The sequence below is a fragment of the Triticum urartu genome, chromosome 5 (assembly GCF_003073215.2).
Source record: "Triticum urartu cultivar G1812 chromosome 5, Tu2.1, whole genome shotgun sequence".
Taxonomy (NCBI): Eukaryota; Viridiplantae; Streptophyta; class Magnoliopsida; order Poales; family Poaceae; genus Triticum; species Triticum urartu.
In genome coordinates this window covers 589,202,051-589,274,139 of record NC_053026.1, presented here as the reverse complement: position 1 = coordinate 589,274,139, position 72,089 = coordinate 589,202,051, and the positions used below count along the sequence as shown (strand labels likewise).

The window sequence follows — 72,089 nt, the reverse complement described above, 5'->3', positions numbered from 1 at the left end:
CAATATGCGCTCCATCCCCATCCGCAAGGACGACGAGGTGCAGGTCGACTGTAACCTTCTCCTTCGGAAGCTGCGCCACAAATACAATGTGCGCTCCATCCCTGTCCGCAAGGACAACGAGATGCAGGTCGAAAGATTATTCAGAGTAAAGAGCAAATTCCACTCGAAGGCAAATACAAGCATATTCAGAAATAGACCAAGTTCAGATAAATCCTAAAGTTCCGGATGACAGATCAAAAGTATTCGAGTGTCAAGCCCGAAGAAGTTTAACACAATCACTCGGCATTCCGAGGCAAATAAAGGTGGAGCATAATGTTTCTCGGTCACGCATCAGGAGAAGGACTGGCTGGGTCGCAAAAACTGCCAAGGTCTATGTGTTGGAAATATGCCCTAGAGGCAATAATAAATTGGTTATTATTATATTTCCTTGTTCATGATAATCGTTTATTATCTATGCTATAATTGTATTGATAGGAAACTCAGATACATGTGTGGATACATAGACAACACCATGTCCCTAGTAAGCCTCTAGTTGACTAGCTCGTTGATCATAGATGGTTACGGTTTCCTAACCATGGACATTGGATGTCGTTGATAACGGGATCACATCATTAGGAGAATGATGTGATGGACAAGACCCAATCCTAAGCATAGCATTAGATCGTGTAGTTCGTATGCTATAGCTTTTCTAATGTCAAGTATCATTTCCTTAGACCATGAGATTGTGCAACTCCCGGATACCGTAGGAATGCTTTGGGTGTATCAAACGTCACAACGTAACTGGGTGACTATAAAAGGTGCATTACAGGTATCTCCGAAAGTGTCTGTTGGGTTGGCACGAATCGAGACTGGGATTTGTCACTCCGTGTAAGCGGAGAGGTATCTCTGGGCCCACTCGGTAGGACATCATCATATGCGCAATGTGACCAAAGAGTTGATCACGGGATGATGTGTTACGGAACGAGTAAAGAGACTTGCCGGTAACGAGATTGAACTAGGTATTGGATTCCGACGATCGAATCTCGGGCAAGTAACATACCGATAGACAAAGGGAATTGTATACGGGATTGATTAAGTCCTTGACATCGTGGTTCATCCGATGAGATCATCGTGGAACATGTGGGAGCCAACATGGGTATCCAGATCCCGCTGTTGGTTATTGACCGGAGGACGTCTCGGTCATGTCTGCATATCTCCCGAACCCGTAGGGTCTACACACTTAAGGTTCGATGACGCTAGGGTTATAAAGGAAGTTTGTATGTGGTTACCGAATGTTGTTCGGAGTCCCAGATGAGATCCCGGACGTCACGAGGAGTTCCGGAATGGTTTGGAGGTAAAGAATTATATATAGGAAGTGCTGTTTCGGCCATCGGGACAAGTTTCGGGGTTATCGGTATTGTACCGGGACCACCGGAGGGGTCCCGGGGGCCCACCGGGTGGGGCCACCTGTCCCGGGGGGCCACATGGGCTGTAAGGGGTGCGCCTTGGCCTAGATGGGCCAAGGGCACCAGCCCCAAAAGCCCATGCGCCTAGGGTTCCACATAAGGGAAGAGTCCCAATGGTGGAAGGCACCTCTAGGTGCCTTGGGGGGAAGGGAAACCTCCCCTTGGCTGCCGCACCTAGGAGATTGGATCTCCTAGGCTGGCGCACCACCACCCCTTGGCCCTCCTATATATAGTGGGGGAGAGGAGGGACTTCAAACACCCCTTATGCCTTTGGTGCAGCCCCTCCCTCTCTCCCAAGTTCTTCTCCTCTCCCGTGGTGCTTGGCGAAGCCCTGCAGGATTGCCACGCTCCTCCATCACCACCACGCCGTTGTGCTGCTGCTGGATGGAGTCTTCCTCAACCTCTCCCTCTCTCCTTGCTGGATCAAGGCATGGGAGACGTCACCGGGCTGTACGTGTGTTGAACGCGGAGGTGCCGTGCGTCCGGCACTTGATCATCGGTGATTTGGATCACGACGAGTACGACTCCATCAACCCCGTTCACTTGAACGCTTCCGCTTAGCGATCTACAAGGGTATGTAGATGCACTCTCCTTCCCCTCGTTGCTAGTCTCTCCATAGATAGATCTTGGTGACACGTAGGAAAATTTTGAATTTCTGCTACGTTCCCCAACACTATGATGTCTGCAATACAACTGGCGGCATCAAGGAAAGTGTCCATGAAGGACTGGAAAGTGTGTCTCTTTGTGTTAGCTACCTTGAGTTCCGCCAGCTTGTCTTCTTTGACGTCTTTGCAGTGCACTCGGACCAGGGACAACGCGCCATCAGCGCCACACCGAGCGGATGGCTTCTTCCATTCTTGCACTCAGTCAGGGATTTGATTCAGTCGAGCCATCAGGGACTCGAGATCTTGAGACAATTCCGCCTGAGGCCAGAGTTCAGCATCAACCCGAGTCATTGCCGCTTTCAGGCAGGTAAGATAAGCAACCGTGCTGTCCATACGAGATTCCAACCGCAGCACGTTCATCGCAACAACATCCTTGACTGGATAGTGTATGGGATCAAGACCCGTCTCGACCCGCCCAGTTTCCGCTTCAAAGTCTTGGCAAAACTCTGCACAGTCGATTAAACGGTTAGTCGACGAAATAATTAGACTTGATAGTCGACAGAAGTAAGTCAGTCAATCATCAGTACCTTTAAGGTTTAAGACCAGCTTTGCAGCAAGCTGGCCCAGATAAGACTCCAACTCGCCCTTCTTCACTTTGAGGCTCCCAAGCTTGTCAGCCAGTTTGCCCTTGTCCTTCTTTAGTCGCTCGACCTCCCGATTGGCATCAGAAACATCAGTCTTCAGTTTCGAATTCTCTTCTTCTAACTTGCCGACCGAAGCAAGCTTCTTGTCGGCAAGCGCAGTTTTCTCTCGCACTTCCTTATGTGCAGCAGCAAGATCCGGATCCTTCTTCTCCAAAGCCTGCTTCATTTTCTCTAAAGAAATAACATTCTTCAGACGGGCTTGGAGTTGACGGTTTTCACTACATACATATGCTCGAGTGGAGTCACTCGGTAAAAAAAAACAGAAAGGAAAAGTGCCAACAACAGTAAGATAAACAGTTGACGATTGGTTACCTCCCATGGAAGCTAGTTCATCGCGAGCAGTCTTGAGATTCTTTCTGGCCAGTTCCAGATCAAGTTTGAGGCTGATTTGTTGCTTGTTCAGTGTAGAGAGTTGAGCACCGAGATCACAAGATTTCTGCGGCCAACACATAAGACTTGTCAGTCGACTGAAATGAAGGACATCACTGCAACAGTTACTCTAAGACTACCACCGAATCAAACAATCAACGGCAGTCTCGGGGACTACACCCAGTGGGTGCACTTAGCGTGCCCCCACTAGTTCAAAAAAAAGAGGGGTTCAGATTCTGAGACCACAGTCAACTGCCAGCAGTCAATTATGGTCTTAGGGACTACACCCAGTGGGTGCACTTAGCGTGCCCCCACTGGTTTTGGTTCCACTCGGCATGGTCTGCCCAGCGCGAGTGCCCCCACTAGTTCAAAGATTCAGCTCGAATCGACCCAAAGTGACATACGATTTCAAAACAGCCACACCCCAGTGGGTGATCGGACGAGAAATATGATCAGTCGGAAATCGACTAACCCAGACATTGGTTTGCAGAGTAGCTCTCGCGTGGAAAGCCACCTGACTGGCCTCATGCACCACTTTCATTTGCCCCATCACAAGATTCAGCTGAAGAAGAGCTTCCTTGGCAGCAGTCGGTGGGTCATCCGGAGTTTGATACGCAGTGAAAAGTGAGGCTGGCAGAGCAATCGAAGCAGCTGCCAGATCTGAAGCGTGGAGTTGAATTGGTGTAGCAGAAGTCTGAGCAGCTGGTTCGGATGGGCAATCAGTCGACAGCGGGACAGCGAAGGTGATGTTGGTTCGATCCGGATCTGTCGATCGCTCGACTACCGTCCTAGGTGTCGCGGTCGACTGAGGAACCTGGGCCTCAGGCGCTTTCCCGCCCAGTTCCTCGTATTTCCTCTTCCTCCCCCTCAGCGGTACTTCTTATTCATCGTCCGGGAGCACGGCAACGTCCCGTGGAGCTGCAATAAACAGAGAAAGTCATACGGATAGCTGGCAATCAATCCAGTCGTCCAAATTAATTCGAATCGGACAGACTTACTGGCTTTTGAGGTAGCTGCGTCGCCGGTTTCCTCATCGTCCAGGTTCTTGTCAATGTCCATGTTAGTCGTAGCTGAGGCCGAGCTGTAAAAGTTCATCATCCACTCGGTCAGAACAAGAAAATTGGTCGGAACAAGAAAATACGGGAAGAACATTTACCCAGAAGCAACATGAACGTCCATCTTAATTCTAGGCAAGGTCTTCCGAGCCTTCGAAGGATTGATCTTGGGCTGCTTGGTGACCTTCTCAGCCAATTCTGGAGTTGAAGACCGAGCGCGCTTTTGAGATGGAGCACTCGACGCCACAGCTTTGCCGCCCCTGCCCGCGAGATCATGGTGCTGCTTGGATCGACGTTCAGAACGAGGCAGTGAGTCGGCTACTTCTTCATCATCCGACTCATCACTCTTGTCTTCATCATCGTCGGCTGGTGACTCCCACTCGCCGCTCTCCTCCGCACTGTCCTCGCCTTCTTGGTCTTGCTCCAGAGGTTGTTCACCATTGGGCATTGAGTACATCTCCGTGTAAATCTACAAAACAAGGAGCCGAACACGAGTCAGTCGGATCAAAAAACAGTCGGAAAACACGTCCAAAAACTCAGTCGTAATGGTCAAACCTTGTCTGGCAGATTGCTGTCGCTGAAAGGGTCAACTCTCCTGGCGCCCCTAGGGTTGTCCTTGTTCCTGTGATACCCCTCAGCCACTAGGCCACTGTTTTGGCCGCCACCTCCTTCGGATGAACCCGAGCAGTGTCACCAGCCCCGGAGTACATCCACGTGGGGTGGTCACAAGCTTGGAGTGGTTGGATGCGCCGACTGAGGAACACCTCTAGCAGATCCATGCCAGTGACACCTTGGTTGATCAACTGAACTACTCTCTCGACTAGCATGCCTGTCTCCGCCTTCTCCGCGGTAGTCACTTTCAACGAAGATGGAGTTTGAACACGATCAAAAGAGAAAGGGGGAAGTCTAGTCGACTGGCCTGGCGTCACGATATCCTTACAGTAGAACCAGGTCGACTGCCAGCCCCTGGCCGACTCCGGAAGAGTCATCGAAGGAAAAGAGCTTCTCTTCCTCTTCTGAATACCCAGACCCCCACACATCTGGATAACATGGGTTTTCTCGTCGCTCGAGTTCGCTTTATTCACTGTTTGGGAGCGGATGGTAAAGATGTGCTTGAAAATACCCCAGTGCGGTCGACACCCCAGGAAATTCTCGCACATGGATACAAATGCAGCAAGATACGTGATGGTGTTGGGAGTAAAATGTTGGAGTTGGGCCCCAAAGAAATTCAAGAAACCTCAAATGAAGGGGTGTGGAGGAAGCGAGAAGCTGCGGTCGACATGAGTGGCGAGCAGTACACACTCACCCGGTCGCGGCTGCGGCTCCATTTCCCCCTCCGGCAGCCGCGCAGACTCATGGACGATTATCCCTAACTCGGCCATATCGTCTAAGTCTTCCTGTCAAAGAGAAGACCGGATCCAATCTCCCTGGATCCAACCCGACGGCAGCCCCGAGCGCGATGAAGACCCCCGATTCGTCTTCTTGCTTTTCGCCACCCCCGTTGCCTTCTTCGCGCGTTCCAGTGCCGCCGTTTTCTCATTCCCCATGGTGGCGGAGCAGTGGTGTCAAGAGTGGAGAAGTCGGATGGGGTGATGGAGCAAGAGAAAGAAGAAGGAGAATGGGCACGCACAATGCGGACGCCTCGGCCTCGCCGCTTTTAAAGGCCCACTTCCGAGTGGCTGACGCGTGGGTCTGGGAAACCCTGTCAAATCCCTCAACAGTCACACACGGGATACATGGCGAAAAAGGTGGCGCAGAAATCGAAACGTCATATCTATCCACTCCGCTTACCACGGCGCGCTCCGTTTGGCACGCTCGTACCGAAATTTTGAATCCCGCGAAATCCGGGATCCTCTACAACTGATCACGCCAAAGATTTCGCATCAAAGATGACACTCGACAGGCGACGTTATAAAAACCAACCGGTAATTTCTGAATCGATCAATGCGACTGAAACAAAGCCAAAAGTTCCAACACTGGCCTCCATTCAAAGATGAATTCTTGAGAAAGGCAAGAGTCAAGGCAAGATCAACTTCAACCTTCTTTTCACTCGGACCTCAATAAATTCGGGGGCTAATGATGAGGACATAGACCTGGGGTAAGGTAATAGGCCTGACCTATACATCCTACCTAAGGTCCTTGTCTTAGAAGCAAAGAAGTTCAAGACTAAACAGGGAGGACCCAATAAAGGTGTCGAGTGTAATCCACTCGACCTACCATTCACTCAAAGACTCCTTCGTCTTTAAGTCACTCGACTACTCAACCACTCAACCATGTAAAAGACCACTCGACGTACAAGAAGACCTAAAGCCGCTCCGCGCAGCAACAGTCAGGCATTTACTCGTATATTTAATGATCATTTGTAGCACTTTATTACAGACGTTACCTGTAACGCTCTCTCTTGATGAATATTGAACCCTGTGTTACGGAGGGGAGTAGGGGTCCTGGCGCACTCTATATAAGCCACCCCCCTCCTCTGGGACAGGGGTTCGCACCCTCTGTAACACACACACGTATAATCCAGTCGACCGCCTCAGGGCTCCGAGACGTAGGGCTATTACTTCCTCCGAGAAGGGCCTGAACTCGTAAAACACGCGTGTACAACTTCTCCATAGCTAAGATCTTGCCTCTACATATCTACCCCCTATTCTACAGTCAGACTTAGAACCACGACAGGCCTGGGGGGGGGGGGGGGGGGGGGTAGGCGCACCCCTACCTCGTGCCTTCCTGGTTGATTGCTTGACGTAGGGTCCAAGTCCTCTGGATCATGTTCGTTCCAAAAATCACGTTCCTGAAGGTTTCATTCCGTTTGGACTCCGTTGGATATTCTTTTTCTGCGAAACTCTGAAATAGGCAAAAAACAACAATTCTGGGCTGGGCCTCCGGTTAATAGGTTAGTCCCAAAAATAATATAAAAGTGTATAATAAAGCCCAATAATGTCCAAAACAGGATATAATATAGCATGGAACAATCAAAAATTATAGACACTTTTATATTATTTTTGGGACTAACCTATTAACCCAAGGCCAAGTGCAAATTGCTATTTTTTTTTGCCTATTTCAGTGTTTCGAAGAAAAGGAATATCAGACGGAGTCCAAACGGAATGAATCCTTCGGGAACGTGATTTTTGGAACAAACGTGATCCAGAGGACTTGGAGTGGACGTCAAGAAACAACCGAGGAGGCCACGAGGCAGGGGGTGCACCCTCCCCCCTCGTGGGTCCCTCGTGGCTCAACCGACCTACTTCCTCCTATATATACTCATATACCATGAAAACATCCAGGAGCACCACGAAGCCCTATTTCCAGCGCCGCAACCTTCTGTACCCAAGAGATCCCATCTTGGGGCCTTTTTCGGAACTCCGCCGGAGGGGGCATCGATCACGGAGGGCCTCTACATCAACTCCATGGCCTCTCCAATGATGTGTGAGTAGTTTACTTCAGACCTTCGGGTCCATAGTTATTAGCTAGATGGCTTCTTCTCTCTCTTTGGATCTCAATACAGAGTTCTCCTCGATCTTCTTGGAGATCTATTCGATGTAACTCCTTTTGCGGTGTGTTTGTCGAGATCCGATGTATTGTGGGTTTATGATCAAGTCTATCTATGAACAATATTTGATTCTTCTCTGAAATCTTTTATGTATGATTGGTTATCTTTGCAAGTCTCTTCGAATTATCAGTTTGGTTTGGCCTACTAGATTGATCTTTCTTGCAATGGGCGAAGTGCTTAGCTTTGGGTTCAATCTTGCGGTGATCGATCCCAGTGACAGAAAGGGAAACAACACGTATTGTATTGTTGCTATCGAGGATAAAAAGATGAGGTTTATATCATATTGCTTGAGTTTATCCCTCTACGTCATGTCATCTTACCTAATGCATTACTCTGTTCTTATGAACTGAATACTCTAGATGCATGTTGGATAGCGGTCGATGTGTGGAGTAATAGTATTAGATGCAGGCAGGAGTCGGTCTACTTATCACAGACGTGATGCCTATATACATGATCATGCCTAGATATTCTCATAATTATTCGCTTTTCTATCAATTGCTCGACAGTAATTTGTTCACCCACCGTAATACTTATGCTATCTTGAGAGAAGCCACTAGTGAAACCTATGCCCCCCGGGTCTATTCTCCATTATATTAATCTTCCGTCAACAAGATATTTCTATTACCTTTTATTTTCCAATCTTTACTTTTAATCTTTATCATAAAAATACCAAAAATATTATCTTATCATCTCTATTAGATCTCACTCTCGTAAGTGACCGTGAAGGGATTCACAACCCCTTTATCGCGTTGGTTGCGAGGTTCTTATTTGTTTGTGTAGGTACGAGGGACTTGCGTGTGGCCTCCTACTGGATTGATACCTTGGTGCTCAAAAAATGATGGAAATACTTACGCTACTTTGCTGCATCACCCTTTCCTCTTCAAGGGAAAACCAACGCAGTGCTCAAAAGGTAGCAGTAACCAAACATGTCATTTTGTTCCCACACGGATCTGGCTGCAATATATGCATGCTACCAAACACATCTTCGTTGACCGAATGGTCGATCGGCTTGAGTGTGGTGATGCCATCGTACATGCACAAGCACACAATTGATCGATCATGCTAACTGGTACTCTAGGAGTACAAGAAATGCAATGGAGAGCAACATGTCGCCTAATGAGAAAAGTCCACATACCCCTCTGAAGTTTCGTGAATCGACTACTTCACCCCCGGAACTTTAAAACCGGGTATGTAACCCCTAAGCTTTGCAATACCAGCGATATCACCCTTGGATATATCAACTGTGGTTTTGCTAATGTGGAGTGCCGGCCAAGTCAACAAAACATGGAGTGTTGGCTATTGGCCAAGTCAACAAAGCAGTAGTTGGAACTATGGAAGTGGGACCAGTTTGCCACCACCACAGCTTAGGAGCTGATGGAGACTAACTGCAACCATGTCAACCATGATCCAGGTTGTTTTTGTTGACCTCCATCAACATCACAGATCTCATCGTCAAATCCCCTCGAGGCATCTCTAGCGGTAGCTAACATACTCCTGGCCGGTGAGATGGCTCTGAATCCATGTTGTCACCCTTGGCATTATCATCTTCCATGGGCATGGGGCGATGGAACTAGCCTCTTTTTGAAACTTCAACACAAAATGACCCCAATCTGAAAATATTTCCTAAATTGGTACCTTTTTGCATGATGCCCAGAGTTGGGGCGCCATGCCAAATAGCATGGCGCCCTAACCCGGGGCTTCATGCAAAAGGCTAATTTTGTGAAAGATTTTTAAATTGGAGTCATTCAGTGTTGAAGTTTTAAAGAAGGGTCAGTTTCATCCATTTTCGCGGGGCGCCCTTCCTCCTGCTTGCCACCCCTTTCCTCCTCATCCCTGATTCCTCTCTCTCCTCACCGCAGCCCTCGTCCCCTTCCCCTTGTCAAAGCTCTGCCGCACCCGCTGCGCTGATCAAAGCTCGCCATCCCCGTCCCACACTCCCGAGGAAAAAGATTGTTTTCTTCGATGGGAGAGTAATTCCGGCTTAGATCCGGTTGTGGCGATGCCGGATCCTGCGACGGCGCCGACGCGAGCCACCAAGGGCAACGCATGCCGTGGACTCCCTCTCAGGCTGCGCTTCCGCGAAACCCTAGCGCCTCGGCGTCCCGGCCACCATCTGTAGCAGCCCGAGGGGAAGGCCCGGACAAATTCTCGGAGCAGTACGCCCGCCGCTCCACCACCTTTCCTCACCGCCGTCCGTTGTCATCAAGGTCACCCCCATCCTTTACTCCTTATTACTCTTTTTCCCTACACCATCATGTGTATTTGTATTTGTACTACACCATCACCATCATGCTTCCTTCTTTTTGCTACTCCATCAGATCAGAATCAGCAAGTATGGATGCATCTTTGTTGCATATATGGTGTAAATTTGTGTATTGCATAATTGTTGTCAATATTTGAAACTGTTTTAACATGTGTTCAGACTTGCTCGATATGTCGTTCAAGTCCATCACAACTGCTTGCGGAAGTGGGGAGCTAGTTCCATTTTCCTATTCTTTCTAGTACCTAAATTGGAGGAGTTCATCAAATTATGAGTTATCTCTACCCAACTAGAGAGGACTGGTTAGATTAATTAGGCCAGCATCTTGTTCATGCTTGAAACATGTCTTACTCTATTTATTGTGATTTAGTGCTTTTTCTTCAAAATCTGCATTCAAGTCTTCAGCTCTTAATAATTTTTTTCTGGTTTGTTTGTTTATATACATACTCTGAGAGAGGACTGGTTAGATTAGGCCATCTGAGTATCTGTTTGATGTGATGAATTTCAGTCCTACATCTGAGTATTTATTCATTAAGCTTTACCTGTCTTTTTCTCAGGTTCTCTCGGTGGTCGGAATTTTGCAAGATGAAGTTGATCCAATTCTTTCTACCATGAAAATTGAAATGGCACCTTTGGAGTCTTGTGCTGACATTGGTGGTTTAGATGCTCAAATTCAAGAGAGCAAACTATATGAGGACATTGGATTCAGGCTTCCCAAGGGAGTCATACTCTATGGGGAACAGGGAAAGATCTACTTGCAAAGGTTTTGTCTTTTAATCACTTCTGAGGGAGTCCTGGATTAGGGGGTGTCCGGATGGCCGGACTATACCTTCACCCGGACTCCTGGATTATGAAGATACAAGATTGAAGACTCCGTCCCACGTCCGGAAGGGACTTTCCTTGGCGTGGAAGGCAAGCTTGGCGATACGGATATGCAGATCTCCTACCATTGTAACCGACTCTATGTAACCCTAACCCTACCCGGTGTCTATATAAACCGGAGGATTTTAGTCCGTAGGACAACATACACATCAACAATCTTACCATAGGCTAGCTTCTAGGGTTTAGCCTCCTCGATCTCGTGGTAGATCTACTCTTGTACTACCCACATCATCAGTATTAATCAAGCAGGACGTAGGGTTTTAACTCCATCGAGAGGGCCCGAACCTGGGTAAAACTTCGTGTCCCTTGTCTGCTGTTACCATCCAGCCTAGATGCACAGTTCGGGACCCCCTACCCGAGATCCGCCGATTTTGACACCGACATTGGTGCTTTCATTGAGAGTTCCTCTGTGTCGTCGCCGTCAGGCTCGATGGCTCCTATGATCATCGATAGCGATGCAGTCCAAGGTGAGACCTTCCTCCCCGGACAGATCTTCGTCTTCGGCGGCTTCGCACTGCGGGCCAATTCGCTATGCCATCTGGAGCAGATCGAAAGCCGCGCCCCTGGCCGTCAGGTCAGATTTGGAAGTTTAAACTACACGGCTGACATCCGTGGGGACTTGATCTTCGACGGATTCGAGCCACTACCGAGCGCGCCGCACTGTCACGACGAGCATGATCTAGCTCTGCCACCGAACGGTGCCCTGGAGGCCGCACCCGCATCGGTTCCGACCCTTAATTCGGAGCCAACTGCGCCGATCGAGGATGGGTAGTTGGACGCCACCCCGGGGGTTGTGATCCCAACGGCGATTGAGCCGAACATCAGCCCCGTACTTAGCGAGACTCGTGACTCCAAGGAGCCGGACTCCTCTCCGGACTCCGAACCCTCCACGCCCCTGCCAATCGAATCCGATTGGGCGCCGATTATGGAGTTCACTGCCGCGGACATCTTTTAGCACTCGCCTTTGGGCGATATCCTGAAGTCATTGAAGTCTCTCTCTTTATCAGGAGAGCCCTGGCCGGACTATGGTCAGCGAGATTGGGATGCGGACGATGAAGAAATTGAAAGCCCACCCACCACCCACTTTGTAGCCACTGTCGACGATTTAACCGACATGCTCGACTTCGACTCCAGAGACATCAACGGTATGGACGCCAATGAAGGAGACGATGAAGAGCCAGTGCCTATTGGGCCCTGGAACGCCACCTCGTCATATGACGTATACATGGTGGACACACCAAAAGATGACGGCGAGGAGCGAAAGGACGCATCGAAGGCTTGTTCCCTCGAAAAGCAGTCAAAGACGCGACGCAAGCGCCGCCCCAAATCCCGCCTCGACAGAAATAGCGATCACACAGACCCAGCGCTGGAGCAGGGCGAACCGCTGCCGGACAACGGCAATCCGTATAATCAAACCGAACAAACAAATCCTATCAAGGATAATAGTCCGGACGACATAACGCCGGACAGACACTCGGAGCAAAAGACTGCCCGTAAAAGGCTTGTTGCCACCGCGAGGAGCCTGAAAAAGCAGAAGCAAAGGCTCAAGGCCGCGCAAGACACACTCCAATTCAGATGGAATAAAATACTCAGCACTGCAGCAAGGTACGGCGACAATCGCCCCTTCAAGAGCTACCCGAAGCGGAAGCTGCTACCCAAATTCGATGAGGAGGACTTAGAACCCCCACAACCAAATATCGAAGCAGCCACCTGGTCGGATAGACGACCCCACTACCAATACAGAACGGCATACAACGCCGTTCACCATACAACACGCAACCAATACGAGGGCTCGCACCCAAAGGACGGTGTAACAAGATCCATCTATGGACCACGCAAGCGCGCCCCAGCATACAATGCAATACAACAAACATCCGAACAACGTAGTACACCCAGCTATAGGGGTGCCGCACACCCCCTATGTTTCACCGATGAGGTGCTGGACCACAAATTTCCAGAAGGATTCAAGACCGTAAACATAGAGGCATATGACGGAACAACAGACCCTGGGGTCTGGATTGAGGACTACATCCTTCATATCCATATGGCTCGAGGAGATGATCTCCACGCCATCAAGTACCTACCCCACAGGCTCAAAGGGCCAGCTCATCACTGGCTCAAAGGACTCCCCGAAAGCTCCATCGGAAGTTGGGAAGAGCTCGAAGACGCCTTTCGGGCAAATTTTCAAGGGACTTATGTCCGACCTCCAGATGCGGATGATTTGAGTCATATAACTCAACAGCCCGGAGCGTCATACCGAAAGCTTTGGAACAGGTTTCTTACTAAAAAGAACCAGATTGTCGACTGTCCGGACGCCGAAGCCTTAGCAGCTTCCAAGCATAGCGTCCGTGACGAATGGCTCGCCAGACACCTCGGCCAAAATAAGCCGAGAACTATGGCCGCATTAACAAACCTCATGACCCGCTTTTGCGCTGGGGAGGACAGCTGGCTAGCCAGACGCAGCACCAACGACCCCAGTACATCTGAAGTTAGAGATGGAAACGGGAAATTATGGTGCAACAGCAATAACAAACGCCGGAATAAAGAAGACAGCACGAAGGGCACGACAGTAAATGCCGGATTCAAAAGCTCTCGGCCAGGTCAAAAGCCGCCTAAAGGCACCAGGGATGAACTGTCCAGCCTCAACAAAATTCGGGACCAAGTATGTCAGATCCATAGTACCCCTGGTAAACCTGCTAATCATACCCACAGAGAATGTTGGGTCTTCAAGCAGTCCGGCAAGCTCAACGCCGTACATAAGGGGGAGGATACACCAAGTGAAGACGAGGACGAGCCTCCTAAGCAAGACACGGAAGAACAAAAGAAATTTCCACCAGAAGTCAAAACAGTAAACGTGTTACACATAATCAAGGGAAAAAACAATACGGCACTCCCAGGAAAGTATACCCAAGTGCCTATCACTACGAAGTCCTGCCACTGGTCATCTCAACCGATCACTTTCGACCATCGCGATTACTCAGCAAGTATCCGACACGCAGGATGGGCTGCCCTGGTATTAGACCCAGTAATTGGCGGATATCACTTTACAAGGGTCTTGATGGACGGCGGCAGTAGCCTAAACCTAATATATCAGGATACAATCTGCAGGATGGGGTTAGACCCAACACAAATTCGCCATAGCAAAGGAGTAACGCCAGGCCCAGGGACTCGTTGTACGGGCTCCCTCTTACTACAAGTTATATTCGGCTCCCCCGATAACTTCCGTCGCGAGCATTTAACTTTCCACATCGCTCCATTTCAAAGTGGCTATCAAGCACTGCTCGGACGCGAAGCTTTCGCTCGCTTTAATGCAATACCGCACTATGCCTCCCTCACACTCAAGATGCCTGGTCCACGCGACATCATTACAGTGAACGGAAATATCAAGCGATCTCTGCACGCCAAAGAGAGTGAGGCTGCCTTGGTCGCCGCACACTAAAGGCGCCCGGACAAACGAAAGCATCCAATAGGTCGTCAAGACCTCAGATACAACTAATCAAGTCCGGCGCCGCTATTTATACGGAAATAAGTGGCCACACCCCTATTTGTCAATACAAGGGGCTCAACGCGCGCAGACAAGTGGCAATTTCTTATCATCTTGAATCACACATGGTTTCTTTAAAAACTATCTTTTTGCACGACAACTTTTTCACTTAACTTCCTCTCTTTTACAGACGATCATCGTGCTACACCCGTCCAGGATACGGCACAACGGAGACACAGGCGCAGACGTGCAGCAGGGACCCGCTCCAAGGATTCTTTTTAGATTAAGACCCTGCGTAAACCTTTTTTACTGTCTCTTGTTGATACATATCCACCGTTCAGAAGGATGTTGACGTCTTGGCACGTGGCCACGCCAGAACAATGCTCGTACCTGGACACAAGGGGCTTCTTACAAAGGCCATTATTTAGGCCCGGTTTATACCACAAAGACTGAATACCTTAGGGAGTGTTTGGCGTCGCAAGTTTGGCCCTATATGCATCAGCTCCGAATCATTGTCTTTGGTCAAATGTTGGGTTTTCCCGGCTCCTTTGTTTTGGTGCCTTACGTTCCGCTTTACCGGCTAAGGTAGCACCAGGAGAACTACTGCGATTGTGCCCTGGTTCATCCGGACAAGAACCTCAGTAGAGAAAGCCGAAAACTGACTGACATGATATAGCGTAAGACTGGTCAACCACTCGATGACCTGTGGGAATGTTAGAATTCCTCCGCCTTAACGAAGGGCCGTTTTCCGGCCAGGCATGTACGCACCCCGGAACCAGGAGAGTGCGGAGCCACCAGGGGCTATCTAGTAGCCCCAATGTAAAACTCCTATGGCTAAGTGAAAGTGCTAAAGCATTATAGTCGGTTGCCTCGCTCCCTCCGCTATCAGCTCCTTAATAGGACCAAGACGTTGGGTTAAGTGTGAACACGTGTTTTTGCGAGCACCTCCGCATTATATGCGTGGGGGCTGAAGCCAACGACTGCAATCTTTCAGGTTATACACATGTATACGTAAACGGCCGCCCAGGAGGCATCATATTACTTTCAGGCAAAAGTATAAAAATAGCCTTATAAAAATTTATAAAAGCATTTCGCTTACAATGAGATTACATATCACTCAAACATAATATTTTTTGAGCACCGGGTCTCTATCAAACGGGCACCCTCAAGAACTTCTTCAAAATAGTGCTCAGCAGCCTTTCGACTTATAGCTGAATCCCGCGCTGCAACATTGGTAGCATCCATCTCCGCCCAGTATGCCTTAACACGGGCAAAGCCATCCGTGCGCCCTCTATGCACGCCGACCTCTTCATCGCATTAATGCGCGACACCATGTCAAGGAACTGCTGCACCAAGCTGAAATAGCTGTTCGGTTTTGACCTTCCCGGCCACAGCTGATCCACAACAGACCTCATAGAGAGTCCGGACAACCTGTTTAGTTCGGCCCATTCGGCTAATTGGTCAGTCAATGAAAGTGGACGCTTGGGAGAATGGAATTGTGTCCAAAACAGCTGGTCTACTCCACGGTCTGTCTGACCCTGGAAGTACTTGGCCACATCGGCAGCGCTCGCCGCCAAATCAATATACACATCCTCCGAACTCCACAGCCGATCCAGAGGGGCATACCGTGGATGTCCGAATTTCCTCCGCAACATAAAGGATTTCCCAGCTACAATATCCCCGGCTTCCCGCAGCTCCTCCTTCTTTGCCCTCATAGCAGAGCGGAGATCCTTTTTCGTCGCAGAAGCCTTCTCAAGGTCCGATGCCTTCGCTTGGTTTTCCTTTTTGAGAACCCGGCAACGGTCGGCGGCGGCTTTTAATTTCACGGCCATCTTGGCCATCTTGTCTCGGGTCTCGCCATGCGCGGCCTTCTCGGCTTGCAACTCTTCGGCCGCCTTTACAGCAGCCGCATTACCTAACCTCGCTTGTTCCTTGGCTCGGGCAAGTTCTGCCCGCAAGGCTTCAACAATGGCAGCTCCATCTGCAGTCACAACATATTTAAGATACTGGCATCATGCTGCTCTTCCTATGTGGCGTTTACCAGATATTGACACTTACCCTGTGCCTCGTCAACCCTTTTGTTAACAAGCTCGATGTCGGCGTCTGCCGCATCCAACTACCGTTCTAAATGGGCAAAATTGCTAGTCCGTCTAGCCACCGGAGCTTCCATCACCTGCACATAGAGGCAGTATGGTTATTACCTGGAAATATGATCCTTTGATCGTCGCCGTTTCCGACGACAACCAGAGTCTCAGGGGCTACTATCTACACAGGGCACACCTAGCATGTGAAGGACTATCATACATTCTTTTACGTACCTCAAAGCCTGTCAGTAGACTCATAAAAGCTTCATGCAATCCGCTTTAGGCGGACGATATTCTCTCCATCACCGTATTCATCAGCACATGGTGTTCATCTGAGATGGCCGCTCGCCCCACCAACTCCCTCAGAACATCCGATCGCACACCAGACGGTGCCGGACTCTTTTGTCCGCTCTCTTTGGGAGCCGGACACTGGGAGCTTCGGGGGTCAATGGGATTATCTTCTGGCCTCACCGGACTCAGAGATGCCCTCCGCGACGACACTTCGGGGTCGCCCGCTTCCGGAGCGGAGGAGTCCGGAGGAGGCGTTTCGCTCTCCATCATCTCTGGAAGAAGATCCCCCGAAGACGAGCTCATTTGAGAGGGGCTAAGGCCCGAACTGCAAAGATATATGCGGCGGTTATTTTCTCAGAAGAAAAAGATGGCATACCTGTACTATTAAAGTATTTCGGGTCACTTACGACTCGCTGGAGAATTGATCCCCCCGCGGACTTTGTGCGGCAAAAGCACCCCCCAAGGTATGACCCTCTGTGGGAGACTTCTCCCTTTTGGAAGCTTCGGCTTCCGAATCCCCGGGCGCAGTCCTTTTCCTCCTCCGGTCGTCTTCCTTCATGGAGACGCTCGCTCCCTCGGTTAGAATGGGCAGCGTTGGGGGCCCGCGTCTGCCCGTATTATCCTCCCCAGTATCTTCCTTCAAGGGCTCCGGGCAAGGTGCGACCTGGAGCATCTTTTCCAATACCGGATTGTCCAAACCCTCAGGGAGGGGGGCCGAACACCGAATCAACTTCGCCTTTGTTAGCCAGTCCTGGTCAAAAAGTGAACTCTCAGAAATAACTTCGTAACAAATGAGAGATAGTATGTTCGGCCGGAAGATTCCTTACCTGTTCAGCGGCGCGGTTACTGCTCAGGCCCACGTCCTCGGTGATTTCCGGACACTCTACCTGAGGTCCGAAGAATGACTTGTACATCTCCTTGTGCGTCAGGCCGAGGAAATTTTGAATGACACGCGGTCCCTCGGGATTGAACTGGCGTTTGCAAGGCTGGACTTGACGAACCAGCATAACTTGTATTACCACAACCAAACTAAAATCTCCATTGAAGAGATCTCGAATGCAGCTTTGCAGTATAGGCACGTCCTTGGCTGGACCCCAGCTCAGACCTCTGCTGATCCATGACATCAGTTGTGGTGGAGGGCCCGAGCGGAAAACAGGGGCGGCCGCCCACTTGGCACTTCTAGGAGCCATGATGTAGAACCACTCCTGTTGCCACAATTCAGATACCTCTGGAATGGAACCTTTGGGCCATGGAGCTCCCGTCATCTTGCATATTGAGGCACCTCCACACGCCGCATGTTTCCCCTCGATCATCTTCAGCTTTACTTCAAAGGCCTTGAGCCACAGGCCAAAGTGAGGGGTAACCCGGAGGAAGGCCTCACACACGACAATAAATGTCGTGATATGAAGAAAGGAGTCCGGAGCTAGATCATGGAAATCTAGCCCGTAATAAAACATCAAACCCCTGACGAAAGGATCCAGAGCAAGGCCTAGACCTCGGAGGAAGTGGGAGACGAACACGACGTTCTCGTTGGGTTCGGGGGAGGGGACGGCCTGCCCTCGGGAGGCAGCCGATGCAAAATCTCGGCGGTCAGATATCTGGCCTCCCTCAACTTTTTGATGTCTTCTTCCATGACGGAGGAAGGCACCCATCGGCCTTGAAGGCTAGATCCGGACATGACTGAAGGTTCGGAGCACCTGACCTGAACTTTGGGCGTTTGAGCTTGAGGTGGGGAAGGATTCGATTGAGCACGGGAGGGAAAAATAAAAGCCTTGTCCCTTTATAAAGAGGGTGAATATCAAGCGTCCTCTCTGTGGCCTTTGGACTTGCCTATAGTCTAGGAGTCCTAGAAGCGGTTGGGTTACCCACGCCCGTATTGATGAGAATCCCGGAATAAGGGGACACGATCTCTGCTTTAACAAGACGTGCCAAGGAAACCGCCTCGCATGACGCGCTGAGGTGGGATAATAAAACGATTCGAATAAAGGCTTGGCCGTGGTGCGATGTCACACTACGGAATACGTCAGCAGATTAGATTTGTGTAAATATTATTCTCTCTATGGCAATATGTGGAAACTTATTTTGCAGAGCCGGACACTATCTTTGTGTTCAAAATCTTCTATGAAGTACTTGGAGGAGGAACCCGCCTTGCAATGCCGAAGACAATCTGCGCGCCGGACTCGTCGTCATTGAAGCCTGGTTCAGGGGCTACTGAGGGAGTCCTGGATTAGGGGGTGTCCGGATGGCCGGACTATACCTTCAGCCGGACTCCTGGACTATGAAGATACAAGATTGAAGACTTCGTCCCGTGTCCGGAAGGGACTTTCCTTGGCGTGGAAGGCAAGCTTGGCGATACGGATATGTAGATCTCCTACCATTGTAACCGACTTTTGTAACCCTAACCCTCTCCGGTGTCTATATAAACCGGAGGGTTTTAGTCCGTAGGACAACATACAGACAACAATCATACCATAGGCTAGCTTCTAGGGTTTAGCCTCTCCGATCTCGTGGTAGATCTACTCTTGTACTACCCATATCATCAATATTAATCAAGCAGGACGTAGGGTTTTACCTCCATCAAGAGGGCCCGAACCTGGGTAAAACTTCGTGTCCCTTGCCTCCTGTTACCATCTGGCCTAGACGCACAGTTCGGGACCCCCTACCCGAGATCCGCCGGTTTTGACACCGACAATGAAACTTCAGATCAAGTTGCTATTGAACTTCGTAGGTCCACAAGGACACGTTCCGCACCGGAGTTGTATGGCAACCCTGTCTTGGAAATCATGTTGTTAGACAATGGTGAACCTTCGAACTATGAAGAAGCGATGGCGGGCCCGGATTCCAACAAATGGCTGGAAGCCATGAAATCCGAGATAGGATCCATGTATGAAAATGAAGTATGGACTTTGACTGACTTGCCCGATGATCGGCGAGCCATAGAAAATAAATGGATCTTTAAGAAGAAGACAGACGCGGATGGTAATGTAACCATCTATAAAGCTCGGCTTGTCGCTAAGGGTTATCGACAAGTTCAAGGGGTTGACTACCAATTGAGACTTTCTCACCCGTAGCGAAGCTAAAGTCCGTCCGAATCATGTTAGCAATTGCCGCATTCTATGATTATGAGATATGGCAAATGGACGTCAAAACGGCATTCCTTAATGGTTTCCTTAAGGAAGAATTGTATATGATGCAGCCGGAAGGTTTTGTCGATCCTAAGAATGCTGACAAGGTGTGCAAGCTCCAACGCTCGATTTATGGGCTGGTGCAAGCATCTCGGAGTTGGAACATTCGTTTTGATGAGATGATCAAAGCGTTTGGGTTTACGCAGACTTATGGAGAAGCCTGCATTTACAAGAAAGTGAGTGGGAGCTCTGTAGCATTTCTCATATTGTATGTGGATGACATACTGTTGATGGGAAATGATATAGAATTCTTGGAAAGCATAAAGGCCTACTTGAACAAGTGTTTTTCAATGAAGGATCTTGGAGAAGCTGCTTATATATTAGGCATCAAGATCTATAGAGATAGGATCGAGACGCCTCATTGGTCTTTCACAGAGTACGTACCTTGACAAGATATTGAATAATTTCAAAATGGATTAGTCAAAGAAGGGATTCTTGCCTGTATTGCAAGGTACAAGATTGAGCACGGCTCAATGCCCGACCACGGCAGAAGATAGAGAAAAGATGAGTGTCGTCCCCTATGCCTCGGCCATAGGGTCTATCATGTATGCTATGTTGTGTACCAGACCTGATGTAAACCTTGCCGTAAGTTTGGTAGGAAGGTACCAAAGTAATCCCGGCATGGAACACTGGACATCGGTCAAGAATATCCTGAAGTACCTGAAAAGGACTAAGGATATGTTTCTCGTTTATGGAGGTGACGAAGAGCTCGTCGTAAAGGGTTACGTCGATGCTAGCTTCAACACAGATCTGGATGACTCTAAGTCTCAAACCGGATATGTGTATAATTTGAATGGTGGGGCAGTAAGCTGGTGCAGTTGCAAGCAAAGCGTTGTGGCGGGATCTACATGTGAAGCGGAGTACATGGCGGCCTCGGAGGCAGCACAAGAAGCAGTCTGGGTGAAGGAGTTCATTACCGACCTAGGAGTCATACCCAATGCGTCGGGCCCGATGACTCTCTTCTGTGACAACACTGGAGCTATTGCCCTTGCCAAGGAGCCCGGGTTTCACAGGAAGACCAGGCATATCAAGCGTCGCTTCAACTCCATTCGTGAAAGTGTTCAAAATGGAGACATAGAAATTTGTGAAGTACATACGGACCTGAATGTGGCAGAACCATTGACTAAACCTCTCCCTAGAGCAAAACATGATCAACACCAGAACTGCATGGGTGTTCAATTCATCACAATGTAACTAGACTATTGACTCTAGTGCAAGTGGGAGACTGTTGGAAATATGCCCTAGAGGCAATAATAAAATGGTTATTATTATATTTCTTTGTTCATGATAATTGTCTATTATTCATTGCTATAATTGTGTTATCCGGAAATCGTAATACATGTGTGAATACATAGACCGCAACACGTCCCTAGTGAGCCTCTAGTTGACTAGCTCGTTGATCAAAAGATAGTCATGGTTTCCTGACTATGGACATTGGATGTCATTGATAACGGATCACTTGAAGGAAATATGCCCTAGAGGCAATAATAAAGTTATTATTTATTTCCTTATTTCATGATAAATGTTTATTATTCATGCTAGAATTGTATTAACCGGAAACATAATACATGTGTGAATACATAGACAAACAGAGTGTCACTGGTATGCCTCTACTTGACTAGCTCGTTAATCAAAGATGGTTATGTTTCCTAACCATGGACAAAGAGTTGTTATTTGATTAACAGGATCACATCATTAGTTGAATGATCTAATTGACATGACCCATTCCATTAGCTTAGCACCCGATCGTTTAGTATGTTGCTATTGCTTTCTTCATGACTTATACATGTTCCTATGACTATGAGATTATGCAACTCCCGTTTGCCGGAGGAACACTTTGTGTGCTACCAAACGTCACAACGTAACTGGGTGATTATAAAGGAGCTCTACAGGTGTCTCCAAAGGTACATGTTGGGTTGGCGTATTTCGAGATTAGGATTTGTCACTCCGTTTGACGGAGAGGTATCTCTGGGCCCTCTCGGTAATACACATCACATAAGCCTTGCAAGCATTGCAACTAATGTGTTAGTTGTGAGATGATGTATTACGGAACAAGTAAAGAGACTTGCCGGTAACGAGATTGAACTAGGTATTGGATACCGACAATCGAATCTCGGGCAAGTAACATACCGATGACAAAGGGAACAACGTATGTTGTTATGCGGTCTGACCGGTAAAGATCTTCGTAGAATATGTAGGAGCCAATATGGGCATCCAGGTCCCGCTATTGGTTATTGACCGGAGATTTGTCTCAGTCATGTCTGCATTGTTCTCGAACCGTAGGGTCCGCACGCTTAACGTTACGATGACAGTTATTTTGAGTTTATGCATTTTGATGTACCGAAGTTAGTTCGGAGTCCCGGATGTGATCACGGACATGACGAGGAGTCTCGAAATAGTCGAGACATAAATATTGATATATTGGATGACTATATTCGGACACCGGAAGGGTTCCGGAGTAGTATCGGATAAAACCGGAGAACCGGGGGGTTACCGGAACCCCCCGGGGGGTTAATGGGCCTCATGGGCCTAATGTGGAGAAGAGGAAGGGGCTGCCAGGGCAGGCCGCGCGCCTCCTCTCCCCCTAGTCCAAATTGGACAAGGAGAGAGGGGCGGTGCCCCCCTTTCCTATTCTCCCTCCACCTCTCCTAGTTGGACAAGGAACGGGAGGGGAGTCCTACTCCCGGTAGGAGTAGGACTCCTCCTGCGCGCCTCCATAGGGCCAGCCGCACCCCCCTTGGATCCTTTATATACGGGGGCAGGGGGCACCCCTAGACACACAAGTTGATCCACGTGATCGTTCCCTAGCCGTGTGCGGTGCCCCCTGCCACCATATTCCACCTCGATCATATCGTTGTAGCGCTTAGGCGAAGCCCTACGTCGGTAGAACATCATCATGGTCACCACGCCGTTGTGCTGACGGAACTCATCCCTGAAGCTTTGCTGGATCGGAGCCCGGGGAGCGTCATCGAGCTGTACGTGTGCTAAGAACTCGGAGGTGCCGGAGTAACGGTGCTTGGATCGGTCGGATCGGGAAGACGTACGACTACTTCCTCTACGTTGCGTCAACGCTTCCGTTGCGGTCTACGAGGGTACGTAGACAACACTCTCCCCTCTCGTTGCTATGCATCACCATGATCTTGCGTGTGCGTAGGAAATTTTTTAAAATTACTACGTTCCCCAACAGTGGCATCCGAGCCTAGGTTTTATATGTTGATGTTATATGCACGAGTAGAACACAAGTGAGTTGTGGGCGATATAAGTCATACTGCCTACCAGCATGTCATACTTTCGTTCGGCGGTATTGTTGGACGAAGCGACCCGGACCAACATTACGCGTACGCTTACGCGAGACCGGTTCTCCCGGCGTGCTTCGCACAGAGGTGGCTTGCGGGCGACGGTTTCTCCAACTTTAGTTGAACCGAGTGTGGCTACGCCCGGTCCTTGCGAAGGTTAAAACGGCATCAACTTGACAAACTATCATTGTGGTTTTGATGGTAGGTGAGATTGGTTCTTGCTTAAAGCCCGTAGCAGCCACGTAAAACTTGCAACAAAGTAGAGGACGTCTAACTTGTTTTTGCAAGGCATGTTGTGATGTGATATGGTCAAGACATGATGCTGAATTTTATTGTATGAGATGATCATGTTTTGTAACCGAGTTATCGGCAACTGGCAGGAGCCATATGGTTGTCGCTTTATTGTATGCAATGCAATCGCGCTGTAATGCTTTACTTTATCACTAAGCGGTAGCGATAGTCGTGGAAGCATAAGATTGGCGAGACGACAACGATGCTATGATGGAGATCAAGGTGTCGAGCCGGTGACGATGGTGATCATGACGGTGCTTCAGAGATGGAGATCACAAGCACAAGATGATGATGGCCATATCATATCACTTATATTGATTGCATGTGATGTTTATCTTTTTATGCATCTTATCTTGCTTTGATTGACGGTAGCATTATAAGATGATCTCTCACTAAATTATCAAGAAGTGTTCTCCCTGAGTATGCACCGTTGCGAAAGTTCTTCGTGCTGAGACACCACGTGATGATCGGGTGTGATAGGCTCTACGTTCAAATACAACGGGTGCAAAACAGTTGCACACGCGGAATACTCAGGTTATACTTGACGAGCCAAGCATATATAGATATGGCCTCGGAACACGGAGACCGAAAGGTCGAGCGTGAATCATATAGTAGATATGATCAACATAATGATGTTCACCAATGAAACTACTCCATCTCACGTGATGATCAGACATGGTTTAGTTGATTTGGATCACGTAATCACTTAGAGGATTAGAGGGATGTCTATCTAAGTGGAAGTTCTTAAGTAATATGATTAATTGAACTTAAATTTATCATGAACTTAGTCCTGGTAGTATTTTGCAAATTATGTTGTAGATCAATAGCTCGCGTTATTGCTTCCCTATGTTTATTTTGATATGTTCCTAGAGAAAATTGTGTTGAAAGATGTTAGTAGCAGTGATGCGGATTAGATCCGTGATCTAAGGTTTATCCTCATTGCTGCACAGAAGAATTATGTCCTTGATGCACCGCTAGGTGACAGGCCTATTGCAGGAGCAGATGCAGACGTTATGAATGTTTGGCTAGCTCAATATGATGACTACTTGATAGTTTAGTGCACCATGCTTAACAGCTTAGAATCGGGACTTCAAAGACGTTTTTGAACGTCATGGACCATATGAGATGTTCCAGGAGTTGAAGTTAATATTTCAAGCAAATACCCGAGTTGAGAGATTTGAGGTCTCCAACAAGTTCTATACCTAAAAGATGGAGGAGAATTGCTCAACTAGTGAGCATGTGCTCAGATTGTCTGGGTACTACAATCGCTTGAATCAAATGGGAGTTAATCTTCCAGATAAGATAGTGATTGACAGAATTCTCTAGTCACCATCACCAAGTTAGTAGAACTTCGTGATGAACTATAATATGCAAGGGATGACAAAAGTAATTCCCAAGCTCTTCGTGATGCTAAAATCGACGAAGGTAGAAATCAAGAAAAACATCAAGTGTTGATGGTAGACAAGATCACTAGTTTTAAGAAAAGGGCAGAGAGAAGAACGGGAACTTCAAGAGGAACAGCAAGCAAGTTGCTGCTCAAGTGAAGAAGCCCAAGTTTGGTCCTAAGCTTGAGACTAAGTGTTTCTACTGCAAAGGGACTGGTCACTGGAAGCGGAACTACCCCAAGTGATTGGCAGATAAGAAGGATGGCAAAGTGAACATAAGTATATTTGATATACATGTTATTGATGTATACTTTACTAGTGTTTATAGCAACCCCTCAGTATTTGATACTAGTTCAGTTGCTAAGATTAGTAACTCGAAACGGGAGTTGCAGAATAAACAGAGACTAGTTAAGGGTGAAGTGACGATGTGTGTTGGAAGTGGTTCCAAGATTTATATGATCATCATCGCACACTCCCTATACTTTCGGGATGTTGAACCTGAATAAGTGTTATTTGGTGTTTGCGTTAAGCATTAATATGATTTGATCATGTTTATTGTAATATGGTTATTCATCTAAGTAAGAGAATAAATTGTTGTTCTGTTTACATGAATAAAACCTTATATGGTTACACACCCAATGAAAATAGTTCGTTGGATCTCGATCGTAGTGATACACATAATCATAATATTGAAACCAAAAGATGCAACGTTAATAATGATAGTGCAACTTATTTGTGGCACTACCGTTTAGGTCATATTGGTGTAAAGCGCATGAAGAAACTTCATGCTGATGGGATTTTGGAATCACTTGATGCTTGCGAACCATGCCTTATGGGCAAGATGACTAAAACGCCGTTCTCCGGAATAATGAAGCAAGCAACAGATTTGTTGGAAATCATACATACTGATGTATGTGGTCCGATGAATATTAAGGCTTGCAGCAGGTATCATTATTTTCTGACCTTCACAGATGATTTGAGCAGATATGGGGATATCTACTTGATGAAACATAAGTCTGAAACATTTGAACAGTTCAAAGAATTTCAGAGTGAAGTGGAAAATCATCGTGACAAGAAAATAAAAGTTTCTACGATATGATCGCAGAGGTAAAATATTTGAGTTACGAGTTTGGCCTTCAATTAAAACATTGTGAAATAGTTTCACTACTCACGTCACCTGGAACACCATAGTGTAATGGTGTGTCCGAACGTCATAACCGTACTTTATTGGATATAGTGCAATCTATGATGTCTCTTACCGATCTACCACTATTGTTTTGGGGTTATGCATTAGAGACAGCTGCATTCACGTTAAAAAGGGGCACCATCTAAGTCCGTTGAGACGACACAATTTGAACTGTGGTTTAGCAAGAAACCAAAGTTGTCGTTTCTTAAAGTTTGGGGTTGTGATGCTTATGTGAAAAAGTTTCATCCTGATAAGCTCAAAACCAAATCGGAGAAATATGTCTTCATAGGATACCCAAAAAGAGACTGTTGGGTACACCTTCTATCACAGATCCTAAGGCAAGACATTCGTTGCTTATAATGGATCCTTTCTGGAGAAGGAGTTTCTCTCGAAAGAAGTGAGTGGGAGGAAAGTAGAAAACTTGATAAGGTAATTGTACCTTCTCCCTTATTGGAAAGTAGTTCATCACAAAAATTTGTTCTTGTGACTACTACACCAATTAGTGAGGAAGCTAATGATGATGATCATGTAACTTCAGATCAAGTTACTACCGAATCTCGTAGGTAAACCAAAGAGAGATCCGCACCAGAGTGGTACAGTAATCCTGTTCTGGAAGTCATGTTACTAGACAATGACGAACTTGCGAACTGTGAGGAAGCGATGATGAGCCCAGATTCCGATAAATGGCTTGAGGCCATGAAATCTGAGATATGATCCATGTATGAGAACAAAGTATGGACTTTGGTTGACTTGCCCGATGATTGGCAAGCAATTGAGAATAAATAGATCTTCAAGAGGAAGACGGACGCTGATAGTAGCGTTACTATCTACAAAGCTAAAATTGTCGCAAAAGGTTTTCGACAAGTTCAAGGTGTTGACTACGATGAGAGTTTCTCACTCGTATCTATGCTTGAGTCTGTCCGAATCATGTTAGTAATTGCCGCATTTTATGAAATCTGGCAAATGGATAAACAAAACTACATTCCTTAATGGATTTATTAAAGAAGAGTTGTATATGATGCAACCAGAAGGTTTTGTCAATCCGAAAGGTGCTAACAAAATGTGCAAACTCCAGCGATCCATCTGTGGACTAGTGTAAGCATCTCGGAGTTGGAATATACGCTTTGATGAGTTGATCAAAGCATATAGTTTTATACAGACTTGCGGTGAAGCCTGTATTTACAGGAAAGTGAGTGGGAGTACTACAACATTTCTGATAAGTATATGTGAATGACATATTGTTGATCGGAAATAATGTAGAATTATTCTGTAAAGCATAAAGGAGTGTTTAAAAGGAGTTTTTCAAAGAAAGACTTCGGTGAAGCTGCTTACATATTGAGTTTCAAGATCTATAGAGATAGATCAAGACGCTTGATAAGTTTTTTCAATGAGTACATACCTTGACAAGATTTTGAAGTAGTTCAAAATGGAGCAGTCAAAGAAAGAGTTCTTGCCTGTATTACAAGGTGTGAAGTTGAGTAAGACTCAAAGCCCGACCACGGCAGAAGATAGAAAATGAAAGTCATTCCCTATGCCTTGGCCATAGGTTCTATAAAGTATGTCATGTTGTATACCAGATCTATTGTATACCCTTCACTGATTTGGCAAGGAAGTACAATAGTGATCTAGGAGTAGATCACTGGACAGCGGTCAGAATTATCCTTAGTGAAATAAGGATATGTTTCTCGATTATGGACATGACAAAAAGGTCCGTCGTAAAGGGTTACGTCGATGCAAGTTTTTGACACTGATCCAGAGATTCTAAGTCTCAATCTGGATACATATTGAAAGTGGGAGCAATTAGCTAGAGCAGCTCCGTGCAGAGCATTGTAGACATAGAATTTTACAAAATACATACGGATCTGTATTTGGCAGGCCCGTTGACTAAATTTCTCTCACAAGCAAAAACATGATCACTCTTTGGGTGTTAATCACATAGCAATGTGAACAAGATTATTGAATCTAGTAAACCCTTTGGGTATTAGTCACATGGAGATGTGAACCAATCACATAAAGATGTGAACTATTAGTATTAATCACATAGCGATGTGAACTAGATTATTGACTCTAGTGCAAGTGGGAGACTGAAGGAAATATGCCCTAGAGGCAATAATAAAGTTATTATTTATTTCCTTATTTCATGATAAATGTTTATTATTCATGCTAGAATTGTATTAACCGGAAACATAATACATGTGTGAATACATAGACAAACAGAGTGTCACTAGTATGCCTCTACTTGACTAGCTCGTTAATCAAAGATGGTTATGTTTCCTAACCATGGACAAAGAGTTGTTATTTGATTAACGGGATCACATCATTAGTTGAATGATCTGATTGACATGACCCATTCCATTAGCTTAGCACCCGATCGTTTAGTATGTTGCTATTGCTTTCTTCATGACTTATACATGTTCCTATGACTATGAGATTATGCAACTCCCGTTTGCCGGAGGAACACTTTGTGTGCTACACCAAACGTCACAACGTAACTGGGTGATTATAAAGGAGTACTACAGGTGTCTCCAAAGGTACATGTTGGGTTGGCGTATTTCGAGATTAGGTTTTGTCACTCCGATTGTCGGAGAGGTATCTCTGGGCCCTCTCGGTAATACACATCACATAAGCCTTGCAAGCATTACAACTAATGAGTTAGTTGTGAGATGATGTATTACGAAACGAGTAAAGAGACTTGCCGGTAACGAGATTGAACTAGGTATTGGATACCGACGATCGAATCTCGGGCAAGTAACATTACCGATGACAAAGGGAACAACGTATGTTGTTATGCGGTCTGACCGATTAAAGATCTTCGTAGAATATGTAGGAGCCAATATGGGCATCCAGGTCCCGCTATTGGTTATTGACCGGAGATTTGTCTCAGTCATGTCTGCATTGTTCTCGAACCGTAGGGTCCGCACGCTTAACGTTACGATGACAGTTATTTTGAGTTTATGCATTTTGATGTACCGAAGTTAGTTCGGAGTCCCGGATGTGATCACGGACATGACGAGGAGTCTCGAAATAGTCGAGACATAAATATTGATATATTGGATGACTATATTCGGACACCGGAAGGGTTCCGGAGTAGTATCGGATAAAACCGGAGAACCGGGGGGTTACCGGAACCCCCCGGGGGGTTAATGGGCCTCATGGGCCTAATGTGGAGAAGAGGAAGGGGCTGCCAGGGCAGGCCGCGCGCCTCCTCTCCCCCTAGTCCGAATTGGACAAGGAGAGAGGGGCGGTGCCCCCCCTTTCCTATTCTCCCTCCACCTCTCCTAGTTGGACAAGGAACGGGAGGGGAGTCCTACTCCCGGTAGGAGTAGGACTCCTCCTGCGCGCCTCCATAGGGCCGGCCGCACCCCCCCTTGGATCCTTTATATATGGGGGCAGGGGGCACCCCTAGACACACAAGTTGATCCACATGATCGTTCCCTAGCCGTGTGCGGTGCCCCCTGCCACCATATTCCACCTCGATCATATCGTTGTAGCGCTTAGGCGAAGCCCTACGTCGGTAGAACATCATCATCGTCACCACGCCGTTGTGCTGACGGAACTCATCCCCGAAGCTTTGCTGGATCGGAGCCCGGGGAGCGTCATCGAGCTGTATGTGTGCTAAGAACTCGGAGGTGCCGGAGTAACGGTGCTTGGATCGGTCGGATCGGGAAGACGTACGACTACTTCCTCTATGTTGCGTCAACGCTTCCGTTGCGGTCTACGAGGGTACGTAGACAACACTCTCCCCTCTCGTTGCTATGCATCACCATGATCTTGCGTGTGCGTAGGAATTTTTTTGAAATTACTACGTTCCCAACAGATTGTTGATGTGTATGTTGTCCTACGGACTAAAACCCTCCGGTTTATATAGACACCGGGTAGGGTTAGGGTTACATAGAGTCGGTTACAATGGTAGGAGATCTGCATATCCGTATCGCTAAGCTTGCCTTCCACGCCAAGGAAAGTCCCTCCCGGACACGGGACGAAGTCTTCAATCTTGTATCTTCATAGTCCAGGAATCCGGCTGAAGGTATAGTCCGGCCATCCGGACACCCCCTAATCCAGGACTCCCTCAGGTAGCAAGAGGAAGAACACACAATCGGTTACCCAGGTTCGGGCCCTCTCTATGGAGGTAAAACTCTATGTCCTACTCTTGCTTATATTATGAGAGTATCAAAGTACAGAGGTGATCTACCACGAGATCGTGAGTTGTGGTCTAAACCCTAGAGGTATGATGATGAATGTATGAATGTCCCTCTACGGACTAAACCCTCTGGCTTATATAGGCACTAGGGGTATTTAGGGTTACGCTTCGTCAGTCCACACATGAATACTGTATTGTACTCACACATTAGCAAGATGCTCATAACCGACACCATGGTGCTTCATTGCTCCCTCTACACTTTGCTCGACCTACTATGTTATCAAACATCATATCTTTATTTTCTTGCAAGAATATGTGCCTTGTGGTCTTGTATACTGACCCCATTCAGTAACTTTGTTTCTTCTTCAAAGCAAAAGTTTTACTCAATTCCTCTTCAACCTTTTCTTGTACAATTGCTCAAAAATTTAAGTTTTAATCTTCAGACATGTATGTATTTGCAACGCTAAAGTGTCCATCCCGCGTAGTCAATCTGACCTCCGTGTCAACCACGCCACACCTCCACGTCGATCGTGATTTATACCTTTATGACTTTTCTTCTCCCTTGGACACTTTGCACATCGTGTCGCACATTCCACGACCCTCGCTTTTCACCTCCCTCAAGGTCATGCTATTGTCACCATCCACTCATCCATCTCGCTGCTAATAAACTCATCCGGTCATCCGCGCCAGCTACCACTCGAGCACATCTATTGCTTGTGCCTACTACGAGTAAAGACAACGACCAACCCACCTGTTGTCATCCTCTGCCACAAGCAATCGTGTGGGAGGGAATTATCGTCTCGTCACAATTCACAATTTACGGCCTCGAGATCGCGCTATTTTTAGCATCCGCTCATCCCTCTACTTAGTAGTTTCTACTCATTTTTTTGTTTGTTAAAAAAGCATTCTCTTTACTTTATTGCACAATATGTTGTGACATGCTTCATATTTTTTTTAGATTTTGAACTAAGAGCACTCATGCAATTACTTTGCATTATTTGTAATTGTTTCTGTAGCCCTTATTTATGCATTTATGTTAACAAGATACCTGCAACAACGCACATGGTGTCATCTAGTTTGATCTAATTAGACCACCATGTGAGAGTGAGAAGTTCTATATTCATGTGCATTATACTCGGGCTAAAGGAACACAAGTTCCATGAAATGGCATTGTATTTAAACGACTACAACATTGACTGCTCTTGGACGCACGAGAGCAAGATTATACTCTATAATTGCACAAAAATCATGAGTTATCTTCCAGGACCTTTTACTTAGCATGGAGGTTTACCTTAGCCCGCTCTAATGATTAAATCCACACATTTAACTTTTCTTTGTGATCAACTGACCCAATATGTACACATTACAACAAATTCACCATGGCATTGTTGACATAGATCGAGCACATAGCGCACAAGGGAAATGAAATGCCTCTACAAGTTTGACCATACCCTAGCTTTGTCTAAAAATACCTTATGTACTCATGCGCAGAAGGTGGGTTGTGACGAAGAAGTGGTGATCACACACGAGCACACAATCGGTGCACTACAACGCAATGGTCCTTAGGGAGACCAATGATTGAACAACACACCCCTACCAATTACGGTCACTACCACTTTCATGCTCAAACAGAGGGGACTATATGGAGCTTTTACCAAATATTTATTTGTCAATATGATCAAAGCATCTACACACTTACCACTTCACTCATAAGGAACAATCATATCAGGGACTGCCTCTCGCGTCGCCCCCACGCGGGCGATACGGGAGGTCCCAGCCGCCGCCACCGCCTAACCCTCCCCCAGCGCTCACCTCCTCCTCTGCCGCTACCGGTGGTCGGTGCCAGGCAAAACTCGTGCGTGCGATGGCAACGGTGGAGGGCCTCTCCTCCCTTCCCTGGATCCACAGGCGGCACAGGCGCCCAAATCCACGGGGTGCGGCCCTCCTGACGGCACGACAATTCCCAGTGGCTGTGGGCTTGCGGCGGTGCACAGGCGCCTAGATCCCAAGGGTGTGGGTCTTCCGGCAGCGTGGCGGCTCCCGGCGGTAGTGGGCTCGGGTGGCGGCAGGCTTGGGCGACGACATGGGCCACGCGGCGTCGGATCCCGTCGCTCCGCTCATCACGAAGGAATCTGGACCTAGGGTGGTGGCCTCGGTAGGCATGGTGATGGCGCCCTCGGCTGGTGGCGCTCGCGGGTGGTAGATGGACGGCATCTTGACCGCGTGGGCGGTGAGTTACCGGTGGATCTCCTCCCGCTGCAGGCTCTCTCCTGCTGCACTTGGTGGCTTGCGATCCCAGTCGTCAGCCTCGACGCGTTCGTGGGGGCTGGTAGAGGTGACATCGGACCAGAGGAAACTCTAGATGACTCACTCACCCCAACGATGGCGTTGACCAAGGTCGCCGTTCTCCTCCTTGCAGGCTCCGTCGAGGTCCCTGCCCTCCACGCCGAGCCCATGCCAGGGTGAAGACCCAAAATCTCCTCAGGTTGGGCGGCGGCGGCATTGCGTGTGGCGTGCCCTTCTTGGAGACGCTGCCTGGGGCATTCGGGTGCTCAGTTAGAGGAACTACATGTGGAGGGGATGGGACCAGTGGCAGCAGGTGGTATTCGCGAAGGAGGAGCGACGTGGCATTTGACACGTCGACAACAACGGGTCTCGGAGGCATGGAGCAGCAGGGTCTTGGCGGTGGGCGCATGATGATGAATGAGCGCGGGATGGTGGCGTTGTCTGGCGTCGTGGTGGCGTTAACGGCAGCTAGGCCTAGCAAGGTCGATGCGTCATTACAGTTCTCAAGATGGATCTATGGAAGACGGTGGCGGCCTCTAGAGTGCGTCGGACCGGTGTGTGCCCCAGACCCGGCAATGTGGCTTGGTTGGGGCCTCCGGTTTTAGATGTTAGGCTATGGTGTGAGGTATGTTTGGTATTCGGTCCGGACTATCTACATCCCTTTATCAAGTGGATAGGAGTAGCGACAGATGTTGCCAAGATGGTGGCTTAAGATGTATTGATATATTACTTTGTAAGGTCTTTGTGAATAATTAAGTGGTTGCATGCATCGCCCAGATGTAGAGGCCGGGGTCTTCCTCCTTTTCGAAAAAACCCACTTCACTCATAAGAGGCTCACAATAGCACATGCATATGCCCATGTGCTCCTTATGATGGAATTGAAGTGCATGAAAGCATTCATCCCATGGTTGTTGCCCCATATCGCACAATGCTCTTATTTAAGCACGGGAAGAGAAACCAAACATGACCACGATTCATGAAGAAGTTGTCATGCATCTTTGAGGCCGAGCATGAAGTGCAGCCTAATTGTTACTAGATTCATAGGCGCGTACACCACAAGCATATATGCATAAGTCTTGCATTTAGTTGTAACCGATATTGTAATGTTATTGGAAACACAAACATTATAGGACTCAGAAGCATCGGGATTTGGGATAATGTTGTCATGCGTTTCTACATCACCTAACAACAACATGATTGTTGGTTGCATACGAGCTCTTCTCAATCCTCGAGAACATCCATGACTGCCCAGGTTTGGACTATTATTTAGGATTTCAGGTTCTTGTCACGGGTATGGCACTCTTGCTTAGAGCTGTGATAGGAGACGAGGATGCTCTACCCTACGACAAATACGTCATCTATCACCATGCCAAATCAGTTTTCTGTACCTGCAATGGCATCACAACAAGTAGTTTGTTCGCATGGTGGATGTACGAGATCCCTAAAAGCCAGTGGCTCTGAAATACAAGAATTAGCTTGCTTTTATGATGGACGTACAAGATCCCTAGAAGGCAGTGGCTGTGAAACACAACCATGACAATTGGCCAGAGTAATCACTAAGACAAGATCGTTTTATTTTGTGACTAGTGTGAGCATAAGAGGAATTTGTAGTCCTTAGATAAAGCTCTATGGTGTGTTGGCGCTGTGGAGGATGTGTGGGCCAAAGCCGTCAGTGTCTAGGCGATGTTTATGTTAACGGCCAGCCCATTTGGCATTATGTTTTCATTATCGAGCGAGCCGCTTAAGCTAGTTTATTTAAAAAGGCCGGCTCGGTCAAAGGCTTGGTATTTTTTGCCCTTTTTCCGATCTATACATATTGCCTCGTGAGATAAAAGCATTTTTTTTACATTTAAATGAAACTAATTTCTGTTCGATGGTACATTTTCCCTCACCAATAAAACATTCATCTCGGTGCTACATGAACACTTTTTTTTCAAGCGAAGTCGAGAGGGGAGGCCGCTGCCTATTTTCTTTGCATTTCATAAAAACAGCAAACAAGGTAAGCATACAAACAGTCTTACACACTCAGGAAGAAGATGCATTTCAGCCTTCGATCCAGCTCTGGATGGAATCCCCAACTCTGATCGTTTGGCTGTGAGACCAGAGCCTCACCATCTCTGAACATTTGCCTTGGCACTGTCACAGGGGGCATTGAGATGTCGTCGAACACTTTCCAATTTCTGGTGAGCCAAATCGTCCAAAGGACTGCAACAGTCACCAATTTCCCACGGTCTCTGCAATAGTGAACAACATTTTCACTCCATTGGTTTTTATTCTTCTTAGTGAAAATACTTCTTGATTCGAGGTAACATTTTTTGCCTACATTGTAACCAAAAAAAAAAAACACCACAGGAAATGTTTTTGCACACTTTCAGCTTGTATGAGAGCACAGCAGGGGCATGCAGTTCAGTTTATCTGAAGAGCAAAGCGTTTTAAGCGAGCATCCAAAATTTTCCAGAGAAGAGTCAGAATGACGAAGGTGGTGAGCGAGGTCGGTGGACCAGCCGGTGTGACGGTGGTCCAGACGTCGTCGAAGGGGGTGAAAGATGGTCATATCAGACGACACGCCATATGCGTCGAAAAGCAACACAGGTGAAAAACTGCCATATGCGTCGTCAGCAAGTAGGCGAGCTAATAAATATTAAAGGAAGAGCAGCTTGTGGAGTACCAGTCAATCATTTTGTGCATTCAGAAAGTACATTTCCTGAAAATTATTAACGACTGAAAATTATTGCAAGCAAAGGAGCAGCAACTTGTTCAACAAAGTTCCTGCACAACTTCCTAAACAAATTTCCATACACCACATAGTACTAACAACAGCAGTATTGGTCCTTAACCCAGCCTAAACAAAGTTACAGGTCCAGAGCTGCACTTGTGCCATATCTAACATCACTACTACCACTACCACTTCCCCATTGATCCACAAGAGCTTGCTCCATTAACTTGAGAATGATAAACACTGGAAACACCAGCTCAGTGCTCCTGACCAGCACAAGCTGCTTCCATTGCTGCATAAATGCAAGAAAATCACAACATCAAAACAAATGATTGATGAACCAGGCTTTTCCTTACTCACTGATCACAAGGACCGAGAATAAATATGGACATGTACTCCAGTCCAGAGGAACATCTCTCTTTCTTTAGCACACGTGTCCTCATGTGTAAAATTACTACTTGCCAAGAAACATATTTTCATTTCATGTTGCCAGGTGCCACTAAAAGATCGTAACAAGGAATTGTATACATGATTATATATATATATGCACATAGGTAGTAGCACGTACCTGGTATGTAGAAGCTCATGTAGGGAAAGATTTTTCTGCAAAGACGAGACACCGGCCTGACTCGCCCTGACTCGAGATCAACCATATAAGAACCAGCACGTGCTATCACAAAAATGATTTGGGTGCCCTCAGCGATGCCACTGATCCTCCTGAATACCCTCCTCCTGAATTCCAATGTTAGGGACATGGCATCAACAGGGAGCAGCGCCTCAAGATCAATTATCCTGAGTTTTGCCCATCCCATGGCTCCCTTGGGTCCGGCCTCCCTCGACCAAAGGGTTAGATTTGCGGCATCCACCACAGCAGCGAATCCCAGCAGACCGCCTTGCGTCGCCATGAGAGTCCCTTTGCCATCGATCGGCTTCTCGAACATTGACAGGCAGAGTGTACCAAGTTGGCACTCGATGATGCCACCAAGGTTGAAGTAGAGTGCATCACCCACAAGGACGCTAGGCGCAGCCAAATTGGTAAATCTGAGATTGGGGTGATGAAGAGAGGTGAGGTCGCTCCACACGCGAGTCTCCGACGAGTAGAGCCAGCCCGATGTGACCTCTTGGACATCATTGGTGGTCACGACGGCCAGACGGAAGTGACCTCCTTGGCAACCGTGGTGGTCGCAGCCTTGTGCGGCGCCGGCGCAGAACACCGCCGCACTGAATCTGACCGAGTAAGTATAGGGGGAGGACACGAGGCGCTGGTGGCCCGTCAGAGGGTCCAAGACCATGAGGGATTTGTCCCAGGTGCGGTCGAAGAGGGCGCGGCCGTGGCGGCAGTCCATGGGAAGCCAATCGGGATGGTCGGGCTGGGCAGGGAAGAGGGCGGAGGTGGGAACGAAGCGGGACCCCGGTCGGAAGAGCCAGTCGGCCCGTTGGAAGAGACCCAGGACGGGAGGCGTTCCGTGGAACTTGCGGTAGCGGCGGCGAAAGCCCACATCGGCGAGGATGCGGCGCCAGGGTTTGCAGACAGCGGAGGCTTGTGCGAGGCAGGCGGGCTCGTCCGGTGGAAGGCGGAAAAATACCTCCTCGACGAGCTCCGTCGGAAGGCGGAGGAAGAGATCCTCTGCGAGCTCGCCCATCGGCGCCGGCGGCGCGCGGAGGCGAGGGTTTGGATGGGAAAGGGTGTGCTCGTTGGATAGCTACTACACGGTTCGGTTTGGCCAGTTTTCTTTTCTTTCTTTTTGCGATTTGAGCTGCCTTCATTTGAAAAAAAAAGAGACGGGTTCCTTTTTTTATCAAACACGGTACAGACGCAGTCCTTGAGATTGAGAAAGTCGCCAAAGACGTCTTCTTTAGTCGACTAGAATGTTTTCTCCCACATAACATCACGAGAGTTGAACTCCGGTGAAAAAAGGATACCACTGTCATCATGACCATCCAACCACAGCCATAGTCTGCCGTGCCTTGGCTCTTCGGTACGATATATCGGATAGCAAAATATGTTTTTTAGGGTGAAAGAAATTTACTTCGTGATAATAGGATTTATTTTTATTTAAAATATATCTCTACTCTTAATATCTCGCTTTGTATGTCGTTTCGTTCGCTCGCATCACTGGTTCTGTCCCACATTTATTCGCGCACGATAACAGGAAACTTCCCTCGTGTGCGCTTCCGATTTTCTCTCTTACCAAATCAGCGATGCAGCAACCAAAAAAACAAACAACGATGCAGCCCCGCAAGAAAAGCAAACGGCCCACCCTTTTTTAGGCTCCCGAGTCCCAAGCAAGGGTTATCTCAAAAGAAAAAAAGTCCCGAGCGAGGGTTAAGTCTCCTGCCCGCGTGCACGCCGCCACCATGCTTTCGCTCGAAATCCCTGGTATTCTCATGGCTCACCCCTGACCCCGGCTCTGGTTTTCCTCATACCAGCCGCCGGCGACCGGACTCGCTTCCTTCCTCCGACCTGTGGATCGGCTCCACCGTCCCCAGAATCCCCACTCCCTTCGCTGACTCCTGCTCCAACACTGATACGCTGACGCCGCCGCCTCCTGGTCGGCATGCACGGCCGCACGCCCAGCAGTTACCGTGGCCGATGATGGAACAGCCCCGAGACCCTCCTTGTGTTGCAGTGCTTGGAGAAGAGGCAAGGCGCCCAGGGAGTCCTGAGAAGACGCCCTCGCCGCCGACCTTGAGGTACAGGTCTGTCTCCATGAGCTCGAGGAAGCCATGGCCGATGCATCCAGCTGCGGATGCCGCATCTTTGTGGCCGCCACCCTCCCTCACCGCCCTACACAACCGGCTCCTCGGTCACCTCGTCGCCGCCGGCGGCCTTCAGTATGTCGTGATCGACCACGAATCTTCTTACTGTTCGATTTTGAGATTCAATCAGTTAGGATTTCATTTGGTTCCCTATCCCCTTTTGCAGGTTTTGTGAACTCCATTTGCAGAGGTAGCTTAAGTGCAATTTCATTTCAGGGAGAGTTGGCACATATTCTCCTTTTAGGCTGATACTTCAGACTTCAGTACACATCAATATGTACTGAAGTACAACTTCAGGTTTTAGTTACGGTTTATGCACATTGCCATGTTCTAAACTTGTGATCCATGGAGACATAGCATGTTTTGTACAAAAATAAATCATCGTAATCTAATCTCATGCAACTTTATGTACTATTCTTTGTTGTACTGAGAAGCTGCAAAGCCCAAGCCTCGTGTAAATATAGGAGGGCATCTCAGAAGACATGGGGTGAATGATCTACATAATCTTTGGGATGCAGTAACTCTAAATCTTACCTCTCCCTTAGCCATTTGCGATCTGGCACCCCCCCCCCCCCCCCCCCTTGCATAGATAAGTACATGGTGTTTACCATAATTTACATTTGTCTTTATAGTACTCCTCCTAAATGTTTATTGTTGAGTGTCTCATTTCCAGCATATTAGTAGAGGAGCATGCAAGTTTGGATAGCTAAGTTTGTTGATGGGATTCATTGTGCTGGTTAAAGTCATAATATATCAGCAGGTATGGCATGGGATTCATTGTTCTGGTAAGATGAGAGTAGATCATTGTATACATTTCACCGTATTGGATTATTTTGTGCCGAATTCTTTAGTCAGGTACCTTCTTTCTCTTAAGCCATCTTCATCTACGTGTTTTATATATTTACAACTTCCAATTTAATAGTAGAGATTTAATCTCAATACTTGCTTGCATGGTGTAAGAATGTAGAAGTATGTTTTATTTTGGCTCCTACCTGTAGTCTACAACTGGGTGTTCCAAGAATTTGTTTTTCGCATGGTCTTCTTTGCTACCTCTTCATGGGCGATCCTCATTATTTGTTCCTTGATTCTCTATGCAAGAATCTTGCCTCATGGTCGAAAACATATGGTCACATATTTTCTCCAGGGGATTAATTTTAGTCAGAGCCGATCGATAAATGATCGGCCAATTAGTATAATTTTCTAGCTTAATACATGTCATGTAAGTATGTTTTCCTTAATGTGATAGGTAATGTTAATTTTGTGGGTCTCTCAGTTGCTATGAGCCTACTACAGTTAATTGGAAAGCATGATTCCGATGGAAATGCAACAGAAACAGAACCTGAAATATTAGTTAATTGGATAGCATGGTCCCGACGGAAATGCAAATGAAACAGAACCTGGAATAATAATTAAAATTGGATAGCATGATTCCAATGGAAATGCAAAAGAAACAGAACCAATAATAAGATAGATAAGATGTGACTGACACTGGAGTAGGGAGCACACGACGGCCGTCGTTCGCGCGGCCGACACCGACACTGGTGTAGACAGTAGGCCACTGAAGATCGTGTTGGCGATGTAGTATTTCCATGAGCATGCATCAAATATCAAATCTCTTTACCAGTCTCTTCCGCTGTCCACATGGCTCCCCTTTTTATGTACCACCACCTCAACTTGGTAGGACTTGAGATTTACTTTGGTGTCTACCCCGTGCAGGAGATGACTTTGTCGTACCTGACGTGCGGAAATGCGATGGTGTCTACCTTGAAGCTTGAAGAGTTCATGAGGAAGTCTTGCTAGCATCTAGAGTTGGATGCCCTCATGAAGACTACTGTCAGTCAATTTTCATGACTGGTTTGCTTCTTTCCTCTAGCTGCACAATATGACATATTGCTTCTTAATTCAACACTTACTGCTACGTAGTAATAAGAGGACATATGGGACTTTGTTTCTCGAATTGACACTCAATAGTAGAAGAGGTTCATACCTCGAATAGTTGATCACAAAACTGCCGTATCATGGCTTCTAGCTTATATGTTACATAGCAAGTGAGCAACCTCTGTTTTCCCTCCCTCCAATATCTATTTTCTAGCTTGGATTAGCTAAAAAAGCTTATTCTGGTATATATTCATTGGCGCAAAAACTAGAAGCTCAATGGTATTTTTTTTTCTTATCACACACATATATATGAAGGATTGTGCAGACAACTTGCAGCTTTATAATAAATATCTGGTTCGTTCATAGTTTTCTCAAGGATTTGGGAACATCGCATTGACATTTAGATATATATTTTTAGCATTCTTCAAGGTCTTGATTTATTTTATTTTTATGCTGTAAAATAATAAAAATAAAAATATGTTGTACAATAGTAGTATCGGGTATGTAGTCAAATTTATTGAAATCAAAAGAAAACAAGGAAAGGAGAGCCGAAGTTCAAGGCATGTTCAACTCCAATTATTTGCTCTCTCAATGGAGTGTTAGTCCTCTGAATATTTTTATTCCTCTGATCTCAAACATCGTCCACGAAAGAGTGAAGCTTCGTCTGCCACTGCTTTTCAGTTCACACCGTTGATGTTGTGAGGACTGGCAGCTCTTCAGTTCACACCGCCAATGTTGTGAGGAGTGGCAGGACTTCAATGGGCATGGAGGCTGCAACCTAGGGCGAGGGCGTGGTGCGTTGAGATGGCGGAGCTGCGTTGGTGGGAGGCGGCGATGGCGGCGGCAACGCCAATGTCCACAGGGATCTCTTAGCCGCAACAGATCGAAGAACAACTTGGGGATGTCGTGCAGCTCCTGCGTGTAGTAGATAAATTGCCGCCCAGATAAATCACCGGGACACTACCAAGTGTGTCGTTCATTGGGCCAGGATAAAAAATCTTGAGGGTGCCTCATGTGCGACTCTAGCTATTGAAAGTCAAAGAACTTGACTACTTCCGGAGTTTGATAAGGCTTTATAGTGAGTTCTCATACTTTTACTGCTGTTGTTATTAAGCAGATTTTGTCAAAGCAATTGCTATGTGTATGCCATTTTCATGTTCTATACGTGGCTGTTTTTCCATGTTCTAGACATGGATATGATGATTGGTCGATGAAGCAATTGATTTCTAATACTAGCAATTGGGCTTCTGGATATTCTAATACTGACAGTTTTGTTTCATTGTCCAACACTGAATATATTCATATGGTGATGGATGCAGCATAACCATCAATTGAAGTAGATAATCTGCAAGGCTATTTACCATTATCCAGGTTTATTCAACATTTAGGTTTGTAGTAATTTATTCAACATCCAGGTTTGTAGTGTTAACACTGATTTATTTAGTTTCAAATTGGTACGTTTCAGTTGCATAAAGGCATAAACATCTGTCATTTCTGAATAAGTTGTATAGATGATTTCCCAGCTTTAAGTATATACGAAACACACATTATATTTTATTTTACTTGTTATCTGCACATGGCAATTAATTTGGACAGGACAAGTTAAAGTACATCTCATTCAACGGCAGTTTTTGTCGTGTGTTTTAAGTTTTCAATATTAGTAGCAGGGGTTTCTATAGCTAGCCCAATGATGACCCCCACTTTAACTAACATGATGTCAAGCTCAAGGCTACCAGTGAACATCCATATAGCTCATCGAGTCATTTTCTGATCACTAGCTCTATTGTTATCGTGTCATTTTCATGATTGTCAAATGCCTAACTGATGCTTTAATTAATTCATTGCCTTCAGTTCGTGTAGCATGGTGGTAACGTAATTTGGTCCATTTTGTGAATGATGTGAACTTTGAGAGTAGCCACAGTACCAAATCATGTGTAGCAGGGTGTAGGGAGTTTGTCGATTTTTTATATGCGAATCACTGATTGCTACAGTTAGGAAGAATTTTCGTTCACCACCAAAGACCGACACGTGATAACCATTGCGCTTTCTTTCAAGAGCTGGTTTTGGGTGCACTACTATACTATACCCTGCGACTACATTTATATCCCGTGAGACTATATTTTTGGTTGTTGGCTGGAGCTATCACTATGCTGTTTTACTTTTCATTCAAATAAATTTGTATGACAACCAAAACCCAATGACAGGTCAACACTTATCAATAGCAGCTCAGTTCAATGATCTCTCATGACAAAAATTTCAGCGGAAACCTCGTGACAGTTTGCACCCCCTTATCTGCTTTTGACTTAACCTATGCAACTATACTCTGACCAGATACATGTATTAACCTATTGCAACAATAGAGTGTGCCTAAGCCAATGATTGGACATCGGCTGTTTGGATCCACCCTTAAGCCGAGGCACAAGTCCATTCAGTTGATTATTGTTTGGGGATTCAGTTCCATGGTGAGATATGATTTTCTGGATCTGGTTATCGTTGGATTGTGATTTGTTGGTTTGGGAACTAAAGTCCGTTGCTTGCAGCAAGGGGAATCATATTGGTTGAAACCTTGAAGTTGAACATGAAGGGCACAATGTTGATTTCCATTGGGTGTTCCCCTTGTTGAGCACATTAGTAGATGGTCTCTTACTGGATTATGGCAGTGATAGTGTGGTATTGTTGTGAATTTTGTTTTCTTCTTTTAGTAGACCAATTATTTCAGAGAAATTTGAGATGCTACAATACTGATAGACATGGGTCTGTCCCTTCATTTTATCAAGGATGATTATTGATGAAAGGACATTTACATATTTATAGGTTGCAACTAGATCAACGACAGTCTAATCTAACACCCATTGGGACAATCATACAAACTAAGGAACAATGGATATGCTTTTATGATGGTTGTCAACAATGCCACTACCTCCTTATTTGGTATGTCATACATGATCTATATGTATCATAACTTTTGTGCCATCTCCATACTAGGAATGACTCGTAAATTGTTGCCCGTGGTACGATTGTATTAGTGGAATAAGTTTACTACTTTGGATAATGTGGATTTCAGTAGAGATGGCTTTACAACAAATTGCATGAGTGAGCGGTTCATTTTTTCATCAAGTTGTACAATTTTTGGGTTAATATAGAAGGGTAAATGCATTGGTTGGTTGCTTCAAGAGTTAATAACGAACACGGTGGTGTATCAATTGCATGCCCAGCAATGAACATCGTATTGTTGTTCCGTGGTAATGCACATCGTTCAACTGTATATATTACAACGTGACAATGGCTCAAGAGACATCGGATCCGCCTTCTTAGCTCAGGGGCGTCATGGGCGGCGCATGCCTCGACCACCTTGATGACGGTGGTGGATCGACACGAACAAGGGGGGGGGGATCAAGGCAGTTGACGGGGGACTCCTCCTTGGCGGTCCGTGGGGAAGTCCAGTGTGAAGGGGAGAGGGCAACATGGCGAAGGTGAGGTGGGCATCATCCGGTTTTAAAGAGAGGACAAAATAGGAGGGGTGCATCAGGGGGCGGGGCCGTGTATTGGATATAACATGTTGAGTAGTCCAGACAACCACATTTCTCCCCACATATGTGTTGGATTTGGGGCTAGCCAAACTGTTTAGACGGTTGGATTTTCAAGAGCCCAATGGACACCCGTTTGATGTCCAAACACGCCCAGACGTATGAGGGAGAAATAAGAGTCAACCTTGGAGAACATTAATTATTTGTTTGGTTCATGTATATGCATTGTAGCCCGTAGCAACGCACGGACATTCTACTAGTGTATAATAGGATTTCAGTTGAGAGGCAGAAGCTCCTTAATACATTATATGGTCCTTTTTTAGCCATAGCGCAGTGCTACCTTCAGTACGACTGTACGGCACTAATTGATCTGCTACCCTATTTTATCCAGGTCTAAGCTTCATAGAAATAAACTTTCTCTTTTCCATCAAGAACTGGATCTCAGAACGATATGACCATATGCAGAATACAATGAGCCCTCCATGTAGAGTGTCGCCAACGCCTGAGTCTGACTGGACAATAACTGAGACTTCCCTATGTTGTAGTGCCAAAGCCATGCCCTACATCAAAGGATGACTTTTCGGTTCGAGAGCATCATTGCAGTTGAATAAAAACCAATACAACAACACATTTTTAGAAAACAAATCACATGTGCGTGTATGTGTATGTGGGCATCTGCATTTTTACTTTGTTAAAAAGAAGAAATAAAATTGTGTGACTTATTTTCAACTACAACTTTCACATTCACTAATGATTTATTTCAAGGTTGTGCAACATGCATCTTTGTAGTGGTGGAAGCATTTTTTGTAGGGCGATAAATTCAATTTTTAGTGAATTGAAACATCAATGTTCTAGTTTAATTGAGACGACTTCTTGTTTGATGGGACATTTCTCTTATCTACGTCTCCATGCTACGTGAACAGTTTTTTTGTGCAATGGATTGCTTTCTTCATATTTAAAGTACTTCTTGATTCGAAGAAACTACATGAGCTGTAACAAAAAAGCCATTGAGGAAAATATTTTTGAAATATAGTGGATCCATCCTATGTTGTGTCGACCCAATCCACCATTGTCCATTGCCACGTACCAATCCAAAGGAAACGCACGGCGAGAGCATGGATGGTGGAGTGAAGCTTCTTCAAGGATTACAACACCCCAACGATTGCAAGAGAGCTGCCACTAATCCTGAGAATGGTTTAATAACTAAACCATATTTGGACCAAACCCGAACAAATAAACATGGCAACCCAACCTCAACTAAACTGTTTGATATTTTCCTCAGCCCAATTAAAACCAAACCTGTTTCATCTTTCCACCCAAACTGAACCAAACCGAATGGCAACCTGTGGGTTTGAACCATCAACTGAAATTGGTTAAAACTGTTCGCTCAAATGGGTTAAGCGCTGGGCTGTGGTCAGCTTGTGAATTACTAGAGATTGGTAAAGCATACATTAATCCGCAAAAAAAAGGTAAAGCATACATTACATACTCGTCAAATTTACAAGAGCAAGCCAACTCCTCGTAACCACACACACGGACATGAGCGATGTCAGTCAGATGCTCTGTGGTTGAGGAGCTCGGCGACATGGGCCGCTGCGGCAGCACCAACATGACCTGCCCCAGCCACCCCTCTGCGCCCTCCAGCACGCCTCGCTCCATCTCCCTTATCGCCGCCCCGATGGCACCGCAGCCGCCGCTCGTCATCAGGCGCTCCATCGTGGCCTCCATGAAGCACGGGCGCAGGCGGTTGCCGAAGTACTCGGCGGGGAGCGGCGGCGCCAGCCTCGACCGGCACTCTGTCAAGAACAACATGTGGCTGTGCGCCGCGCCTTCAACGCCCACGGACCGGCTCCGCAGCAGGCAGACGCAAGGCGGCTCATCCCGGCGAGTGTCTTGCCGAGCAGGTCGTCGGGGTTGGCAACGAGGGAGCGGTCGAGGACGGGCGGCGGCGGCAGCAGCACGGCCTGGGAAGGATCGACACTGTCGAGGGCATCCCCGAGGTGGTATGCGGCGGCCCAGGTCTGGACGAAGAGAGTGGCAGAGGCGTGGTGGCAGGCGGCATGGTGGACGCACACGCCGACGCAGATCCGCGGCCTGGGAACATGGTGGCCTGTAGGGCATCGAGCGCCGGAGTGGAGTCCCATCCTCGCGGGCGAGCGCAGCCGGCTTGGCTGAGGTGACCCCGTAGCTTCCTCCCAACAGTCTGTTGACTTGTTGAGCCTCGCGATGGACGCGAGTTGTAGCGGCCATCCACACCGGGATAAACTATATGAATACAAACTGATCTCACACACCGGTTGTTAACCACGGGTCAAAACTGTTTTGAACTGGAACTGTTTCAGCCCATACCCACCCAAACCCAATTACTTCCTACAGTAAACTAAACCAAACTAAACTGTAGTCAGACTCCACCCAGTAAGACCCGAACTAAAGAAACCCAAGTAGAAAACCCACCCAAAGCACCCGGTTAAACAAAACCCATTCTCAGATTTGGCTGTACGGTGTTCCCTTCGGAAACTTCCTGGGCTGCGATAGCTCTATCGGCTGTGGAGGCGCCGGTGGCATCAGAACTTGAGTGACTCCTAGTATTAGGCTAGTAGCTAGCTACTTGAGTTTGAGTCGTTCTTAGTTGATTTTCTTTTGCTGGGAAAGTTCTTAGTTGTTTTTGGGCATTCACCTACGTGATCTACAACTATATGCGGTGCATTGCCTCGATGCAAATGTGTAGTCCCACCAATTTTTATGCTACTATGCTACGCTCCACACCAGCTCTTCATCGACAAAATACCAAAGTGAAGAATAATTCTAACAATTGGCAAATCAAAAAAAGAACGTGCACAAATGCTAACATATCACAAATGGTTTTGAAATTTCTTGTAACTATCTTGAATCTAGTGTGTTGAATACGAGATCAAAGTGGTAATAGAGCAGATTCACACTATTAGGGAAAATCTTATACACAACATCTTAACAGTAGCGTTGGACAAAACAGTGTGCTACTGCTACTAAGTAGTAGCGTGTTTAAATAAACCGCGCTACTGCTACTACTTTAATAGTAGCGTGTTCTAGGAAAACACGCTGCTGCTATGTTTGTACTGGGTGCAGATGGCTAGCCCCACTTAGCAGTAGCGCGTATCTGCAACCACCGCTACTGCTACGTTCCATAGCAGTAGCACGTATCTCGGAAACACGCTACTACTTACTTACCTTATCCTCACCATGCGCTCGACCCTCTCACTCACTCTCCCTCTCACTCACTCTCGCCCGCGCCGAACGCGTCATCCGCCGCCGCCGTCGTCCGCCGCCGCCGCCGTCGTCCGCCGCCGCCGCCGTCGTCCGCCGCCGCTGCCGCGCTCCTCCTCCACTGAGGTACTCCTCCCGTCCCTCCTCCTCCAGCCGCCCTCCTCCCACCGCCCCTCCCTCCTCCTCCCCCGCGCGCCCCCTCCCTCCTCCTCCTCCGGCCGCCTCCTCCCACCGGCCTCCTCCCCCTCCTCCGATCCCACCGGCCTCCTCCCCCTCCTCCTCTCTCCTTCCTCCTCCCTTCCCCTCCTCCCTCCATCTATCTCTTTTTTTCTATTTTTTACTGTAGTTTTTTACTATTGTATAATGTAATTTTTTTTACTGTTTTTAGTAAGTGTTTAAAATAATTAGTAAGTAAATTAATAAAACTAGTTGAACTAGTTTATTTTTAGTAAAAACTAGTTGAATTAATAGAACTAATGTATTTTTAGTAAGAAAATTAATATAACTAGTTGAACTAGTTTATTTTTAGAAAGAACTAGTTTATTATTATTTATAGTAAGTTTATTTTTAGTAAGAACTAGTTGAATTAATAGAACTAGTTGAACATGTGACATTTGTTGTTATTTTTTTTTAGTTTGAGCAATTATTCCCGCATCGATGTCGACGATGCCTATCCCGCATCCTCGTCGTCTATACCCGTCATTCGCTAGGGTTTTAGTTGTATTAATGATGTTATATGTATAATACTATTCTGGATGTATTTGTGATAACTTATAGGGTTTTTGTTTTTGCAGAAATCTAGGAGCCCCTCCATCATCCCCGCCGTCGTCCCCGTCACCGACCCCCTCTGACCTCGAGGTTAGACCAGCCAAATCTCCATGTCAATATGAGTCCTATAAGATATGATGTAGATAAAAACATGCATATCTTGTGTTGCTCAAATAGGATATGTGGTTTGCCCAAGTGGCCGGTCATGTTTGCAGGTTACACCTCTGAGTGGCCTATGTTCTGCCGGAGTGTTGATTAATTTCTGTTCCGGCAAATTTCAGGCGCTCGATATGTCCTTTTTAGCAAAGGTCATGCCGGAATTTTTCATGAATTTTGGCATGACTTGTGCTAAAATATGTAGGAAATATCGAGTGGCCTGGATTTTCTAGAAAGATAATTAAACAATGTTTAATCTTTGAATTATGAACATAGGAAATGTCGTACTCGGAGGACGAAAGTCTCTCGGGGGAGTGCGACTGGTGCAACGACGACTGAGGTCTGTGCGACAGGCCTCGCCTGGACGAAGATCGGCGCTTCAGCATTAAGCTCCAGGAGACCTTCGATGTTGAAACGGTACGCAACGATGACAAGTGTTTTTTTTCATAATTAAGCATGACTTCAACTATTTTAACGTGTAATTTTCATCTTTTACAATTCGACTAGCTTATCCCATGCCATGCAAGACGCTATGTCTTGAAGAGGATAGGTTTTGAAGACCATGAAAATTTCGAAACAAAGAAAACACACCTAAGGACCCATCGTGATATGGATTTTGAAGTAAATCTGTACAATTCTCAGAGCGTAACCCATTTTGGTTGCTAAAATTGGGAAGCACTTTGCAAGATGTATGGGTTTTATGAGGATATGATTGTCACCATGGATCTTGGTGATCCTGATATCAAGCAAGACAATATGGACATTTGGGTCTTGTTGATACGCTTCCGATTCTACCGCTATGTGAGTTTCTCAAACATAGTTATTAACTAATTTATATTGTTTATTTCAAAATAGTTGACAGCTTATTTCCATTGACAACTTAATTTCATTGTTCAAACAATGTGTGGAAGATGGTAGACAAAACCCACTACACCGATGGCTCCGAATTAACTTATAAGAAGAACAATCATCTGATCGCATTTTGTACTGAACTTGAGAATTACAATACCTATTATCATACTCCTCCAAATTATGGTCAATACGTGCCACTAATGCACGTGTTGAACCACGGTAACTTCCTTGGAGATGCCCTGGTAAGATTTTTTACTATTACGACACTCGTGCATCTTTTGCATACTTTTAAAACTAGTACATCATTGCTAACTATGAAGTTATCACTATGTTTTTCAACAAAAAATCCCGATGGATTGTGTGCCTCATTTGATGCATTAGAATGATCGCCTTGATGTTTTGAACATACAGCCAGGTTATCCTACGAATCTCACCTGTCCATACCGGATTTCTAAAACCGATGAACACATGATAATCAAAGAATGGAAAAAATGTATGGACAGTTGTAAGGAGGTTCTTGGAAGCAACATTGTGCGAAAGGCAAGAATTGGAGACAGGATGATCTCCATTCTCCATAATGGAGAGTCAGGGGTTATCTTGTTTTATGCTATTTTACCTAAGATAATATATTAGGTCCTAAGAGAATGTAGTAGGTCCTATGAGGTACAGTATGTTTATGAGAGTTAATGATGATGAGTAATTGTGAATATGACTAGTGACCAACTTGCTATGTGATGTCTCATTGATAAAAATGATGATCATGATGAGGTGTTATACGACAATGATGTATTATGATGATAAGTTGTTAATGATATGATGATGATGATGATATTATATTACTGGGAGAAAGAACCGTGGACTAGTTTCAAGTGGACATCCACTTGAAACTAGTATGTCCACTTGAAACTAGTCCACGGTTCTTTCTCGCAGTGATGTAATAACTCATTATGATGCAAAAACAATTTCTAAATTGCCGCGGTATGAAAACTTGTATGAAGGTGTATGAATACAACATGAAATAAAAAAGAAGTAAAATACGGAATAATAGTAGTAGCGCGTGCTGGGAGAAGCGCTACTACTAATTACCAGTAGCGCTCATTGTAGAAAGCACTAGTGCTAAGTCGATATAGCAGTAGCGTGGTCTAACCCACGCTACTGCTAACCTTTAGCTGTAGCGCATTACTAGTAGCGTGGTTCCCCGCGCTACTGATAGGCATTAAACACTACTAGGTAAAAACCTATACACAGAATCTTACCAGTAGCGTGCTTTAAAATAAGGCGCTGCTGCTACGTAGTAGTAGCGCGCGCACACAAAACTTGCTGCTGAAATAAATGTAGCAGTAGCGCGCCTGCCCTGAGACGCGCTACTGCTATAATAGCCACGCCGCTGCCGCGAGGCTCGTTCTAGCAGCAGCACGTTAATACGAAGAGCGCTACTACTACGGACCATAGCAGTAGCGCATTTTCACAATAACCGCTACTGCTAAGTTTACTACAAAAAATTAGTCCCACCTCGCTTCGTGAAGAGAGTTTCTACCACCTTAAATATGTTACTTCTCAAACTTTCACAAGCACTTGGTCTTTATTGAACTCTATGTGTAGAATTTGTGGCCGCAATATGAGTCTTCACCGGTTCCTAAACTGGTGAGGACTCATATTGACAAATCAGATTGTACACAAAAAGATCATTGATGATCAATGTATTTTTCATGTCTATTTTTACATGTTGGCACATAGCAGTAGCGCGTTCTTTGTGAAAGGCGCTACTGCTAGGTCGTTTAGCAGTAGCACCTTTCTCTATAGCGCGCTACTGCGAAGCCATTCCATCTCCCACCCCCACTCTCCTCTATCCGGTCCACTCACACTCACACCCACTCGATCTCCCCCCCACCCCCCCCCCCCCGCGCCGGTCCTTTCCCGTCGCCCCTCCTCCCTCTGCGCCGCCGTCACCTCCTCCTCGCTAGACTTGGTACCGGCCTTCTCCTCCGTCCTCCCTCCGCTCGCCTCTCGCCGGCCCCTCCTCGGTCCGCCTTCCTCCTCCGTCCTCCCTCCACTCGCCGCCGGCCGGCCCCTCCTCGCTCCGCCTTCCTCCTCCGTCCTACTCTCTTCTCCCTCATCGAGTCACCCCTCCATCTCCCTCCTCCCTCCTCCATCCACAACCCCTTCTCCCTGTTACATTTTGATTTAGTAGGCTAGTTCATATGCAACATTTTGATTTAGTTGATATGATTTAGTTGATTTAGTAGGCTAGTTGATTTAGTTGATTTAGTATTGATGACCCACAAGTATAGGGGATCTATCGTAGTCCTTTTGATAAGTAAGTGTGTCGAACCCAACGAGGAGCAGAAGGAAATGATAAGCGGTTTCCAGCAAGGTATTCTCTGCAAGTACTGAAATAAGTGGTAACAAATAGTTTTGTGATAAGATAATTTGTAACGAGCAACAAGTAACAAAAGTAAATAGGGTGCAGCAAGGTGGCCCAATCCTTTTTGTAGCAAAGGACAAGCCTGGACAAACTCTTATATGATGTAAAGCGCTCCCAAGGACACATGGGAATATCGTCAAGCTAGTTTTCATCACACTCATATGATTCGCGTTCGGTACTTTGATAATTTGTTATGTGGGTGGACCGGTGCTTGGGTGCTGCCCTTACTTGGACAAACATCCCACTTATGATTAACCTCTATTGCAAGTGAGGGAGTCCTGGATTAGGGGGTATCCGGACAGCCGGACTATATCCTTTGGCTGGACTGTTGGACTATGAAGATACAAGATTGAAGACTTCGTCCCGTGTCCAGATGGGACTCTCCTTGGCATGGAAGGCAAGCTTGGCAATACGGATATGTAAATCTCCTTCCTTGTAACCGACTCTGTGTAACGCTAGCCCCCTCCGGTGTCTATATAAACCGGATGGTTTAGTCTGTAGGAACAACAACAATCATACCATAGGCTAGCTTCTAGGGTTTAGCCTCTCCGATCTCATGGTAGATCAACTCTTGTACTACTCATATTATCAAGAGCAATCAAGCAGGACGTAGGGTATTACCTCCATCAAGAGGGCCCGAACCTGGGTAAACATCGTGTCCCCTGCCTCCTGTTACCATCCACCTTAGACGCACAGTTCGGGACCCCCTACCCGAGATCTGCCGGTTTTGACACCGACATTGGTGCTTTCATTGAGAGTTCCTCTGTGTCGTCATCGTTACGCTTGATGGCTCCTTCGATCATCGATAGCGATGTAGTCCAGGGTGAGACTTTTCTCCCCGGACAGATTTGTATTCGGTGGCTTCGCACTGCGGGCCAACTCGCTTGGCCATCTGGAGCAGATCGAGAGTTACGCCCCTGGCCACCAGGTCAGGTTTGGAAACTTAAACTACACGGCCGACATCCGCGGAGACTTGATCTTTGACGGATTCGAGCCCCTGCCGAGTGCGCCACACGGTCACGATGAGCATGATTTAGCTCTACCATCAGACAGTGTTCAGGAGATCGCACCGGCAACCGCTTCGACTCTCAATTCGGAGCCAATTGCGCCATCCATGGAAGGGTGGATAGACCCCGCTGCGGAGGCCGCATTCTCAGCGGCGATCGAGCCGAGTATCGACCTTACCCTTCACGAGAGCCGTGCCACCAAACTGTCGGATTCTTCCCCGGCCACGGACTCCAAACCGCTTGCGCCCGTGCCTATCGAATTCGACTGGGCGCCGTGTTGGGGAACATAGTAATTTCAAAAAATTTCCTACGCACACGCAAGATCATGGTGATGCATAGCAACGAGAGGGGAGACTGTGATCTACGTACCCTTGTAGACCGACAGCGGAAGCGTTAGCACAACGCGGTTGATGTAGTCGTACGTCTTCACGGCCCGACCGATCAAGCACCGAAACTACGGCACCTCCGAGTTTTAGCACACGTTCAGCTCGATGACGATCCCCGGACTCCGATCCAGCAAAGTGTCAGGGAAGAGTTCCGTCAGCACGACGGCGTGGTGACGATATTGATGTTCTACCGTCGCAGGGCTTCGCCTAAGCACCGCTACAATATTATCGAGGATTATGGTGGAAGGGGCACCGCACACGGCTAAGAAAACGATCATGTGGATCAACTTGTGTGTCTATGGGGTGCCCCCTGCCCCCGTATATAAAGGAGTGGAGGAGGGGAGGGCCGGCCCTCTCTATGGCGCGCCCTAGGGGAGTCCTACTCCCACCGGGAGTAGGATTCCCCCTTTCCTAGTCCAACAAGGAGTCCTTCCATGTAGTAGGAGTAGGAGACAAGGAAGGGGAAGAGGGAAGAGAAGGAAGGAGGGGGCGCAGCCCCTCCCCCTAGTCCAATTCGGACAAGGCCTTGGGGGGGGGGGGGCTGCCTCTCCCTCTCCCCTAAAGCCCAATAAGGCCCATATACTTCTTCTCCCGTATTCCCGTAACTCCCCGGTACTCCGAAAAATACCCGAACCACTCGGAACCTTTCCGATGTCCGAATATAGTCGTCCAATATATCGATCTTTACGTCTCGAGCATTTCGAGACTCCTCGTCATGTCCCCGATCTCATCCGGGACTCCGAACTCCTTCTATACATCAAAACTCATAAACTCGTAATATAACTGTCATCGAAACCTTAAGCGTGCGGACCCTACGGGTTCGAGAACAATGTAGACATGACCGAGACACGTCTCCGGTCAATAACCAATAGCGGAACCTGGATGCTCATATTGCCTCCTACATATTCTACGAAGATCTTTATCGGTCAGACCGCATAACAACATACATTGTTCCCTTTGTCATCGGTATGTTACTTGCCCGAGATTCGATCGTCGGTATCTCAATACCTAGTTCAATCTCGTTACCGGCAAGTCTCTTTACTCGTTTCGTAATACATCATCTCGCAACTAACTCATTAGTTGCAATGCTTGCAAGGCTTAGGTGATGTGCATTACCGAGAGGGCCCAGAGATACCTCTCCGACAATCGGAGTGACAAATCCTAATCTCGAAATACGCCAACCCAACATGTACCTTTGGAGACACCTGTAGAGCTCCTTTATAATCACCCAGTTACGTTGTGATGTTTGGTAGCACACAAAGTGTTCCTCCAGTAAACGTGAGTTGCATAATCTCATAGTCATAGGAACATGTATAAGTCATGAAGAAAGCAATAGCAACATACTAAACGATCGAGTGCTAAGCTAAGGGAATGGGTCAAGTCAATCACATCATTCTCCTAATGAATTGATCCCGTTAATCAAATAACAACTCTTTGTCTATGGTTAGGAAACATAACCATCTTTGATTAACGAGCTAGTCAAGTAGAGGCATACTAGTGACACTCTGTTTGTCTATGTATTCACACATGTATTATGTTTCCGGTTAATACAATTCTAGCATGAATAATAAACATTTATCATGAAATAAGGAAATAAATAATAACTTTATTATTGCCTCTAGGGCATATTTCCTTCAGTCTCCCACTTGCACTAGAGTCAATAATCTAGTTCACATTGCCATGTGATTTAGCACCAATAGTTCACATCATTATGTGAACAACACTCAAAGGGTTTACTAGAGTCAATAATCTAGTTCACATCGCTATGTGATTAACACCCAAAGAGTACTAAGGTGTGATCATGTTTTGCCTGTGAGAGAAGTTTAGTCAACGGGTCTGCCATATTCAGATCTGTATGTATTTTGCAAATTTCTATGTCAACAATGCTCTGCACGGAGCTACTCTAGCTAATTGCTCCCACTTTCAATATGCATCCAGATTGAGACTAAGAGTCATCCGGATCAGTGCCAAAACTTGTATCGACGTAACCCTTTTACGACGAACCTTTTGTCACCTCCATAATCGAGAAACATATCCTTATTCCACTAAGGATAATTTTGACCGCTGTCCAGTGATCTACTCCTAGATCACTATTGTACTCCCTTGCTTAACACAGTGTAGGGTATACAATAGATCTGGTACACAGCATGGCATACTTTATAGAACCTATGGCTGAGGCATAGGGAATGACTTTCATTCTCTTTCTATCTTCTGCCGTGGTCGAGCTTTGAGTCTTACACAATTTCACACCTTGTAACACAGCCAAGAACTCTTTTCTTTGACTGTTCCATTTTGAACTACTTCAAAATATTGTCAAGGTATGTACTCATTGAAAAAACTTATCAAGCGTCTTGATCTATCTCTATAGATCTTGATGCTTAATATGTAAGCAGCTTCGCCGAGGTCTTTCTTTGAAAAACTTCTTTCAAACACTCCTTTATGCTTTGCAGAATAATTATACATTATTTCCGATCAATAATATGTCATTCACATATACTTGTCAGAAATGCTGTAGTACTCCCACTCACTTGTAAATACAGGCTTCACCACAAGTATGTATAAAACTATATACTTTGATCATCTCATCAAAGCGCATATTCCAACTCCGAGATGCTCGCACCAGTCCACAGATGGATCGCTGGAGATTGCATATTTTGTTAACATTTTTAGGATTGACAAAACCTTCTGGTTGCATCATATACAACTCTTCTTTAAGAAATCCATTAAGGAACGCAGCTTTGTTTATCCATTTGCCAGATTTCATAAAATGCGGCAATTGCTAACATGATTCGGACAGACTTAAGCATAGATACGAGTGAGAAACTCTCATCGTAGTCAACATCTTGAACTTGTCGAAAACCTTTTTGCGACAATTCTAGCTTTGTAGATAGTAACACTACTACCAGCGTCCGTCTTCTTCTTGAAGATCCATTTATTTTCAATTGCTTGCTGATCATCGGGCAAGTCAACCAAAGTCCATACTTTGTTTTCATACATGGATCCCATCTCAGATTTCATGGCTTCAAGGCATTTTGCGGAATCTGGGCTCACCATCGCTTCTTCATAGTTTGTAGGTTCATCATGATCTAGTAGCATGATTTCCAGAACAGGATTACCGTACCACTCTGGTGCGGATCTTACTCTGATTGATCTATGAGGTTCAGTAATAACTTGATCTGCAGTTTCATGATCATCATCATTAACTTCCTCACTAATTGGTGTAGGTGTCACAGAAACCGTTTTCTGTGATGAACTACTTTCCAATAAGGGAGCAGGTACAGTTACCTCATCAAGTTCTACTTTCCTCCCACTCACTTCTTTCGAGAGAAACTCCTTCTCTAGAAAGGATCCATTCTTAGCAACGAATTTCTTGCCTTCGGATCTGTGATAGAAGGTGTACCAACTGTCTTCTTTGGGTATCCTATGAAGACACATTTCTCCGATTTGGGTTTGAGCTTATCAGGATGAAACCTTTTCTTATAAGCATTGCAACCCCAAACTTTAAGAAACGACAACTTTGGTTTCTTGCTAAACCACAGTTCATACAGTGTCGTCTCAAAGGATTTAGATGGTGCCCCTTTTTTTTGTCAATGCAGTTGTCTCTAATGCATGATCCCAAAACGATATTAGTAAATCGGTAAGAAACATCATAGATTGTACTATATCCAATAAAATACGGTTATGACGTTCGGACACACCATTATGTTGCGGTGTTCCAGATGGCATGAGTTTGTGAAACTATTCCACATTGTTTTAATTGAAGACCAAACTCATAACTCAAATATTTTACTTCTGCGATCATATCGTAGAAACTTTATTTTCTTGTCACGATGATTTTCCACTTCACTCTGAAATACTTTGAACTTTTCAGACTTATGTTTCATCAAGTAGATATACTCATATCTGCTTAAATCATCTGTGAAGGTCAGAAAATAATGATACCTGTCACGAGCCTCAATATTCATCGGACCACATACATCAGTATGTATGATTTCCAACAAATCTATTGCTTGCTCCATTGTTCTGAAAAACGGAGTCTTAGTCATCTTGCCCATGAGGCATGGTTCGCAAGCATCAACTGATTCACAATCAAGTGATTCCAAAAGCCCATCAGTATGGAGTTTCTTCATGCGCTTTACACTGATATGACCTAAACGGCAGTGCCACAAATAAGTTGCACTATCATTATTAACTTTGCATTTTTTGGCTTCAATATTATGAATATGTGTAACACTACGATCGAGATCCAACGAACTATTTTCATTGGGTGTATGACCATCGAAGATTTTATTCATGTAAACAGAACAACAATTATTCTCTGACTTTAATGAATAACCGTATTGCAATAAACATGATCAAATCATATTCATGCTCAACACAAACACCAGATAACACTTATTTAGTTTCAACACTAATCCCGAAAGTATAGGGAGTGTGCGATGATGATCATATCAATCTTGGAACTCCTTCCAACACACATCGTCACCTCACCCTTTACTATTTTCTGTTTATTCTGTAACTCCCATTTTGAGTTACTACTCTTAGCAACTGAACCAGTATCAAATGCCGAGGGGTTGCTATAAACACTAGTAAAGTACACATCAATAACACGTATATCCAATATACCTTTGTTTACCTTGCCATCCTTCTTATCCGCCAAATACTTGGGGCAGTTCCACTTCCAGTGACCAGTCCCTTTGCAGTAGAAGCACTTAGTCTCAGGCTTAGGATCAGACTTGGGCTTCTTTACTTGAGCAGCAACTTGCTTGCCGTTCTTCTTGAAGTTCCCCTTCTTCCCTTTGCCCTTTTCTTGAAACTAGTGGTCTTGTCAACCATCAACACTTGATGTTTTTCTTGATTTCTACCTTCGTTGATTTCAGCATCACGAAGAGCTTGGGAGTTGTTTCCGTTATCCCTTGCATATTATAGTTCATCACAAAGTTCTACTAACTTGGTGATGGTGACTAGAGAATTCTGTCAATCACTATCTTATCTGGAAGATTAACTCCCACTTGATTCAAGCGATTGTAGTACCCAGACAATCTGAGTACATGCTCACTAGTTGAGCGATTCTCCTCCATCTTTTAGCTATAGAACTTGTTGGATACTTCATATCTCTCAACTCGGGTATTTGCTTGAAATATTAACTTCAACTCCTGGAACATCTCATATGGTCCATGACGTTCAAAACATCTTTGAAGTCCTGATTCTAAGCCATTAAGCATGGTGCACCAAACTATCAAGTGGTCATCATATTGAGCTAGCCAAATGTTCATAACATCTGCATCTGCTCCTGCAATAGGTCTGTCACCTAGCGGTGCATCAAGGACACAATTCTTATGTGCAGCAATGAGGATAAACCTTAGATAACGGATCCAATCCGCATCATTGCTACTAATATCTTTCAAGACAATTTTCTCTAGGAACATATCAAAATAAACATTTGAAAGCAACAACGCGAGCTATTGATCTACAACATAATTTGCAAAATACTACCAGGACTAAGTTCATAATAAATTTAAGTTCAATTAATCATATTACTTAAGAACTCCCACTTAGATAGACATCCCTCTAATCCTCTAAGTGATCACGTGATCCAAATCAACTAAACCATGTCCGATCATCACGTGAGATCGAGCAGTTTCATTGGTGAACATCACTATGTTGATCATATCTACTATATGATTCACGCTCGACCTTTCGGTCTCCATGTTCCGAGGCCATATCTGTATATGCTTGGCTCGTCAAGTATAACCTGAGTATTCCGCGTGTGCAACTGTTTTGCACCCGTTGTATTTGAACGTAGAGCCTATCACACCCGATCATCACGTGGTGTCTCAGCACGAAGAACTTTTGCAACGGTGCATACTCAGGGAGAACACTTCTTGATAATTACTGAGAGATCATCTTAAAATGCTACCGTCAAACAAAGCAAGATAAGATGCATAAAAGATAAACATCACATACAATCAATATAAGTGATATGATATGGCCATCATCATCTTGTGCTTGTGATCTCCATCTTCGAAGCATTGTCTTGATCACCATCGTCACCGGCGCAACACCTTGATCACCATCGTAGCATCGTTGTCGTCTCGCCAATCTTATGCTTCCACGACTATCGCTACCGCTTAGTGATAAAGTAAAGCATTACAGCGCGATTGCATTGCATACAATAAAGCGACAACCTGGCTCCTGCCAGTTGCCGATAACTTGATTACAAAATATGATCATCTCATACAATAAAATTTAGCATCATGTCTTGACCATATCACATCATAACATGCCCTGCAAAAACAAGTTAGACGTCCTCTACTTTGTTGTTGCAAGTTTACGTGGCTGCTACGGGCTTAAGTAAGAACCAATCTTACCTACGCATCAAAACCACAACGATAGTTTGTCAAGTTGGTGCTGTTTTAACCTTCGCAAGGACCGGGCGTAGCCACACTCGGTTCAACTAAAGTTGGAGAAACTGACACCCGCTAGCCACCTTTGTGCAAAGCACGTCGGGAGAACCGGTCTCGCGTAAGCGTACGCGTAATGTCGGTCCGGGCCGCTTCGTCCAACAATACCGCCAAACCATAGTATGACATGCTGGTAAGCAGTATGACTTATATCGCCCACAACTCACTTGTGTTCTACTCGTGCATATAACATCAACACATAAAACCTAGGCTCGGATGCCACTGTTGGGGAACGTAAACGTAGTAATTTCAAAAAAATTCCTACGCACACGCAAGATCATGGTGATGCATAGCAACGAGAGGGGAGAGTGTGATCTACGTACCCTTGTAGACCGACAGCGGAAGCGTTAGCACAACGGTTGATGTAGTCGTACGTCTTCACGGCCCGACCGATCAAGCACCGAAACTACGGCACCTCCGAGTTTAGCACACGTTCAGCTCGATGAAGATCCCCGGACTCCGATCCACCGCTGCCTATAAACTCTTTGCATGCTTGCCTGAATTATGTGATGATTGCTTGAATTGTCCTAAATTAGCTAAAATCTGCCAAGAACTAAAATTGGGAAAAGGTTAAGTTTTATTTGGTCAAGTAGTCTAATCACCCCCCCCCCTCTAGACATACTTTCGATCCTACAACCGGCTAGGTGGAAAGAAGGGCTTTAAGCTCTGCAAATGCTGCATCAGGTTCAGGAATCCACTCGAACTTATCTGACTTCTTCATCAGTCGGTAAAGAGGCGGTGCCTTTTCACCGAGGCAAGAAATGAATCGACTTAGAGCGGCCAAACAACCAGTAAGCTTTTGGACATCATGCACACGCACAGGGCGTTTCATCCGGAGTATGGCACCCACTTTCTCTAGGTTAGCGTTGATCCGTCATTCGGAAATGAGAAAACCGAGTAATTTTCCACCTGGAACTCCGAATGTGCACTTTGATGGATTAAGCTTGATATCATACCTTAAGAGGTTGGCAAAAGTTTCAGCAAGGTCAGCCAGTAGGTCAGAACCTTTACGTGACTTGACCACAATGTCATCCATGTATGCTTCCACATTCCGACTGATCTGATTGAGTAAACACTTCTGAATCATCCGCATTTATGTGGCACCAGCGTTCTTCAAGCCGAATGGCATAGTGACATAACAGAAGCACCCAAATGGGGTGATGAAAGCTGTTTTTATCTCATCGGGTCCATACAGATGGATCTGATGATACCCGGAATAAGCATCCAAAAAGGACAAACGCTCACACCCCGCAGTCGAGTCGACTATTTGGTCGATGCGAGGTAGAGGAAAGTGATCTTTTGGGCAGGCCCGATTGATATGCTTGAAGTCAATGCATATGCGAAGTGAGTCGTCCTTCTTTGGGACCATGACAACATTAGCTAACCACTCAGAGTGGTAAATCTCTCGGATAAACTCAGCTACTAGAAGCCGAGCCACTTCTTCACCGATTGCCTTTCTCTTCTGTACGGCGAACCGTCGAACATGTTCTTTGACTGGTTTCACTTTTGGGTCGACTCGCAAACGATGCTCAGCCAGTCCCCTGGGAACACCTGGCATGTCAGAAGGTTTCATGCAAAGATGTCCCAGTTCTCACAGAGGAACTGGATGAGCGCTTCTTCCTATTTGGAGTCGGGTGTTGTTGAAATGTGAGTCGGAGCAGCATTGGGATCCGTCGGTGAATATGAATCGGCTTCGTTTCACCAGACGACTAAAATGCTGACTCTGTGGCAGGCTTCTTAGCTCGCAATAAATCACTCGGATCTGCATTTTTTTGATACTCCTGCAATTCCACTGCCGTCATCTGTGCATCGGTGATCTCTGAGCCCTTCTGGAAGCACTCTTCTGCCTTCTTTCGATTGCCAGTGATAGTGATCACTCCCTTAGGACCAGGCATCTTCAATTTGAGGTACACGTAACATGGTCGAGCCATAAAACGTGCATAAGCTGGCCTGCCCAGAATAGCATGATAAGCACTCTGGAAATCCACAACTTCAAATGTCAACTTTTCTTTGCGGTAATTCTTGGAATCACCGAAAACTACATCAAGGGTGATCTGGCCGAGTGACTCAGCCTTCTTGCCAGGAATAACTCCATGGAAACTCATATTTCTTTCACTGAGTCTGGACATCAGAATGCCCATTCCTTTCAACGTCTCTGCATACAGTATATTCAGGCCACTGCCACCATCCATCAAAACTTTAGTCAAACGAGTGCCTACGACGACTAGGTCGACCACCAACGCTTGCCTCCCAGGGGTGGCTATGTCTGTCGGGTGATCAGACTGGTCGAATGTAATGGCAGTCTGAGACCATTTCAAATAACTGGGCGTCGCCGGAGCGACCATGTTTACCTCTCTGTTGATGACTTTCAGTCGACTTTTGCTCTCAACATCAGCAAAAATCATCAGAGTGGAATTGACGTGGGGGTAACCATCGTCACTTTCCTCTTTGTCCTCAACTTTGTCTGACTCTTTTTCCTTTTCTTTGGGATGTTTCTCTCGGAACTGCTGGATTAGGAGCCGACACTGTCGAGTGGTATGCTTCGGGTAAATGAGATTACCCTCTTCATCTTTCTTTGTGTGAATGTGGCATGGAAAATCCAACACATCATTTCTGTCTTGATCCTTTATTTTCTTGGGATTCCATGGTTCTTTGGGCTTCCCCTTGAACTTTCCCTGAGTCACGGCCAAGGTTTCTCCAGGAGCAGCTGGCTCGGCTTTGCGCTTCTGCTTCCGACTGGAGTTTCCTCCTCTGGTTTCGTGGGCGACTGTTTTGTGTTTGCCACTCCGGAGCCGATCCTCCTCTTCACCATTGGCATACATAGTGGCAATCTCCATCATTCGACTCAGAGACATATCTCTGGTCCGACCGAACTTCAGATTCAACTCTCGATATTTGACACCTTCTTTGAAGGCGCAAACTGCTTGGTGATTAGACACATTCTCCACCATGTGGTGCAATGTGATCCATCTCTGGATATAATCCCTCAAAGTTTCATTTGCCTTCTGCACACAAGATTGCAGCTCTGTTAGTCCTGCTGGTCGTTTGCATGTTCCTTCGAATGTTTTGACAAACACTCGGGCAAGTTCTTCCCAGCTATAAATACTGTCAGGTGCTAACTGATTTAACCATGCTCTAGTCGAGCCCTCCAACATTAGAGGAAGGTGCTTCATGGCCACTTCATCATTGCTGCCGCTAATCTGAAAAGCCACTCGGTAGTCCTCAAGCCAAGTGTCAGGCTTGGACTCACCAGTGAACTTACTGACTCCAGTCGCCAACCTGAAGTTGGGAGGAATCACCACAGCCTTGATGGCTCTGCTGAAGCACTCTGGACCTGAGACATGCGCTCTGCCGCTGGTTGGAAGATCTCCGTCGTGGCCTTCTCTGTGAGCTCTGTTTCTGTCGACCAGACCCTGAACGAGAATAGATCTCGCATCAAAGCCCGGTTCCCTAGGGTCGACTGGAATCTTTCACCCACCACTGTGAGGGCGTCTGTCATCATGCTGCCGAGGCACGTATGACCCACTCCTTGGGGGAGGCGTGGGCACTCGACGACGATCATCGTGATCGAGTCGGTGATCATACTGCTCACGGTTTCTGTACTGATCTCGCCGGTCTCCACGCCCCTCAAGCCTCGGGGGCGATCTTGGGATGTGAGCCGACTGGACTGTATCTGCCATAACGGGTCTGCTATGGATCCTATTACGTGACTGTGATACAGCTGTATTCTGTTCTCCCGCTGCCCGGAGTAAAGCCCAGATATGCATCAAACCTCTGCCAGCTTCTGACTGGGAAGGTTGAATTGACTCTGCAATTCGAGCTGCAGCTATGAGATTCTGGATCGGAGTTCGATATACCTGAGTCGGAGGCGGAAAAAGTTGTCGTCGACTGGACTCGGGGATCCGCTACCGAGCACGCTCGTCAAGTGCGCGCTGGAGGTTCTCCATTCAAGTGCGCTCAGCCAAGTTGTCCAGGCGCGCGTCCTCCAAGGCTCGGGCCTCGGGTGTTTCTCCAACGATAGGAGTGTGAAGTGCATCCATGTTCCGGCGGCGAAGTTCTTCCATCTGCAGTGAAGAGAGGGGTTCGGGACGGTATTCCTCGTCAACACGCGACGGATTGCCTCCGCCATCACCACCGTCACCGCGGGGGAAGCCAGGAGGACTGCAAGGTCCATTGACCATCAGGACTTCCGCCGCAGGGTCACTGCTGTCGCACTCGGATGCAGTCTCTACGGAGCGAGTCGACAGGTCAAACAGGCCGTAGAGAGTTTCGTCGGGCTCGATTGCCGCGGCATGGGGGGTGGCCGACTGGCGAGCCACCGCGTGCCTCACCCACCGCTGAAGCCTCGAACGATCGGAACGCTTGCACCGGCGGGCTACAGGGAGGGAGGACAGCACAGGAGCCGACCGATACTGAGTCGACGGCTGCCGTAGGAGGACGCCATGAATGCACGCGCGAAAGTGCGTTGACCTGCAGACGGGGAGCGCCTCAACGTCGAGTGGAGCTTCTTGAAGCCAAGCGGAGTCGTCGGCGACGAACACGAGCGCGCCGAAATGGATCTTGCGGCCCCCGGCCAAACCTCGGCCTGAAACCATGTTGATGGGGATTGGAAAAACCGCAACTTCTCCAACAAGTCGCTAAGACACCGGCCCCAAGGTGGGCGCCAACTATCGTGGTTCTAAGTCTGACAGTATAATAGGGGGTAGGTATGTAGAGGCAAGATCTTAGCTATGGAGAATTTGTACACGTGAGTTTTACGAGTTCAGGCCCTTCTCGGAGGAAGTAATAACCCTACGTCTCGGAGCCCTGAGGCGGTCGACTGGATTATACACGTGTGTGTTACAGAGGGTGCGAACCCTTGTCCCAGAGGAGGGGGTGGCTTATATAGAGTGCGCCAGGACCCCTGCTCCCCTCCGTTACACAGGGTTCGATATTCATCAAGAGAGAGCGTTATAGGTAACGTCTGTAATAAAGTGCTACAAATGATCATTAAATATACAAGTAAATGCCTGACCGTTGCTGCACAGAGCGGCTTTAGGTCTTCTTGTATGTCGAGTGGTCTTTTACATGGTCGAATGGTTGAGTAGTCGAGTGACTTAAAGAAGAAGGAGTCTCCGAGTGAATGGTAGGTCGAGTGGATTACACTCGACACCTTTATTGGGTCCTCCCTGTTTACCCGTGAACTTCTTTGCTTCTAAGACAAGGACCTTAGGTAGGACATATAGGTCAGGCCTATTACCCTACCCCAGGTCTATGTCCTCATCAGGGCCCACGTTGCTCCACCGACGTACTCCTTCCTCCTATATATACCTACGTACTGCCAAACTACCAGATATGGAGCCAAAACCCTAATTCCACCGCCGTAACTTTCCGTATCCACGAGATCCCATCTTGGGGCCTTTTTTGAAGCTCCGCCGGAGGGGGTATCAATGACGGAGGGCTTATACATCAACACCATAGCCTCTCCGATGAAGTGTGAGTAGTTTACTTCAAACCTACGGGTCCATAGTTATTAGCTAGATGGTTTCTTCTCTCTTTTTGGATCTCAATACAAAGTTCTCCCCCTCTCTTGTGGAGATCTATTCGATGTAATCTTCCTTTGCGGTGTGTTTGTTGAGATCGATGAATTGTGGGTTTATGATCAAGTTTATCTATGAACAATATTTGAATCTTCTATGAATTCTTTTATGTATGATTGGTTATCTTTGCAAGTCTCTTCGAATTATCAGTTTGGTTTGGCCTACTAGATGTTGGGTAACGTAGTAATTTCAAAAAAATTCCTACGCACACGCAAGATCATGGTGATGCATAGCAACGAGAGGGGAGAGTGTGATCTACGTACCCTTCTAGATCGACAACGGAAGCGTTAGCACAACATGGTTGATGTAGTCGTACATCTTCACGGCCCGACTGATCAAGCACCGAAACTACGGCACCTCCGAGTTCTAGCACACGTTCAGCTCGATGATGATCCCCGGACTCCGATCCAGCAAAGTGTCGGGGAAGAGTTCCGTCAGCACGACGGTGTGGTGACGATCTTGATGTACTACTATCGCAGGGCTTCGCCTAAGCACCGCTACAATATTATCGAGGACTATGGTGGAAGGGGGCACCGCACACGGCTAAGAATATGATCACATGGATCAACTTGTCTCTCTAGGGGTGCTCCCTGCCTCCGTATATAAAGGATCAAAGGGGGGGTGGCCGGCCAGGAGGAGTCCTACTCCCTCCGGGAGTAGGATTTCCCCCCCTTTCCTAGTTGGAATAGGATTCGGGAGGAGGGGAAAGAGGAGAGAGAGAAGGAAGGGGGCGCCGGCCCCCTCTCCTTGTCCTATTCGGACTAAGGGGTGGAGGGGCGCACGGCCCAGCCCTGGCCACCTCTCCTCTCTTCCACTAAGGCCCACTAAGGCCCATATACCTCCCGGGGGGTTCCGGTAACCTCCCGGTACTCCGGTAAAATCCCGATTTCACCCGGAACACTTACGATATCCAAATATAGGCTTCCAATATATCAATCTTTATGTCTCGACCATTTCGAGACTCCTCGTCATGTCCGTGATCACATCCGGGACTCCGAACAAACTTCGGTACATCAAAATGCATAAACTCATAATATGACTGTCATCGAAACCTTAAGTGTGCGGACCCTACGGGTTCGAGAACAATGTAGACATGACCGAGACATGTCTCCGGTCAATAACCAATAGCGGAACCTTGATGCTCATATTGGCTCCTACATATTCTACGAAGATCTTTTATCAGTCAGACCGCATAACAACATACGTTGTTCCCTTTGTCATCGGTATGTTACTTACCCGAGATTCGATCGTCGGTATCTCGATACCTAGTTCAATCTCGTTACCGGCAAGTCTCTTTACTCGTTCCGTAATACATCATCTCGCAACTAACTCATTAGTTGCAATGCTTGCAAGGCTTATGTGATGTGCATTATTGAGAGGGCCCAGAGATACCTCTCCGACAATCAGAGTGACAAATCCTAATCTCGAAATACGCCAACCCAACATGTACCTTTGGAGACACCTGTAGAGCACCTTTATAATCACCCAGTTAAGTTGTGACGTTTGGTAGCACACAAAGTGTTCCTCCAGTAAACGGGAGTTGCATAATCTCATAGTCATAGGAACATGTATAAGTCATGAAGAAAGCAATAGCAACATACTAAACGATCGGGTGCTAAGCTAATGGAATGGGTCATGTCAATCAGATCATTCACCTAATGATGTGATCCCGTTAATCAAATAACAACTCTTTGTCCATGGTTAGGAAACATAACCATCTTTGATTAATGAGCTAGTCTAGTAGAGGCATACTAGTGACACTCTGTTTGTCTATGTATTCACACATGTATTATGTTTCCGGTTAATACAATTCTAGCATGAATAATAAACATTTATCATGATATAAGGAAATAAATAATAACTTTATTATTGCCTCTAGGGCATATTTCCTTCACTAGATTGATCTTTCTTGCATTGGCAGAAGTGCTTAGCTTTGGGTTCAATCTCGCAGTGTCCTTTCCCAGTGACAGTAGGGGCAGCAAGGCACGTATTGTATTGTTGCCATCGAGGATAACAAGATGGGGTTTATATCATATTGCATGAGTTTATCCCTCTTCATCATGTCGTCTTGCTTAAAGCATTACTCTGTTCTCTTGAACCTAATACTCTAGATGCATGCTGGATAGCGGTCGGTGTGTGGAGTAATAGTAGTAGATGCAGGCAGGAGTCGGTCTACTTGTCTCGGACGTGATGCCTATATACATGATCATACCTAGATATTCTCATAACTATGCTCAATTATGTCAATTGCTCAACAGTAATTTGTTCACCCACCGTAATATTTATGCTCTCGAGAGAAGCCTCTAGTGAAACCTATGGCCCCCGGGTCTATTTTCCATCATATTAATCTTCCAATACTTAGTTATTTCCTTTGCCATTTACTTTACTTGCATCTTTATTTCTCTTTATCATAAAAATACAAAAAATATTATCTTATCATATGTATCAGATCTCACTCTCGTAGGTGACCGTGAAGGGATTGACAACCCCTTTATCGCATTGGTTGCGAGGAGTTTATTTGTTTGTGTAGGTGCGAGGGACTCGTGTGTGGCCTCCTACTGGATTGATACCTTGGTTCTCAAAAACTGAGGGAAATACTTATGCTGCTCTGCTGCATCACCCTTTCCTCTTCAAGGGAAAACTAACGCAGTTCTCAAGAGGTGGCAAGAAGGATTTCTGGCGCCGTTGCCGGGGAGTCTACGCAAAAGTCAACATACCAAGTACCCATCACAAACCCTTATCTCCCGCATTACATTATTTGCCATTTGCCTCTCGTTTTCCTCTCCCCCCACTTCACCCTTGCCGTTTTATTCGCCCTCTCTCTCCGTCCTCCTCCTCTTTCTCTATTCACCTCTTTTTGCTCGTTTCTTGTTTGCTTGTGTGTCGGATTGCTTGCTTGTCACGATGGCTCAAGATGATACCAAATTGTGTGACTTTACCAATACCAACAATAGTGATTTTATTAGCACTCCGATTGCTCCTCTTACTGATGCTGAATCTTGTGAAATAAATGTTGCTTTGCTGAATCTTGTCATGAAAGATCCATTTTCCGGCCTTCCTAGTGAAGATGCCTCTACCCATCTAAAAAACTTTGTTGATCTGTGTGATATGCAAAAGAAGAAAGATGTGGAAAATGATATTGTTAAATTGAAGCTATTTCCTTTTTCGCTTAGAGATCGCGCTAAAGCTTGGTTTTCGTCTTTGCCTAAAAATAGTATTGATTCATGGAATGAGTGCAAAGATGCTTTTATCTCTAAGTATTTTCCTCCCGCTAAGATCATCTCTATTAGAAACGATATTATGAATTTTAAGAAACTTGATCATGAACATGTTGCACAAGCTTGGGAGAGGATGAAATTAATGATACGTAATTGCCCTACACATGGTTTGAATTTCTGGATGATTATACAAAAATTTTATGCTGGATTGAATTTTGCTTCTAGAAATCTTTTAGATTCGGTCGCGGGAGGCACTTTCATGGAAATCACTTTAGGAGAAGCTACTAAACTCCTAGATAATATTATGGTTAATTATTCTCAATGGCACACTGAAAGATCTACTAATAAGAAAGTGCATGCGATAGAAGAAAATAATGTTTTGAGTGGTAAGATGGATGAACTTATGAAATTATTTGCTAATAAAAGTGTTTCTTCTGATCCTAATGATATGCCTTTGTCTACTTTGATTGATAATAATAATGAATCTTTGGATGTGAATTTTGTTGGTAGGAATAATTTTGGTAACAACGCGTATAGAGGAAACTTTAATCCTAGGCCGTATCCTAGTAATTCCTCTAATAATTATGGTAACTCCTACAACAATTCTTATGAAAAATTTAATATGATTCCCTCTGATTTTGAATCTAATATTAAAGAATTTATTACCTCGCAAAAGAATTTCAATGCTTTGATTGAAGAAAAATTACTTAAGATTGATGAGTTGGCTAGGAACGTTGATAGAATTTCTCTTGATGTTGATTCTTTGAAGCTTAGATCTATTCATCCTAAGAATGATATCAATGAGTCTCCCAAGCCATGAGAATTTCCATTGATGAGTGCAAAGAAAGAACCGCTAGGATGCATGCTAAGAAAGATTGCTTTATAAAAGCGTGTTCTTCTAGTTTCCATGATAATAAGGATGAAGATCTAAAAGTTATTGATGTGTCCCCTATTAAATCATTGTTTTGTAATATGAATCTTGATAATGATGGGACTGAATATGATCCACCTTTACCTAGAAGACATTCCAAACAATCGGACTCTTTAGATCCTGATGCTAGAATTGTTAAAAGTGGGATTGAAGAAGTCAAAACTTTAAATATTAATGAACCCACTATTTTTTATTTCAAGGAATTTCATTATGATAATTGCTCTTTGATAGATTGTATTTCCTTGTTGCAAACCGTGCTAAATTCTCCTCATGCTTGTAGTCAAAATAAAGCCTTTACCAAACATATCGTTGATGCTTTGATGCAATCTTATGAAGAAAAACTTGAGTTGGAAGTTTCTATCCCAAGAAAACTTTATGATGAGTGGGAACCTACTATTAAAATTAATATTAAAGATCATGAGTGCTATGCTTTGTGTGATTTGGGTGCTAGTGTTTCCACGATTCCAAAGACTTTGTGTGATTTGCTAGGTTTTCGTGATTTTGATGATTGCTCTTTAAACTTGCACCTTGCGCATTCCACTATTAAGAAACCTATGGGAAGAATTAATGATGTTCTTATTGTTGCAAATAGGAATTATGTGCCCGTGGATTTTATTGTTCTTGACATAGATTGCAATCCTTCATGTCCTATTATTCTTGGTAGACCTTTTCTTAGAACGATTGGTGCAATTATTGATATGAAGGAAGGGAATATTAGATTCCAATTTCCGTTAAGGAAAGTCATGGAACACTTCCCTTGAAAGAAAATTAAATTACCATATGAATCTATTATGAGAGCCACTTATGGATTGCTTACCAAAGATGGCAATACCTAGATCTATCTTCGCTTTTATGCCTAGCTTGGAGCGTTAAACGATAGCGCTTGTTGGGAGGCAACCCAATTTTATTTTTATTCCTTGATTTTTGCTCCTGTTTAGTAATAAATAATTTATCTAGCATCTGTTTTGTTTGTGTTTTTTTGTGTTTAATTAGTATTTGTGCCAAGTAGAACCATTGGGAAGACTTGGGGAAAGTCTTTTTAATCTTGCTGTAAAAAACAGAAACTTTAGTGCTCACGAGAACTGCTGCCATTTTTATTTAGAAAGCGATATTTATTTAATTCTTTTTTAAGATGATTAATAGATAAATTCTTCAAGTCCAGAAATTTATTTTATAATTTTTGGGGTTCCAGATCTTGCGTTAGCTACAGATTACTACAGACTGTTCTGTTTTTGACAGATTCTATTTTTAGTGTGTTGTTTGCTTATTTTGATGAATCTATGGCTAGTAAAATAGTTTATAAACCATAGAGAAGTTGTAATACAGTAGGTTTAACACCAATATAAATAAAGAATGAGTTCATTACAGTACCTTGAAGTGGTGTTTTGTTTTCTTTCGCTAACGGAGCTCACGAGATTTTCTACTTTAAGTTTTGTGTTGTGAAGTTTTCAAGTTTTGGGTAAAAGATTTGATGGATTATGGAACAAGGAGTGGCAAGAGCCTAAGCTTGTAGATGCCCATGTCACCCCAAGATAATCTAAGGACACCTAAAAGTCAAAGCTTGGGGATGCCCCGGAAGGCATCCCCTCTTTCGTCTACTTCTATCGGTAACTTTACTTGGAGCTATATTTTTATTTACCACATGATATGTGTTTTGCTTGGAGCGTCTTGTATTATTTGAGTCCTTATTTGTTAGTTTTCCACAATCATCATTGCTTCACACACCTTTTTGAGAGACACTCATGATTCGGAAATTGTTAGAATACTCTATGTGCTTCACTTATATCTTTTGAGTTATATAGTTTTTGCTCTAGTGCTTCACTTATATCTTTTAGAGCACGTTGGCAGATTTGTTTTATAAAAACCATTGTTCTCTCATGCTTCACTTAGATTATTCTGAGAGTCCTACAAAACAGCATGGTAATTTGCTTTAATTATGTTAGGCATTCAAGATTAATAATAAAATTTTCTTATGAGTGTGTTGAATACTATGAGAAGTTTGAAACTTGATAATATTTTTGAGAGATGGAGATGGTGATATTAGATTCGTGCTAGTTGAGTAATTGTGAATTTGAGAAATGCTTGTGTTGAAGTTTGTGATTCCCGTAGCATGCACATATGGTGAACCGTTATGTTAAGAAGTCGGAGCATGATGTATTTATTGATTGTCCTCCTTATGAGTGGCGGTCAGGGACGAGCGATGGTCTTTTCCTACCAATCTATCCCCCTAGGAGCATGCGCGTAGTACTTTGCTTCGATAACTAATAGATTTTTGCAATAAGTATGTGAATTCTTTATGACTAATGTTGAGTCCATGGATTATACGCACTCTCACCCTTCCACCATTGCTAGCCTCTCTAATACCGCGCACCTTTCACCGGTATCATACACCCACCATATACCTTCCTCAAAACAGCCACCATACCTACCTATCATGGCATTTCCATAGCCATTCCGAGATATATTGCCATGCAACTTTCCACCGTTCCGTTTACTATGACACGCTCCATCATTGTCATATTGCTTCGCATGATCATGTAGTTGACATTTTAGTTGTGGCAAAGCCACCGTTCATAATTCTTTCATATAAGTCACTCATGCATCATTGCTATCCTGGTATACCGTCGGAGGCATTCATATAGAGTCATACTTTGTTCTAGTATCGAGTTGTAATAATTGAGTTGTAAACAAATAGAAGTGTGATGATCATCATTCATAGATTATATATTGTCCCAATAAAAAAATAAAGGCCAAAAAAAGAGTAAATAAATAAAAAGGGGCAATACTACTATCCTTTTTTCCACACTTGTGCTTCAAAGTAGCACCATGATCTTCATGATAGAGAGTCTCCTATGTTATCACTTTCATATACTAGTGGGAATTTATCATTATAGAACTTGGCTTGTATATTCCAACGATGGGCTTCCTCAAAATGCCCAAGGTCTTCATGAGCAAGCAAGTTGGATGCACACCCACTTAGTTCTTTTTGTTGAGCTTTCATATACTTATAGCTCTAGTGCATCCGTTGCATGGCAATCCCTACTCACTCACATTGATATCTATTAATGGGCATCTCCATAGCCCGTTGATATGCCTAGTTGATGTGAGACTATCTTCTCCCTTTTTGCCTTCTCCACAACCACCATTCTATTCCACATATAGTGCTATGTCCATGGCTCACGCTCGTGTATTGCGTGAAGATTGAAAAAGTTTGAGAACACTAAAAGTATGAAACAATTGCTTGGCTTGTCATCGGGATTGTGCATGATTTGAATACTTTGTGTGGTGACGATGGAGCATAGCCAGACTATATGATTTTGTAGGGATAACTCTTTGGCCATGTTATTTTGAAGAAACATAATTGCTTAGTTAGTATGCTCGAAGTATTATTATTTGTATGTCAATATTGAACATTTGTCTTGAATCTTTCGGATCTGAATATTCATACCACAATTAAGAGAATTACATTGAAATTATGCCAAGTAGCATTCCACATCAAAAATTCTGTTTTTATCATTTACCTACTCAAGGACGAGCAGGAATTAAGCTTGGGGATGCTTGATACGTCTCCAACGTATCTATAATTTTTGATTGTTCCATGCTATATGATATCCTGTTTTAGACATTATTGGGCTTTATTATACACTTTTATATTATTTTTGGGACTAACCTATTAACCG

At 45.6% G+C, this 72,089-nt stretch overlaps 1 protein-coding gene and 1 long non-coding RNA gene across 3 annotated transcripts; one reads left to right on the top strand and one right to left on the bottom strand.

Moving 5' to 3' along the window:
• Positions 1-34,397: 34,397 nt before the first annotated feature.
• LOC125506177 lies at positions 34,398-37,085 on the bottom strand. 2 transcript variants are annotated; one of them, XM_048671041.1, is made up of 2 exons: positions 35,784-37,085; positions 34,398-34,733 (listed from the first exon to the last, which is right to left on the bottom strand). In XM_048671041.1, the coding sequence occupies exons 1-2, from the start codon at positions 36,856-36,858 to the stop codon at positions 34,714-34,716; spliced, it is 1,095 nt and encodes a 364-aa protein (XP_048526998.1). In that variant the 5' UTR covers positions 36,859-37,085; the 3' UTR covers positions 34,398-34,713. The 2 variants fall into 2 exon arrangements, with proteins under 2 accessions (XP_048526998.1, XP_048526997.1); XM_048671040.1 differs by lacking the exon at positions 34,398-34,733 and adding an exon at positions 35,211-35,507 and having other exon boundaries at positions 35,784-37,078.
• A 424-nt stretch (positions 37,086-37,509) lies between these two features.
• On the top strand, positions 37,510-41,107 carry LOC125511008. The gene is made up of 4 exons (XR_007284850.1): positions 37,510-38,050; positions 38,142-38,735; positions 39,692-39,829; positions 40,535-41,107. It is a non-coding gene; the product is annotated as an uncharacterized LOC125511008 (long non-coding RNA).
• The last annotated feature ends 30,982 nt before the right edge of the window (positions 41,108-72,089 follow it).

What these genes read in the sequence shown, in the direction of transcription:
- LOC125506177 (XM_048671040.1), bottom strand. Translation starts at nt 36,858, where the DNA reads ATGGGCGAGCTCGCAGAGGATCTCTTCCTCCGCCTTCCGACGGAGCTC. An exon ending in CATGAGCTTCTACATACCAG is followed by an intron (nt 35,508 to 35,783) that starts GTACGTGCTACT and finishes GCATTTATGCAG; the next exon opens with CAATGGAAGCAGCTTGTGCT.